The sequence below is a fragment of the Oncorhynchus masou genome, chromosome 5, assembly GCF_036934945.1.
Source record: "Oncorhynchus masou masou isolate Uvic2021 chromosome 5, UVic_Omas_1.1, whole genome shotgun sequence".
NCBI classification, from domain to species: domain Eukaryota; kingdom Metazoa; phylum Chordata; class Actinopteri; order Salmoniformes; family Salmonidae; genus Oncorhynchus; species Oncorhynchus masou.
Window position 1 is genome coordinate 84,361,621 of NC_088216.1, and position 72,089 is coordinate 84,433,709.

Below are 72,089 nucleotides of genomic sequence, written 5' to 3' on the forward strand. Positions count from 1 at the left end.
CTACCATAACACTAATACATAACACTACCATACATAACAACACTACCATACATAACACTACCATACATACAACACTACCATACATACAACATACATAACACTACCATACATAACAACACTACCATACATAACAACACTACCATACATAACAACACTACCATACATAACAACTACCATACATAACAACACTACCATACATAACAACACTACCATACATAACACTAACATAACAACACCACCATACATAACACTACCATACATAACAACACCATACATAACATACATAAATATACATAACAACACTACCATACATAACAACGCTACCATACATAATAACACCACCATACATAACACTACCATACATAACAACACTACCATACATAACAACACTACCATACATAACAACACTACCATACATAACAACACTACCATACATAACAACACTACCATACATAACAACACTACATAACACTACCATAACAACACTACCATACATAACAACACTACCATACATAACACTACCATACATAACAACACTACCATACATAACAACACTACCATACATAACACTACCATACATAACACTACCATACATAACAACACTACCATACATAACAACACTACCATACATAACACCACTACCATAAATAACAGTACCATACATAACAACACTACCATACATAACAACACTACCATACATAACAACACTACCATACATAACAACACTACCATACGTAACAACACTACCATACATAACAACACTACCATACATAACAACACTACCATACGTAACAACACTACCATACATAACAACACTACCATACGTAACAACAGTACCATTTAATTTAAATTAATTTTACCTTGATTGAACTAGGCAAGTCAGTTAAGAACAAATTCTTATTTTTAATGACGGCCTAGGAACAGTGGGTTAATTTCCTTGTTCAGGGGCAGAATAACAGATTTGTACCTTGTCAGCTCGGGGATTCGAACTTGCAACCTTTTGGTTACTAGTCCAACGCTCTAACCACTAGGCTACCATACGTCCACTATGAAGCCTATGGGTATGTAAAATGAGGGAAGCTAATTGTGTGGCTCTAGTATTATTTGAAATTAACATCATGTGTTCTTCCTCTCCTATCAACCATCACAGTCCCGCTGACTGTGTTAGCACACTGAGCTAAAGACAGATACTGTTGTTGGGGCGTTCTTGTTCCACAACATCACGTATTGCTAAATTGATGCTGTCCTCTGGTGAGAGTGAAGGATGAGAGGGAGGGAGGGTCGATTGAGAGAGGGATATGAGACAGAGGCATGTGAGTGGGTGTGAACTCCTGCTTTCTTTTATTTATTTTTGTCAAAGCCACGCTCGACACGGTATGTTGGAAGTGACAAAAGGTTGGCTGGACGTTTTTTTCCCCTTCACAGCAGTGCCACCACGGATTACTGTCTGTATCATAGCAGCTCTCTGTGTGTGTGTGTGTGTGTGTGTGTGTGTGTGTGTGTGTGTGTGTGTGTGTGTGTGTGTGTGTGTGTGTGTGTGTGTGTGTGTGTGTGTGTGTGTGTGTGTGTGTGTGAGAGAGATATGTTACTGCTTCATTCACTGAGGAACTCGCTGAGGAACAGTGTTTATACAACGGCTATACCAGCAATTTATCATCGTAGTCTTGTTCAGCAGGTCACACTCTGTTCAGCCTCTCTCTTGAGGATATAAATGGCCATATGAGGATTGCAGAGGTAAAAAGGAGTGGTTTAATGTAGGTCCCTGGTATTACTGCTTAGTTAAACACAGTAACACATATTTCAGAAACCTTCATAGCCATTTCATATACAATTTAAGCGCAGAGCAAAATTGCTTGCTACCCCCTGGTCTGTCTGTCTTCGTTGCTCCAGATCTGGATTAACGTTCCATGTGCCTGGGGGTGCCTGGGGGTGCCTAGGGCTCCACAGGACGGGGTAAACCATTCCTGAAGCCTGGGGGTGCCTGGGGGTGCCTGCGGGGTGCCTGGGGGTGCCTAGGGCTCCACAGGACGGGGTAAACCATTCCTGATGCCTGGGGGTGCCTGGGGGTGCCTGCGGGGTGCCTGCGGGGTGCCTGGGGCTCCACAGGACGGGGTAAACCATTCCTGATGCCTGGGGGTGCCTGGGGGTGCCTGGGGGTGCCTGGGGGTCCACAGGACGGGGTAAACCATTCCTGATGCCTGGGGGTGCCTGGGGGTGCCTGCGGGGTGCCTGGGGGTGCCTGCGGGGTGCCTGGGGGTGCCTGCGGGGTGCCTGGGGTGCCTGGGGCTCCACAGGACGGGGTAAACCATTCCTGATGCCTGGGGGTGCCTGGGGTGCCTGGGGGTGCCTGGGGGTGCCTGGGGGTGCCTAGGGCTCCACAGGACGGGGTAAACCATTCCTGATGCCTGGGGGTGCCTGGGGGTGCCTGCGGGGTGCCTGCGGGGTGCCTGGGGCTCCACAGGACGGGGTAAACCATTCCTGATGCCTGGGGGTGCCTGGGGGTGCCTGCGGGGTGCCTGGGGGTGCCTGCGGGGTGCCTGGGGGTGCCTGGGGCTCCACAGGACGGGGTAAACCATTCTTGATGCCAGGGGGCGCCTGGGGGTGCCTCCATGTTTCATGGTTTGTTTACACAGCAGCCGTCTCAACCTGCCAACAAGATGTAACACAGGTGGAGGATGAACCCACTCTGAACTGGTATTTGGTTTCCAATGGAGCTATTCAATTGGCTCAGATAAACTGGTTGTCACGTTCTGACCTTTATTTCCTTTGTTTTGTCATTATTTAGTATGGTCAGGGCGTGAGTCGGGGTGGGCAGTCTATGTTTGTTTTTCTATAATTTGGGTATTTTTATGTTTCGGCCAAGTATGGTTCTCAATCAGAGGCAGGTGTCATTAGTTGTCTCTGATTGAGAATCATACTTAGGTAGCCTGGGTTTCACTGTGTGTTTGTGGGTGATTGTTCCTGTCTCTGTGTTTGTTTTCACCAGATAGGCTGTTTAGGTTTTCTCACGTTTATTGTTTTTGTTAGTTTATTCATGTATAGTGTCTTTATTAAAGTACCATGAATAACCACCACGCTGCGTTTTGGTCCGCCTCTCCTTCACCTTAAGAAAACTATTGGCTCAGATAAACTGGTACTACGTTTCCCATGGAGCTATTCTATTGGCTCAGATAAACTGGTACTACGTTTCCCATGGGGGGAGTATTTATGTCTGTAATAAAGGCCTTTTGTGGGGGAAAAACAAATTCTGATTGGCTGGGCCTGGCTCCCCAGTGCATGGTCCTGGTTCCCCAGTGCATGGTCCTGGCTCCCCAGTGCATGGTCCTGGTTCCCCAGTGCATGGTCCTGGCTCCCCAGTGCATGGTCCTGGTTCCCCAGTGCATGGTCCTGGCTCCCCAGTGCATGGTCCTGGCTCCCCAGTGCATGGTCCTGGCTCCCCAGTGGATGGTCCTGGCTCCCCAGTGCATGGTCCTGGCTCCCCAGTGCATGGTCCTGGCTCCCCAGTGGATGGTCCTGGCTCCCCAGTGGATGGTCCTGGCTCCCCAGTGCATGGTCCTGGCTCCCCAGTGCATGGTCCTGGCTCCCCAGTGGATGGTCCTGGCTCCCCAGTGGATGGTCCTGGCTCCCCAGTGCATGGTCCTGGCTCCCCAGTGCATGGTCCTGGCTCCCCAGTGCATGGTCCTGGCTCCCCAGTGCATGGTCCTGGCTCCCCAGTGGATGGTCCTGGCTCCCCAGTGGCTGGGCCTGGCTCCCCAGTGCATGGTCCTGGTTCCCCAGTGCATGGTCCTGGCTCCCCAGTGCATGGTCCTGGTTCCCCAGTGCATGGTCCTGGTTCCCCAGTGCATGGTCCTGGCTCCCCAGTGCATGGTCCTGGCTCCCCAGTGCATGGTCCTGGTTCCCCAGTGCATGGTCCTGGCTCCCCAGTGCATGGTCCTGGTTCCCCAGTGCATGGTCCTGGCTCCCCAGTGCATGGTCCTGGCTCCCTAGTGCATGGTCCTGGCTCCCCAGTGCATGGTCCTGGCTCCCCAGTGCATGGTCCTGGCTCCCCAGTGCATGGTCCTGGCTCCCCAGTGCATGGTCCTGGCTCCCCAGTGCATGGTCCTGGCTCCCCAGTGCATGGTCCTGGCTCCCCAGTGGATGGTCCTGGCTCCCCAGTGCATGGTCCTGGCTCCCCAGTGCATGGTCCTGGTTCCCCAGTGCATGGTCCTGGCTCCCCAGTGCATGGTCCTGGCTCCCCAGTGCATGGTCCTGGCTCCCTAGTGCATGGTCCTGGCTCCCCAGTGCATGGTCCTGGCTCCCTAGTGCATGGTCCTGGCTCCCTAGTGCATGGTCCTGGCTCCCCAGTGCATGGTCCTGGCTCCCCAGTGCATGGTCCTGGCTCCCCAGTGCATGGTCCTGGCTCCTCAGTGCATGGTCCTGGCTCCCCAGTGCATGGTCCTGGCTCCCCAGTGCATGGTCCTGGCTCCCCAGTGCATGGTCCTGGCTCCCCAGTGGGCGTGTCCCTGCCCTTCCAAGCCCACCCATGGCTCCACCCCTACCCAGTCATGTAAAATCTATTGATTATGGCCTAATGAATTTATTTCAATTGACTGATATCCTTATTATGCACTGCAACTCAGTAAAACCTTTGAAATTGTTGCATGTTGCGTTCATATTTTTTATTCATATAACAACTGATGAAATTAAAGCGTTCTGTTTTATAGTTGTAGCACATACACACCACCTATAAAATGTATTCAACACTTTTGGTGTTTTTAAATCTTTATTTTTGTTTAATAATAACAGCGGTAACATAAACTAATGAAAATGCCATTATGTTATTTGAAGATTCTAATATTACCTAAGACCATCATAAACACAAACAAATGATTATTTTTTTGCGATAGCGTATATGAAATGCATTAATTACACTGTTAAAATGTTGCAGTCAGAATGATTGCTTTGAAGGGGGGAGGCGGGTGGGGTGGGGGGGGGGGTTCCCCCGAGGCCCAGCGATTTTAGTGTTGTGTCATTCTACTCCATATGAGCAGTCAAGTCATTGTTAAGCCAGTGGAATACTGAATTCATATACCGTACGTCTACTGTGTAAATAAAGAGTAGAGTCTTTAGTACAATACAATAAAGCAAGTTTATTGCCCACTCCATTGTTCAACGGTGTGACGACCCTCCCACTCTGTCTGCCATATTCTGTCTTTGTTCTTGTTTCCTGGTTAGGATGCCGGTGGGCGGAGTTGGGGAGGGTCGTCAGCTACATGGGAAACACCTGGGCCAGGTGTGTCCCAGGATAAATAGACCTCTTCCACATTCATGGAGGAGACTCTCTCCATGCAGACACCATTGTAGATTGAGTTGTGGTTCTTGGTGGCCTTTTGTTTGTTTGCATTGGCACCTTTCAATACCCTGCATTATCACATTCATGCATGCAAAACACTCACTTACACTACTGATTACTGATTACACACACCATTGTATATTTTCCTTAGTTGCTTTAGTTAATAAATATATATTTTGTTACTCCTTATCTCCACGTTGTCTCCCTTTGTTACGGGCTTTGAGCCGGTTCGTGACAAACGGAAATTAGTATTGTTTTATCCAACTCACAGGACACCGGACATACCAGACCTGGAAGAAGCACAGCACTATGTTCAGCCATGAACCAGCACCCATGGAGCAGGTTAGGGGTAAATGTCTGACAGGTTTAAGTGCTCTGTGAGTAGGCTATTAACGGTCTGCCTCGAGTGTATTCTCCACTTCGCAGGATTTTCTCTTACGTGTCATGGCTCGTGGCCAGACATCATACGCCAGTGGACCGTGAACTGTCTACCTATGGCATGAGATCAACAAACTATGGGAACTGTCTACCCATGGCATGAGATCAATAAACTATGGGAACTGTCTACCTATGGCATGAGATCAATAAACTATGGGAACTGTCTACCTATGGCATGAGATCAATAAACTATGTGAACTGTCTACCCATGGCATGAGATCAATCAACAAACTATGGGAACTGTCTACCTATGGCATGAGATCAACAAACTATGGGAACTGTCTACCTATGGCATGAGATCAACAAACTATGGGAACTGTCTACCTATGGCATGAGATCAATAAACTATGGGAACTGTCTACCTATGGCATGAGATCAATAAACTATGTGAACTGTCTACCCATGGCATGAGATCAATCAACAAACTATGGGAACTGTCTACCTATGGCATGAGATCAACAAACTATGGGAACTGTCTACCTATGGCATGAGATCAACAAACTATGGGAACTGTCTACCTATGGCATGAGATCAATCAACAAACTATGGGAACTGTCTACCTATGGCATGAGATCAACAAACTATGGGAACTGTCTACCTATGGCATGAGATCAATCAACAAACTATGGGAACTGTCTACCTATGGCATGAGATCAATAAACTATGTGAACTGTCTACCCATGGCATGAGATCAATAAACTATGTGAACTGTCTACCTATGGCATGAGATCAATAAACTATGTGAACTGTCTACCCATGGCATGAGATCAATAAACTATGTGAACTGTCTACGTATGGCATGAGATCAATAAACTATGTGAACTGTCTACCTATGGCATGAGATCAATAAACTATGTGAACTGTCTACCCATGGCATGAGATCAATAAACTATGTGAACTGTCTACCTATGGCATGAGATCAATAAACTATGTGAACTGTCTACCCATGGCATGAGATCAATAAACTATGTGAACTGTCTACGTATGGCATGAGATCAATAAACTATGTGAACTGTCTACCCATGGCATGAGATCAACAAACTATGTGAGCTGTCTACCCATGGCATGAGATCAATAAACTATGTGAACTGTCTACCTATGGCATGAGATCAACAAACTATGGGAACTGTCTACCTATGGCATGAGATCAATAAACTATGTGAACTGTCTACCCATGGCATGAGATCAACAAACTATGGGAACTGTCTACCTATGGCATGAGATCAACAAACTATGTGAACTGTCTACCTATGGCATGAGATCAACAAACTATGGGAACTGTCTACCTATGGCATGAGATCAATATACTATGTGAACTGTCTACCCATGGCATGAGATCAACAAACTATGTGAACTGTCTACCTATGGCATGAGATCAATAAACTATGTGAACTGTCTACCCATGGCATGAGATCAATCAACTATGGGAACTGTCTACCTATGGCATGAGATCAATAAACTATGTGAACTGTCTACCCATGGCATGAGATCAATAAACTATGGGAACTGTCTACCCATGGCATGAGATCAATAAACTATGGGAACTGTCTACCTATGGCATGAGATCAATAAACTAAGGGAACTGTCTACCTATGGCATGAGATCAATAAACTATGTGAACTGTCTACGTATGGCATGAGATCAATAAACTATGGGAACTGTCTACCCATGGCATGAGATCAACAAACTATGGGAACTGTCTACCTATGGCATGAGATCAATAAACTATGGGAACTGTCTACCTATGGCATGAGATCAATATACTATGGGAACTGTCTACCCATGGCATGAGATCAATAAACTATGGGAACTGTCTACCTATGGCATGAGATCAACAAACTATGTGAACTGTCTACCTATGGCATGAGATCAATAAACTATGTGAACTGTCTACCCATGGCATGAGATCAATAAACTATGTGAACTGTCTACCCATGGCATGAGATCAACAAACTATGTGAACTGTCTACCTATGGCATGAGATCAATAAACTATGTGAACTGTCTACGTATGGCATGAGATCAATAAACTATGTGAACTGTCTACCCATGGCATGAGATCAACAAACTATGTGAACTGTCTACCTATGGCATGAGATCAACAAACTATGGGAACTGTCTACCCATGGCATGAGATCAACAAACTATGTGAACTGTCTACCTATGGCATGAGATCAATAAACTATGTGAACTGTCTACCCATGGCATGAGATCAATAAACTATGTGAACTGTCTACCCATGGCATGAGATCAATAAACTATGTGAACTGTCTACCCATGGCATGAGATCAATAAACTATGTGAACTGTCTACCCATGGCATGAGATCAACAAACTATGGGAACTGTCTACCTATGGCATGAGATCAATCAACAAACTATGGGAACTGTCTACCTATGGCATGAGATCAACAAACTATGGGAACTGTCTACCTATGGCATGAGATCAATAAACTATGTGAACTGTCTACCTATGGCATGAGATCAATCAACAAACTATGGGAACTGTCTACCTATGGCATGAGATCAACAAACTATGGGAACTGTCTACCTATGGCATGAGATCAATAAACTATGGGAACTGTCTACCCATGGCATGAGATCAACAAACTATGTGAACTGTCTACCTATGGCATGAGATTAACAAACTATGGGAACTGTCTACCTATGGCATGAGATCAATAAACTATGTGAACTGTCTACCTATGGCATGAGATCAATAAACTATGTGAACTGTCTACGTATGGCATGAGATCAATAAACTATGTGAACTGTCTACCCATGGCATGAGATCAATAAACTATGGGAACTGTCTACCCATGGCATGAGATTAACAAACTATGGGAACTGTCTACCTATGGCATGAGATTAACAAACTATGGGAACTGTCTACCTATGGCATGAGATCAATAAACTATGTGAACTGTCTACGTATGGCATGAGATCAACAAACTATGTGAACTGTCTACCCATGGCATGAGATCAATAAACTATGGGAACTGTCTACCCATGGCATGAGATTAACAAACTATGGGAACTGTCTACCTATGGCATGAGATTAACAAACTATGGGAACTGTCTACCTATGGCATGAGATCAATAAACTATGTGAACTGTCTACGTATGGCATGAGATCAACAAACTATGTGAACTGTCTACCTATGGCATGAGATCAACAAAACCTCTGCATCAACCCTGGCATGCTGTCAATTAACTTCTGGGCCACATCCTGACTGATGGCAGCCCATTCTTGCATAATCAATGCTTGGAGTTTGTCAGAATTTGTGGGGTTTTGTTTGTCCACCCACCTCTTAGGGATTGACCACACATTCTCAATGGGATTAAGGTCTGGGGAGTTTCCCGGCCATGGCCTCAAAATATTGATGCTTTGTTCTGGATGCCCCAAACAATCGGAAAGGGGATTCATCAGAGAAATTGACTTTACCCCAGTCCTCAGCAGTCCAATCCCTGTACCTTTTGCAGAATATCAGTCTGTCCCTGATTTTTTCCTGGAGAGAAGTGGCTTCTTTGCTGCCCTTTTGGACACCAGGCCATCCTCCAAAAGTCTTTGCCTCACTCTGCGAAAAGATGCTCTCACACCTGCCATTCCTGAGCAAGCTCTGTACTGGTGGTGCCCCGATCCCACAGCTGAATCAACTTTAAAAGACGGTCCTAGCGCTTGCTGGACTTTCTTGGGAGCCCTGAAGCCTTCTTCACAACAATTGAACCGCTCTCCTTGAAGTTCTTGATGATCCGATAAATGGTTGATTTAGGTGCAATCTTACTGGCAGCAATAGCCTTGCCTGTGAAGCCCTTTTTGTGCAAAGCAATGATGACAGCACACGTTTCCTTGCAGGTAACCATGGTTGGCAGAGGAAGAAAAATGGTTCCAAGCACCACCCTCCTTTTGAAGCTTCCAGTCTGTTATTCAAACTCAATCAGCATGACAGAGTGATCACCAGCCTTGTCCTCGTCAAAACTCACACCTGTGTTAATGAGAGAACACTGACATGATGTCAGCAGGTCCTTTTGTGGCAGGGCTGAAATGCAGTGGAAATGTTCTTTGGGGATTCAGTTCATTTGCATGGCAAAGAGGGACTGCAATTAATTGCCATTTATATGATCACTCTTCATAAGATTCTGGAGTATATGCAAATAGCCATCATACAAACCGAGGCAGCAGACTTTGTGAAAATTCATATTTGTGCCATTCTCAAAACTTTTGGCCACAACAGTATATCAAGACTAGCAGTCTAGAACTGACTGAATCCATGTTGGCAATAGCTAAATTCTTCATGGGTCAGTCAGGAGCAACCCAGGGACCATTGCCGGTCCCCGGACCAGGGGTTGAGGTCTCACCAGGGGTTGAGGACTGTGTATTAGGCATTGGAAGTTGTTTGGAGCTCAACGGGCATACTGTTAAACTCAAACAGATGTGAACCTTAGTCTCAACATGAACCAAGACAGTTTAACCAATCAAATGCATTTTAAAAAGTTATTTTTTAAATCGGCCGTGGTTAAAGACTTGAACACCAATAACAACCCATTCAGTTTGATTGGCTGAGTAATGTTTGCAAAAACCAATCTGAAGCGTTTCCTTTTCAACTAAGCATTGATTGAGTCCTACACAGGTGCTATCAATGAGGTTTAACAATAATCCCCATGATTTTTTCTTCTTGCAATTTCCTAAGAAACATTTCCCTTTTGTGGCAAACAACCGACTTAACCACACTTACTGATGATGACTGCATTTCCCTGACAGACCAACACAGGACAAAACGGTGGTGTGAAATGCATCTCTATTTTCAGAGAGCCATGATTGTTTAAAAACAATATTTGTCTTATTCTTTAGGATTTCCTCCTCCAGAAGCTTCTCCATTCATCTCTTATATGATGTGAATCCACAACCAGGATAGTTCTTATAGATAAATAGATGGCTATTGCAATCGCACAATGACATGCATCCCCCCCCCATCAGTTATCACACGGCCACTGCAATTTACTTGTGAAAATGTCCTTATTATGTATATAATGACCAGAAGAAAGACGTTATAATGACACGTTGTCTACTCCTGTTTTTACCACTCTAGAATAACATGGCAGAAACAAGTATCTGGGGAATAAAAGCTGTAATTACTTTAATGACTACTTGTCCTACTTGTAAAGTTGATGCCTGGGCTGTATTGAGTTATATATAAGTCTCGGTTGGTCATAGACACAGAGAATAAGAGAGGAAGGCCCTCTGCCCCTAAACCTGTATCTCCCAGTCTCCACCCACCGCTAGGAAACCACTAAGATGTAGGGGTCAGTGATTGGTCATAGACACAGAGAGGCGGAGTCTGGCCCTAAAGGCGTCCTCATGCCTCCCAGCCGAAACAGTTCAGAAGAGTTGTGACACATTTTCTTCTTGAAGCAAGCTGAAGTTGGTTTGCCCGAAGTCTACGCCCCTTCATTGGTGATTGGTAACCCCTCTCCTGTACCCCCACATCTCACCTCTTCTCCATATCTTACCTCTTCTCCACATCTCACCTCTTCTCCACATCTCACCTCTTCTCCAAATCTCACCTCTTCTCCAAATCTCACCTCTTCTCCACATCTCACCTCTTCTACACATCTCACTTCTTCTACACATCTCACCTCCTCTACTCTGTTCCAATTCTCCAAATCTCATCTCCACATCTCACCTATTCTCCACATCTCACCTATTCTCCACATCTCACCTGTTCTCCACATCTCACCTCTTCTCCACATCTCACCTCTTCTCCACATCTCACCTATTCCACATATCTCACCTGTTCTCCACATCTCACCTATTCTCCACATCTCACCTGTTCTCCACATCTCACCTCTTCTCCACATCTCACCTCTTCTCCACATCTCAACTCTTCTCCACATCTCACCTCTTCTCCACATCTCACCTCTTCTCCAAATCTCACCTGTTCTCCACATCTCACCTATTCCACACATCTCACCTATTCTCCACATCTCACCTCTTCTACACATCTGTTCATATTCTCCACATCTCAACTATTCTCCACATCTCAACTATTCTCCACATCTCACATATTCTCCACATCTCACCTCTTCTCCAAATCTCACCTGTTCTCCACATCTCACCTATTCCACACATCTCACCTATTCTCCACATCTCACCTCTTCTACACATCTGTTCATATTCTCCACATCTCAACTATTCTCCACATCTCACCTATTCTCCACATCTCAACTATTCTCCACATCTCACATATTCTCCACATCTCACCACTTCTACACATCTGAACTATTCTCCACATCTCACCCATTCTCCACATTTCACCCATTCTCCATATCTCAACCCCTCTCCTCATCTCCAGTCCTCCTCTCCCCCCTCTCCAATCTCCACTCCTCTCCCCTCCCCCTCCTCTCCCTATCTCACCCCCTTCTTTCCCTCTACTCTCCACATCTACACTCCCCTCCCCCTCTCCTCCTCTCCTTTCCCCTCCCGCTCTCATGTACCCCCTCCTTCCGCATCTTACCCCCTCTCCCCATCTCCCCCTTCTCTCCTACTTACCCCATCTCTCCCCTCCTCTCTCAATCTCACAACCTCTCCCCTCCTCTCTCTACATCTTTATCCGCTCTTCCCTCCTCATCTCCTCATCCCACCATCTCATCGCCTCACCCCTTCTCTCCTCAACTCTCCCCTCCGCTCTCCACCTCTAGCAATCTCACCCCATCTCTCATTCTTCCCCATCCCTCTCCCCCTCTCCCTATTTCACCACCTCTCCTCTTCTATCCCCTCTCCTCTTCCCACTCCCCTTTCCTTTGTATCTTCACTCCTCTCCCCTCCGCCTTCCCTCTCTCCCTAACTATCTGTATCTCACTCCCTCTCTCCACGTCTCCCCATCTCACCCCTCTCCCTAACTATCTGTATCTCACTCCCTCTCTCCACCTCTCCCCCTGTCCTCAGCTCTCCTATCTCCCTCTCTCCCCCTTATTCCCTCCTCTCCCTTCCCCCTCTCCTCCTCTCTCCCGCTCTCCCTTCCCCCTCTCCTCCTCTCTCCCCCTCTCCGCTCCACCTCTCCTAATCTCTACTCTCTCTCCCCTCCCCATCTCCTAATCGCCCCTCCTCTCTCCCCCTCTCCCTTCCCCCTCTCCTCCTCTCTCCCGCTCTCCGCTCCACCTCTCCTAATCTCTACTCTCTCTCCCCTCCCCATCTCCTCCTCTCTCCCCCTCTCCGCTCCACCTCTCCTAATCTCTCCCCCTCTCCCTTCCCCCTCTCCTCCTCTCTCCCCCTCTCCTCTCCACCTCTCCTAATCTCTACTCTCTCTCCCCTCCCCTCCCCATCTCCTAATCGCCCTCTCCCTTCCCCATCTCCTCCTCTCTCCCCTCTCCGCTCCACCTCTCCTAATCTCTCCCCTCCCTCCCTCCCTCCCCATCTCCTAATCTTCCCCTCATCTCTCCCCCTCCACCTCTCCTTCCCTCTCTCCTCCTCTCTCCCTCTCCCCCTCTCCGCTCCACCTCTCCTAATCTCTCCTCTCCCTCCCCCTCCCCATCTCCTAATCGCCCCTCATCTCTCCCCCTCTCCCTTCCCCCTCTCCTCCTCTCTCCCCCTCTCCGCTCCACCTCTCCCAATCTCTACTCTCTCTCCCCTCCCCATCTCCTAATCGCCCCTCCTCTCTCCCCATCTACACTCCTTTCCTCCTCTCCCCTCCTCACCCCCTCTGCCCTACTCTCTCCCCATATCTCCCCTCCCCTCCTCACACCCTCTCGCTTTCCCCTCCTCACCCCCTCTCCCCATATCTCCCCTCCCCTCCTCACCCCCTCTCCCTTACTCTCACCCCGTCTCTCCCCCCATCTCCACATCTCAACCCCCCTAGGAGAACATTTCCCAGGGTAGCGAAGCATGACTGCTGCCTCTGCTCCTAACCCAACCATGCTGTGATACAGAACCTAGTCTAGCATGCTGTTAAACAGCTCCTGGGCTGCGTTCCACATGATACCCTAGTATCATATATAGTACACTACTTTTGACAAGACCCCTGTGGGTCATAGTTCTAAAGTGTGCACTACAATAGGGAATAGGGTGCCGTTTAGGACACATCCCTGGAGGAACAACACAGCCAGGCAATTTGAGTTTTGTGATGACCAAATGGATGATTGTGGTAATGTATGGGCAGACAGTCACATCAGATAATATGGAACGTGGGAGATGATTGGTAAAACACATTTGAAAATATCCCTACAGCTACTTCCACATGAGCTACCATGTTACACATGGTCTGACTGCAGGACCATGTCAGTTGATTTCAATCTAACTTTATAATGGATAAAATAATGAGATTGAAAAATGCATTTAATTGTACTGTTTCAAACTAACCAGGAAAATCAGTGGTGGGATTATTTTTTTAAAACTTAGTTTGTATAAGGAATCACTGTGTTTAAACATCGCCCTGTTTAGGAATCACTGTGTTTAAACATCGCCCTGTTTAGGAATCACTGTGTTTAAACATCGCCCTGTTTAGGAATCACTGTGTTTAAACATCGCCCTGTTTAGGAATCACCATGTCTAGGAATCACTGTGTTTAAACATCGCCCTGTTTAGGAATCACTGTGTTTAAACATCGCCCTGTTTAGGAATCACCATGTCTAGGAATCACTGTGTTTAAACATCGCCCTGTTTAGGAATCACCATGTCTAGGAATCACTGTGTTTAAACATCGCCCTGTTTAGGAATCACCATGTTTAGGAATCACCATGTTTAGGAATCACCATGTTCAGGAATCACCATGTTTAGGAATCATCATGTTTAGGAATCACCATGTCTAGGAATCACCATGTTCAGGAATCACCATGTTTAGGAATCACATTGTTCAGGAATCACCATGTTTAGGAATCACCATGTTTAGGAATCACCATGTTTAGGAATCACCATGTCTAGGAATCACCATGTTCAGGAATCACCATGTTTAGGAATCACATTGTTTAGGAATCACCATGTTTAGGAATCACCATGTTCAGGAATCACCATGTTTAGGAATCACCATGTTTAGGAATCACCATGTTTAGGAATCACCATGTTTAGGAATCACAATGTTTAGGAATCACCATGTCTAGGAATCACCATGTTTAGGAATCACCATGTTTAGGAATCACCATGTTTAGGAATCACCATGTCTAGGAATCACCATGTTCAGGAATCACCATGTTTAGGAATCACATTGTTTAGGAATCACCATGTTTAGGAATCTCCATATTCAGGAATCACCATGTTTAGGAATCACCACGTTTACCCAAAGCACAAGTACAGTCCAAAAACAACCCTGACATTGCGTAAAATGTTGTAAGTGAGACATGAATGTATCCTAGATCACTCCACTGCTGTTAACAAACAGTTTCCACACAATCTTCATGGAAACACACAGAGAAGATACAGACAAAAAACAATGACTACTATAACTCACTATAACACCCATATAACACACAATGACTACTGTAACACCAATATAACACACAATGACTACTGTAACTCACTGTAACACCCATATAACACACAATGACTACTGTAACACCAATATAACACACAATGACTACTGTAACTCACTGTAACACCCATATATCACACAATGACTACTGTAACACCAATATAACACACAATGACTACTGTAACTCACTGTAACACCCATATAACACACAATGACTACTATAACTAAATATAACACACAATGACTACTATAACTCACTATAACACCCATATAACACACAATGACTACTGTAACACCCACATAACACACAATGACTACTATAACTAAATATAACACACAATGACTACTATAACTAAATATAACACACAATGACTACTATAACTCACTATAACACCCATACAACACACAATGACTACTATAACACAAATATAACACACAATGACTACTATAACACAAATATAACACACAATGACTACTATAACACCCATATAACACACACTGACTACTGTAACTCACTATAACACACAATGACTACTGTAACTCACTATAACACCCATATAACACACACTGACTACTGTAACACCCATATAACACACAATGACTACTGTAACTCACTATAACACCCATATAACACACACTGACTACTGTAACACCCATATAACACACAATGACTACTATAACTCATTGTAACACCCATATAACACACAACGACTACTATAACTCACTACAACACCCATATAACACACAATGACTACTATAACTCACTGTAACACCCGTACAACACACAATACAATGACTAACAGGCTTACCAAAACTGTTCTTCACATCTCTCCTTAGACCACACAGCATGGCTACAGTACAGTGACTGCTGTGTTCTCAGAGCATCCAAATGAATCAGTAGCCAGTACAGCTGTGTCCCAGTCACTGTGTTCTCAGATTATTTCAGTTGTATAAACCAGAGTTTGTCTACAGAGCACACTGCAGGATTCAGTAGGATCCCAGTCACTGTGCTCCTAGACTCAGACCATCCAGCTTTATCCAGGAATTGAAGCAGGGTTAGCTGTACCATACAGCAGAGGTCCATTTGATGTTCAGATAGACAGCATTGCTGTGCAGTTCCAGACACCCACACCTCTCTCTATATCTGTCTCTCTCTGTCTCTCTCTATAGATCTCTTTCTCTCTCTCTCTGTCTCTCTCTCTCTGTGTCTCTGTCTCTCTATAGATCTCTTTCTCTCCCTCTCTCTCGGTCTCTCTCTCTATATCTGTCTCTCTCTATAGATATCTTTCTCTCTCTCTCTCTGTCTCTCTCTATAGATATCTTTCTCCCTCTCTCTCTGTCTCTCTCTCTCTGTGTCTCTGTCTCTCTATAGATCTCTTTCTCTTTCTCTCTCTTTCTCTCCCTCTCTCTATATCTGTCTCTCTCTATAGATCTCTTTCTCTCTCTCTCTGTCTCTCTCTCTCTCTCTCTCTCTATAGATCTCTTTCTCTCTCTCTCTCTCTGTCTCAGTCTCTCCCTATATCTGTCTCTGTCTCTCTCTATAGATCTCTTTCTCTCTCTGTCTCTCTCTCTCTCTGTCTCTCTCTCTCTCTGTCTCTGTCTCTCTCTCTCCCTCTCTGTCTCTGACCATACCATTCACCTGGCAGTAGTCCTGCTGCTGTGTTTGCACCACATCATCCAGTATCTTCTCCTCCCATGGACTGGAGCAGATTTATTCTCTCTCTTCACAGATTTATGTCTGTCTTCAAGTGACATACACGCCTCTCTCTTTCTCTCCCTCTCCCTCTCCCTCTCTCTCTCTCTCTCTCAAACACACACAACATTCTGAAGTAGCTCCTTCACACTCACACCCTGATTGGATTCAAGCAGCGAATCTAAAAATGCTCCACTGCCTCTGCCACAGAAAGATATGACCAGACTGAGCAGTGTCTTCAACTGTTATCTAGCCTCAGGCTGGATGGCAGCCTGAACTCTCTCATCACTTCAGTCTGGTCACTTGGTCTTGATCTTCAGTGCTAATGTTTCCAGCCACCCTCTGTAACAGTAATTGTTAACAATTCGCTGTGTGTTACAGGAACAGACCCAGTGTCTGTCAACTCTTCACCTTTAGTCATTATAGTTATAGATTCATGCAAATACTGTGTCTATCTCAAAGCTGGCCTATAATTAACTTGAGGTCTATATTTCCTTACAAATCCCAAAAGAGAGAACAGAGGTCTCAGTCCCCATTCACCCACTCATCTCCCTCTCTTTCCTCTCTCTCTCTATCTCTCTCTCTCCCTCCCTCAGTCCCCCTTCACCCACTCATATCCCTCTCTTTCCTCTCTCTCTCTCTCTCTCCCTCCCTCAGTCCCCCTTCACCCACTCATCTCCCTCTCTCTTTTTCTCTCTCCACCACTCATCCCTCTCTCCCTCTTGCCCTGACATCCAGTCCCCATCCCTGTCCCCATCTCCTGCCCCATCTCTGTCTCCATCCAGGCCTGATCTCACCCCGCCCCATCCAGTCCCCATTCAGGCTCTACCCCATGCTCCATCCCTGTCCCCATCCAGGCCCCAGTCCCCAACCCCTGCTCCATCCCTGTCCCCATCCAGTCCCCAGTCCCCACCCCCTGCTCCATCCCTGTCCCCATCCAGTCCCCAGTCCCCACCCCCTGCTCCATTCCTGTCCCCACCCAGTCCCCAGTCCCTACCCCCTGCTCCATCCATGTCCCCACACAGTCCCCAGTCATCAGTCCCTACCCGATGCTCCACCCCTGTCACCACCCAGTCCCTACCCCCAGCTCCATCCCTGTCCCCACCCAGTCCCCACCCCCTGCTCCATCCAGTCCCCACCCCCTGCTCCATCCCTGTCCCCACCCAGTTCCCAGTACCTACCCCCTGCTCCATCCCTGTCCCCATCCAGTCCCCAGTCCCTACCCCCTGCTCCATCCCTGTCCCCATCCAGTCCCCAGTCCCTACCCCCTGCTCCATCCCTGTCCCTACCCCCTGCTCCATCCCTGTCCCCACCCAGTCCCTACCCCCAGCTCCATCCCTGTCCCCATCCAGTCCCCACCCCCTGCTCCATTCCTGTCCCCACCCAGTCCCCAGTCCCTACCCCCTGCTCCATCCATGTCCCCACCCAGTCCCCAGTCATCAGTCCCTACCCCATGCTCCATCCCTGTCCCCACCCAGTCCCTACCCCCAGCTCCATCCCTGTCCCCATCCAGTCCCCACCCCCTGCTCCATCCCTGTCCCCACCCAGTCCCTACCCCCAGCTCCATCCCTGTCCCCATCCAGTCCCCACCCCCTGCTCCATCCCTGTCCCCACCCAGTCCCCACCCCCTGCTCCATCCAGTCCCCACCCCCTGCTCCATCCCTGTCCCCACCCAGTTCCCAGTACCTACCCCCTGCTCCATCCCTGTCCCCATCCAGTCCCCAGTCCCTACCCCCTGCTCCATCCCTGTCCCCATCCAGTCCCCAGTCCCTACCCCCTGCTCCATCTCTGTCCCTACCCCCTGCTCCATCCCCGTCCCCATCCAGTCCCCACCCCCTGCTCCATCCCTGTCCCCACCCAGTCCCCAGTCCCTACCCCATGCTCCATCCCTGTCCCCACCCAGTTCCCAGTCCCTACCCCTTGTCCCCATCCAGTCCCTACCCCCTGCTCCATCCCTGTCCCCATCCAGTCCCTACCCCCTGCTCCATCCCTGTCCCCACCCAGTCCCCACCCCCATGCTCCATCCCTGTCCCCACCCAGTTCCCAGTCCCTACCCCTTGTCCCCATCCAGTCCCTACCCCCTGCTCCATCCCTGTCCCCATCCAGTCCCTACCCCCTGCTCCATCCCTGTCCCCATCCAGCCCCTACCCCCTGCTCCATCCCTGTCCCCACCCAGTTCCCAGTCCCTACCCCCTGCTCCATCCCTGTCCCCATCCCCAGTCCCTACCCCCTGCTCCATCCCTGTCCCCATCCAGTCCCTACACCATGCTCCATCCCTGTCCCCACCCAGTTCCCAGTCCCTACCCCCTGCTCCATCCCTGTCCCCATCCAGTCCCTACCCCCTGCTCCATCCCTGTCCCCATCCAGTCCCTACCCCCTGCTCAAGCCCTGTCCCCATCCAGGCCCTACCCCCTGCTCCATCCCTGTCCCCATCCAGTCCCTACCCCCTGCTCCATGCCTGTCCCCACCCAGTCCCTACCCCCTGCTCCATCCCTGTCCCCATCCAGTCCCTACCCCCTGCTCCATCCCTGTCCCCACCCAGTCCCTACCCCCTGCTCCATCCCTGTCCCCATCCAGTCCCTACCCCCTGCTCCATCCCTGTCCCCACCCAGCCAGGAGTAATGCATAACAGCCTGCAGAAGGCCACACACATGGTAGTCTCCCGTCTCTGCTTACACAACCTTCAAGTCAGTCATCAATGAGGGTGAGCTCTTTAAAAATACTACAAGCTATTTGGATCATGTAAGCGCTCTACTATAAACGACAGTGGAGCTCAGTTGAACTGTCATAGGTTGATGATCTAGCTACAGTACCGATGTTAGCTTACACACCTTTACTTCTTAGAAAATACATTCTGCACCGGTACAATGATTTATTTGTTAGGAATTGTTAATGAGTGCAAACGGCATTCTATCCCCTATATAGTGCATTACTTTTGATCAGAGCCTTATGGGTGTGCACTACATAGGGAATAGCATGCCATTTGGGATACACACTAGGCCTACAGGACCCAGGAGAAACAACCACTGTTACACATAATCATTCAAGATGACTAAGACACACAGCACAGGCCATTTGCTGCAAAAATAAATAAATAAATAAATAAGCTTGAAAATAACAACACAATTTAAAAAAAAAATGAAAATAGATAAAACTACCTAGCAAGGTGGCGACGTGTCATTAAAGACAGTCGTAATGACGCCATGACAACCACGTTTGTCCACCGGGGAGTTCTGCCTTCCCTCTCAAATACCAGAGTAGTTCCACGTATCAGAAGATTATTCCTTGGATGACTCACTGAAGCCATCTATCAAAACCAGGGGAAACAGAGAGCACAGGGAGTAATGTAGGTGAAAGACATTCACCATAATTAACCTCACATTATACAAGAAGGCACCAAAAGACACGTTTACCCTGTTTCTCGCTACCAGCTAACTTCATAGTATCATTAAATGATTTCTAGTAATTATTCCCTACAGCGGAAAATCACTTTGGGATATTTGATCGACGGTCACCAGAAATTCAGATGCAGTCAATCACAGTGCAATCCGTTTTGTCACCGAAGCCCCATATACTACCCACCATTGCGACCTGTACGCTCTCGTTGGCTGGCCCTCGCTTCATACTCGTCGCCAAATCCACTGGCTCCATGTCATCTACAAGACCCTGCTAGGTAAAGTCCGCCCTTATCTCAGCTCGCTGGTCACCATAGCATCTCCCACTTGTAGCACACGCTCCAGCAGGTAAATCTCTCTAGTCACCCCCAAAACCAATTCTTTCTTTGGCTGCCTCTCCTTCCAGTTCTCTGCTGCCAATAACTGGAACGAACTACAAAAAGCACTGAAACTGGAAACACTTATCTCCCTCACTAGCTTTAAGCACCAACTGTCAGAGCAGCTCACAGATTACTGCACCTGTACATAGCCCACCTATAATTTAGCCCAAACAACTACCTCTTTCCCTACTGTATTTAATTTATTTATTTTGCTCCTTTGCACCCCATTATTTTTATTTCTACCATTCCAGTGTTTTACTTGCTATATTGTATTTACTTCTCCACCATGGCCTTTTTTGCCTTTACCTCCCTTATCTCACCTCATTTGCTCACATCGTATATAGACTTGTTTATACTGTATTATTGACTGTATGTTTGTTTTCCTCCATGTGTAACTCTGTGTCGTTGTATGTGTCGAACTGCTTTGCTTTATCTTGGCCAGGTCGCAATTGTAAATGAGAACTTGTTCTCAACTGGCCTACCTGGTTAAATAAAGGTGTTCTCAACTAGCCTACCTGGTTAAATAAAGGTGAAATAAAATAAATAAATAAATTCGACTAGAAAATTCTACTTCCGGGCGAGTCTCTATCTGCTGTCTCCTGAAGTCCAACGATCAGCTCATTCTTTTTTGTTGATGTTTGAGGATAGAAGTAATTCCACCAGGGCCCTCACCTCCTCCCTGTAGGCTCTCTCATCGTTGTTGGTAATCAGGCCTACCACATCAAGCAAACTTGATGACTGAGTTGGAGACGTGCGTGGCCACACAGTCATGGGTGAACAGGGAGCAGAGGAGGGGGCTGAGCATGCACCCCTGTGGGGCCCCCATGTTGAGGATCAGCGGGGCGGAGGTGTTTTTGCCTAAGCTAGCCAGCTATAGCTCGCTAGGCTAATTGAGGCCACATACCAACCCCTTTCAGCTGAAACAGCAGCCTACCTGTTGGTTGCTCGTTGTAGCCTACTCCTTCTCATTTTGCTCACTTTCAATTCCCATCATTTTATCAAATCAAATCAAATTGTATTTACAAAGCCCTTCTTACATCAGCTGATATCTCAAAGTGCTGTAAAACCCCAAACAGCAACCAATGCAGGTGTAGAAGCACGGTGGCTAGGAAAAACTCCCTAGAAAGGCCAGAACCTAGGAAGAAACCTAGAGAGGAACCAGGCTATAAGGGGTGGCCAGTCCTCTTCTGGCTGTGCCGGGTGGAGATTATAACAGAACATGGCCAAGATGTTCAAATGTTCATAGGTGACCAGCAGGGTCAGATAATAATAATAATTACAGTGGATGTCGAGGGTGCATTCCATCTTGCATTGCATTGCAAAGGTGAACCCTCACTTCACTTGCTACACATTGAGCCTATTGTCCAGTTGCATTTCGATTGCCCAACATAAACAACAAGCTACACACGTGAAGGCTACCGGTCTCCTACCAGACTTTTTTATGGGGCGCACCATGCATGTTATAAAAACTACATTGAAAAGTGTGTTGTTTTATTAAATTAATTTTTTGAAATGTCGTGGTATATCCTTGTATGTAACGATGTCGCATGGAGAAGCCTTTTCAGTGGTAAAGGATAAACAAATGGATACTCACAAGTATTTGAATAACCCTAGTGTCACGACTTCTGCCGAAGTCGTTGCCTCTCCTTGTTCGGGCGGTGCTCGGCTTTCGACGTCACCGGTCTTCTAGCCATCATTGATCCATTTTTCATTTTCCATTGGTTTTGTCTTGTCTTCCCACACACCTGTTTTCAATCCCATTCATTAACTGTTGTGTATTTAACCCTCGGTTTCCCCTCATGTCTTTGTCAGAGATTGTTGATTGTCAGTGTAGTGTTTTTTGTACAGGAGCGCGACGGGTCTTCGTACCCATATTTGTTTATATTCATCTTTCTATTTAGTGTTATGGAGCATGTTACTCGGACATTATTAAAAGACTCCATTTTACACTCCGTTTGACTCTCCTGCGCCTGACTTCCCTGCCACCTATACACATATCTCTGACACCTAGTTTTATATATATATAGTTATATATATATATATATCCCTAGTTGAAGTCTGAGCTGTAGTTGATGAACAGCAGTCACACATAGTGTCCAGGTGGGACAGTGTGCAGAGCAATGGGAGATTCCGTCATCCGTGGACCTATTGGGGCGGTATGCAAATTGTAGTGGGTCTAGGGTGTTGGCTAATCCTTAACTAGTCTCTCAAAGCAGTTCATGATGACAGAAGTGAGTGCTACGGGGCGATAGCCATTTAGTTCAGTTACCTTAGCTTTTCTTGGGTACAGGAACAATGATGGACATCTCGAAGCACGTCGGGACAACAGACTGGGATAGGGAGAGGTTGAATATGTTGGAAAACATGCTCTGAGGATGCCAAAAGGGGGACAATTCTACATTAATGTGGATGCTACCGTGATTAAAGATGATCCTGAATGAATTGTGAATAATGATTAGTGACAAAGTCACAGAGGGTCAAAGAACCATCCTCTAATACATGCTAACGTCCCCTGTCATTGGTAACGGTGAGAGGTAAGCATGTCTTGGGCATATGATCTTTGACCCTCTGTATGTTTCTCACTCATTATAATTCTCGATTCATTCACAATTATCCGTAGTCATGGTAGCATACACTTAAGGTAGAAGTGTTTAGAAACATACAGTTGAAGTCGGAAGTTTACATACACCTAGGTTGGAGTCATTAAAATGTGTTTTTCAACCACACCACACATTTCTTGTTAACAAACTATAGTTTTGGCAAGTCGGTTAGGACATCTACTTTGTGCATGACACTAGTAATTTTCCAATAATTGCTTACAGACAAATGATTTCACATATAATTCACTGTATCACAATTCCAATGGGTCAGAAGTTTACATACACTAAGTTGACTGTGCCTTTAAACAGCTTGGAAAATTCCAGGAAATTATGTCATGGCTTTAGAAGCTTCTGATAGGCTAATTGACATCATTTGAGTCGATTGGAGGTGTACCTGTAGATGTATTTCAAGGCCTAACTTCAAACTCAGTGCCTCTTTGCTTGACATCATGGGAAGATCAAAAGATATCAGCCACGACCTCAGAAAAAGAATTGTAGACCTCCACAAGTCTGGTTCATCCTTGGAAGCAATTTCCACGTTCCACGTTCATCTGTACAAACAATAGTACGCAAGCATAAACACCATGGGACCACGCAGCCATCACACCGCTCAGGAAGGAGACACGTTCTGTCTCCTAGAGATGAACGTACTTTGGTGCGAAAAGTGCAAATCAATCCCAGAACACCAGCAAAGGACCTTGTGAAGATGCTGGAGGAAACATGTACAAAAGTATCTATATCCACAGTAAAATGAGTCCTATATCGACATAACAAGGAAGGAAGAAGGCACTACTCCAAAACCTCCATAAAAAAGCCAGACTACAGTTTGCAACTGCACATGGGGACAAAGATCGTACTTTTTGGAGAAATGTCCTCTGGTCTGATGAAACAAAAATAGAACTGTTTGGCCATAATGACCATCGTTATGTTTGGAGGAAAAAGGGGTAGGCTTGCAAGCCGAAGAACACCATCCCAACCGTGAAGCACGGGGGTGGCAGCATCATGCTGTGGGGGTGCTTTGCTGCAGGAGGGACTGGTGCATTTCACAAAATAGATGGCATCATGAGGACGGAAAATTATATGGATATATTGAAGCAACATCTCAAGACATCAGTCAGGAAGTTAAAGTTGATTGCAAATGGGTCTTCCAAACAGACAATAACCCCAAGCATACTTCCAAAGTTGTGGAAAAATGGCTTAAGGACAACAAAGTCAAGGTATTGGAGTGGCCATCACAGAGCCCTGACCTTAATCCTATAGAAAATTCGTGGGCAGAACTGAAAAGGCGTGTGTGAGCAAGGAGGCCTACAAACCTGACTCAGTTACACCAGCTCTGTCAGGAGGAATGGGCCAAAACTTCCCACTTATTGTGGGAAGCTTGTGGAAGGCTACCTGAAATGTTTGACAAGTTAAGCAATTCAAAGGCAATGCTACCAAATATGAATTGAGTGTTTGTAAACTTCTGACCCACTGGGAATGTGATGAAAGAAATAAAAGCTGAAATAAATTATTCTGACATTTCACATTCTTAAAATAAAGCGGTGATCCTTACTGTCCTAAGACAGGGATTTTTACTAGGATTAAATGTCAGGAATTGTGAAAAACTGAGTGTAAATGTATTTGGTCAAGGTGTATGTAAACTTCTGACTCTACTCCATTCTTATTTAAAATAAAAGTGACTCCAAAATGAAAGTACATTATGTGCCATTTATTTGTATTTGAAACACAACAGAAATTGAACTGCACATGCACAAGTTTGTAGTGCTAGGAATATGGGACTAAATACTCAACTTTTGACTACTTTATTTAGAGGAATATTTAGGGGTGTCAATTTTCACTTCAAACTTTTTGAGACTTTTTTAAATTACTTGTTTGACAAGATCTCTTTCTCTGAGAAACTAATATTATAAAATAACATAATTTATACAGTCAGGTCATCTTTATTAAGGGTGTGAATAACACAGAATGTGACATTTTGGACACACCTTCTCATTCAAGGGTTTTTCTTTATTTTTTACGATTTCTACATTGTAAAATAATAGTGAAGACATCAACACTATAAAATAACACATATGGAGTCATTTAGTAACTAAAAAAGTGTTAAACAAATCAAAATATATTTTTGATTTTATTCTTCAAAGTAGCCAGCCTTTGCCTTGATGACAGCTTCATACACTCTTGGCATTCTCTCAACCAGCTTCACCTGGAATGCTTTTCCAACAGACTTGAAGGAGTCTGAGGACTTGAAGGAGTTCCCACATATGCTGAGCACTCTGCGGTCCAACTCATCCCAAACAATCTAAATTGGGTTGAGGTCGGTTGATTTTGGAGGCCAGGTCATCTGATGCAGCACCATCACTTTCCTTCTTGGTCAAATAGCCCTTACACAGCCTGGAGGTGTGTTTTGGGTCATTGTCATGTTGAAAAACAAATGATAGTCCCACTAAATGCAAACCAGATGGGCGGCATATCGCTGTAGAATGCTGAGGTAGAATGCTGTGGAAGAATGCTGAGCTAGAATGCTGAGCTAGAATGCTGAGGTAGCCATGCTGTCATGAACGTTGTAAGAATCGGACCAAGGTGCAGCGTGGTTTGGGTTCATCATCTTTTATTTAACGTGAACCGGCAAAAAAACAATAAAGAAGAACGAAACGAACGTGAAGCTATGTCGTGCTAACCAGCAACTATACACAAAACAAGATCCCACAACAAACAGGTGGGAAATGGCTGCCTAAATATGATCCCCAATCAGAGACAACGATAGACAGCTGCCTCTGATTGGGTACCATACCAAGCCAACCTAGAAATAAAGAAACAAGAATGCCCACCCTTGTCACACCCCGACCTAGCCAAAATAGAGAATAAAGGATCTCTAAGGTCAGGGCGTGACACGTGCTGGTTAAGTGTGCCTTGAATACTATATAAATTACAGACAGTTTCACCAGCAAATCACCCCCACACCATTCCACATCCTCCTCCATGTTTCATGTTGGGAAGCACACACGCAATCATCCATTCACCTACTCTGCGTCTCACAAAGACACGGTGGTTGGAACCAAAAATTACGCATTTTGACTCATCAGAACAAAGCACAGATTCCACCGGTCTAATGTCCATTGCTCGTGTTTCTTGGCCCAATCAAATCTCTTCTTATTATTGGTGTCCTTTAGTAGTGGTTTCATTGCAGCAATTCGACCATGAAGACCTGATTTGCACAGTCTCCTCTGGACAGTTGATGTTGAGATGTGTCTGTTACTTTAACCCGGTGAAGCATTTATTTGGGCTGCAATCTGAGGCTGGTAACTCTAATGAACGTATCCTCTGCAGCAGAAGTAACTCTGGGTCTTCATTTCCTGTGGCGGTCCTCATGAGAGCCAATTTCATCATAGCGCTTGATGGTTTTTGCGACTGCGCTTGAAGAAACTTTCAAAGGGTGGCTACTTTGAAGAATCTCAGATTTGTTTAACCCTTTTTTGGTTACTACATGATTCCATATGTGCCATTTCATAGTTTTCATGTCTTCACTATTATTCTACAATGTAGAAAATAGTACAAATAAATACAAAACCATGAATGGGTAAGTGTGTCCAAACTTTTGACTGGTACTGTATACACTGAGTGTACCAAACATTAAGACAACCTTCCTAATATTAAACTTCAACCCCTCCCCCCTTTAACCCTCAGAACAGACTCAATTCTTCGGGGTGAAAGCGTTCCACAGTGATGCCTGGCCCATATTGACTTCAATGTTTCCTTCAGTTGTGTCAAGTTGGCTGAATGTCCTTTGGGTGGTGGACCATTTTTGATACACACAGGAAACTGTTGAGGGTGGAAAAACCCAGCGGCGTTGCAGTTCTTGACAAAAACCAGTGCACCTGGCGCCTACTACCATACCCCAGTCAAAGGTACTTAAATATTTAGTCTTGTCCATTCACCCTCTGAATGGCACACATTCACAACCCATGTCTCAACTGTTTCAAGGCTTAAGAATTCTTCTTTCACCTGTCTGCTCCCCTTTATCTACACTGATTGAAGTGGATTTAACAAGTGACATCAATTAGGGAACATAGTGTAGCTTTCACCTGTCTGCTCCCCTTCATCTACACTGATTGAAGTGGATTTAACAGGTGACATCAATTAGGGAACATAGTGTAGCTTTCACCTGGTAAGTGTATGTCATGGAAAGAGCATAATTCATAATTGTTCATAATGTTTTGTCCACTCAGTGTATGTATTTAAATTCCGGACACTCTGATATGTCTTCATTTCTTGTTCTTTATTTATTAAATTGTTTTTAATGATATGTGTATTGTTTTTGTAGTGCTAGACAGTCCTGCTCTGTTGGAGCTAGAAACATAAACATTTTTGCTACACCTGCAATAACATTTGCAAAACTGTTTACGTGACCAATACAGATAGCACCCTAAGTGATATCCCGTCACCATGGAAATAGATAGAACCCTCTTGTTATGAAAGGTAGAAAATGGTGACATCGTGACTCATGGTGGCATTCTGTCAAGCATCACATAGGCTACGTCATCCGTCTTTAAATGTATGCCTGACTGCCTGTGTGTGTGTGTGTGTGGGGGGGAGGCAACCTATAATTTCATCAAGGAAATAGCCAAGAAAATATCTAATATAAATTCCTACATCTCGCCGTGGCAACAATCATAAAGGGTGACTCACATAAAACGCTTCCTTTCCCTTTACGGTGCTTGACGTGTCTGTGGAGAGATTCTCATGTACAGAGTCGTCCTGAGTCACAGTGACGACTTCAGAGAAACACTGTCCACACACATCGACATCCAGGGGCGTATTCATTAGTACACATGTAGCAAAACATATCGCACATACAACTGCACATCCTGTACTGCAGTACAGGTTGTGGGGAACTGCAGTACAGGTTGTGGGGTACTGCATCACAGGTTGTGGGGTACTGCAGTACAGGTTGTGGGGTACTGCATCACAGGTTGTGGGGTACTGCAGTACAGGTTGTGGGGTACTGCAGTACAGGTTGTGGGGTACAGCAGTACAGGTTGTGGGGTACTGCATCACAGGTTGTGGGGTACTGCAGTACAGGTTGTGGGGTACTGCAGAATTCTATGGCACGTTATTTAAGTGTCAGCCATTGTTGACAGAATGATGCAATTTAGCACAATCTGCCACCATCTACCACAAACGGTTGCAGCATAAAGCTCAAAACGTTTTAAAGGAAGATCCACTGTATCTGCCATTTATAGGACCAGGAAGGTTCCCTGACCCTGGGATCTGACCATGAACTCCTGACCCTGGGATCTGACCATGAACTCCTGACCCTGGGATCTGACCATGAACTCCTGACCCTGGAACTTAGGACACGGGATATCCCCTGTAACTGGAAAATATCCCCTTATACCTTATACCTCTCATAATCGATCATATCTTTTCTTAACCAATACATCTTCCTGTGCGGAAAGATTATGGAGTGACACAATGTAGAAGAGCATCAACCCCCCCCGAGAAAATGAACACTGGCAGAAAAGGCACATGCACACATAGTCCCTCCTGCTCTCCCCTTCCCTCCGTGTCTCTTGCATCTCTCAGTGCTTGAGGCATCACTACAAACACCCTGGTTCGAATCCAGGCCGTATCACAACCGGCCCGTGATTGGGAGTCCCACATGGCGGCTCACAATTGGCCCAGCGTCGTCCGGGTTTGGCCGGTTTAGGCCGTCATTGTAAATAACAATTTTGTTCTTAGCTGAATTGCCAAATTAATAATAAATATATATAAAAATAAATAAATACGGGATGTCATGATATAGAGGGAGAACCATTAGAGAATCAGCAGCTCTCTCTCTCTTGAAATTAGGGGTGCTGTACGGTGTACAACATCTTTCGTTCTCTCTCTCCGTTACACAAAGTCTTGACATAATGGGGTCACGTAACAGCATCCATGTCTCCTCAGCTGTTGTTGTTTTATCATTTTAGAGACAGCAGTTCTTCTCCCCTGCTGTGTACCAAACAACAGGTAGAATTTTTTTTTTTTTAATATAAAAAATTCTGAGAGGCAGGGGAGAAGACAGAATGAGATTCTACACAATGAAGAAACTTTACCCGTGACTTATTGAGGTTACTGACCTTATTCTATTTGTCTACAGATCTATTATTCTATTCAATGTGTCACGTTGAACAGCAGATTAAAGCCTCCTTAATGAACCGTAGTACAGATCACAGCTGTATGTCCTACTGTTTATTATTATTATTATTATTGGTGAAATAAATAAAAATGACAAATAAATGAATTCTCCACAGCCCGTCTAAAATACCTAGCTGGTTGAACTACTGCTGTCGCTATTAGAGATGGGCAACCTGTATCTTCTACAGTACCACCTCACACACACACACACACACACACACACACGCACAAACACACACACACACGCACGCAAACATACACGCACACACGAACACACACACACGCGCGCATACACACGCATACACATACACACGTTCTCACACACATACATACATACACACACACACACACACACACACACACACACACACACACACACACACACACATACACACACACACACACATACATACATACATACATACATACATACATACATACATACACACATACACATACATACATACATACATACATACATACATACATTACACACATACACATACACACGTTCTCACACACACACACACACACACATACATACATACATACATACATACATACATACACACACACGTACACACACACACACACACACACACACACACGTACACACACACACACACACACACACACACACACACGTACACACACACGCACACACACACACACACGTACACACACACACACACGTACACACACACACACACACACACACACACACACACACACACACACACACACACACACACACACACACACACACACACACACACTACCATGATGACAGAACAATAACATTACTCCCCTCACTAATCTCCTGAATGTTGCCTTCATGAAATTATATATTATATTATATATATTATATTATTAACTATATTGTTGAGGACTTATTATTCTCATTTTCTCTGTCCTGTACTTTCAAAGTTGCTCAAGGATTAATCAAACTGAATAGTTGGATATTTTACGTTACGCCACATTTTTTCTCAGAAGGCATGCAGCATAAGATAAATGAAGAAAAACCAAACAGACCCCATACAGAGCTCTGCTCTGTTTCGCAAGGATGTCAGCCAGCCTCCCCCAGACAACAATGATATGCATATGACTGCTAATAATCTAGTAATTAATCTCTTGTGACAAGAGAAGAAAAAAAAAACTCATACAAAAACTCATTTGCATTGCACACAGAGGAGAAAGAAATAAAGATGCTAAACAAGATGTGCATCTGTCTCTCTGTGACCGACGATAACTTAGCAATAGTAGAATACACAAGGTGCAGTTTAAAAAACGTAGCACTGCATCAGCAGCTTTCCTCTTGTTATGTCTGACAATTTTTAGATTGCTACGTAAGTAAGATTAGCCAGCTATCTAAACCTTGTAGCCATATTACTGACCATGCACCAAAAGCAGGGGGGGCCTGACCTCCAGGGGGGGACTCCCCCCATTGATTTTGTTAGTCACTTTCACTCAGATATCCATATCATGGCATAAGTCATGGAAAAAATGTGTAGAAATGCAAAGATAGTTTTTTTTCCAACTGCTTCCACACGTTTTCAAAACTGTCTCCTTTTTATCAAAACTCTACACACAATTCCCAAAACTGCACACAAAAAAATGCAAAATGCCTCACATCTCCTTCAAAATGCCATAAACACATGTCAGAATGAAGCATTTGCATCAAATGGCAAACACTGCTTTCATAATACTACATTTCTGGATATACCATGTAAACACTGTTGTTCTAAATCTAAAGCTCTTTGGTCTTTCATAGTCTTATATCTGCATTTCAATACAATGTTCTACAGTGAAAGTCATCTGCTGAGAGGGGAAACAAGTACACTGTAAACACCAATGCAATGTAGAAACAGAACATATTTATTAGGCCAAACATTACTGTTGTATACAGTAGCATACAACAAAACCATACACATATTTAAACCAAAAGTATATTCTTTAGAATACAGTGAAGAACACAATTGTGTGTGTGGGGTCCCGGGGGGGGGGGGGCAGTCCAGGAATCGGTAGGGGGGGGGGAGTCACCAGTGCTAAGCTTCGCTTCATCTCTTCTCTGGCCTGGGTCTGGCCACAATACTTTCCACATCACAAGATACGTTTTCTCTTGCCAAACATCGGGTTGGCGATCATACACTTTCTAGCAGGCTCCTGATCTGGATCAGGGACAAGCATTGTGTAAATTGCATCCAGAGAAGTGAGCATATGGCCGGTGTTGTACGGACCCAGTGTGGCATTGTGATGGAGGACCCCGTTTTGAGTGATGGCAGCACACATAGTTATATTACCCCCAGCCTGTCCAGAGACATTGGTAATGGCCCTCTTTCTTATAACATTTCTTCCGCGGCGCCTGGTTTTGGTGAGGTTGAAGCCAACCTCATCCACATAAATAAATTAATGGCGAATTACATGGGCATCCAGCTCCAATACTCTCTGTAACAGACAAAAGGATATACAGATGAGTAAATATGGTATGCCTGAAGTACTGGAAGTAGTGTTGCAAACATACCTCTACAAAGTCATGTCGCATATTCTTGACTAAGAGTTTTTCTCAAATGGCACCTTGTAAAGTTGTTTCATCGTCACTCGGTGCCGTTGGAGGATGCGTTGTGTGGTCAACAGGCTGACAGCATTGATGTTGTTAAATATGGTGTCATTATTCAAGATATGCTCTCTTATCTCTCGAATCCTAATTGCATTGTTGGCCAAAACCATATTTATAATTGCAGTCTCTTGTACATCTGTAAACAAGCGTCCTCGTCCTCCATGATGTCTTTGCCTTTCCACTCTGCACAGAATTCAAACACAGTATGTGTTCAGTATAGGAACTGTAAACAATGTACATAAACATGTAGTACAGCATGATAACCAACCTCATTCATTCAATGCAGTGCAGTACATGGATGGCTTAGAGTTACACGTTTTTTTTTTACCTTTATTTTACTAGGCAAGTCAGTTAAGAACACAGTGGGTTAACTGCCTGTTCAGGGGCAGAACGACAGATTTGTACCTTGTCAGCTCGGGGTTTGAACTTGCAACCTTCCGGTTACTAGTCCAACGCGCTAACCACAAGGCTACCCTGCCGTTTATGCAATACTATGCAGTCATACGTGTTTTACAGTACATTACTGTAATGCTAAAATAGTCATTAGATAGTTGCATACCTGTTCTCATTTCTGAAGGTTCGAATTATGGACGCCACTGTAAATCGACTCAAGTTGGACTGGACTCTCAGTCCAGCCTCTCTCATGGTCAAACCGTGGTTGATCACATGGTCAACAAGTGTTGCCCTAATCTCATCAGAGATGGCTATCCTTCCTTCTCTTCTTTGTCCTTCGTCCTCTTCTTCTCCCTCCTACTCCTCTTGCTCTCTGTCCATTGTTGGCATCCATTGTTCAAAACAGGTAATCTGACCGTTGACCTATTTATAGGCCTATACTACAGTAAAGCAGTGATTGGTTAGTGATCAGTTAAGCTATTAGTGTTTGCACATGTGAGGAGTGTGTGTGTGACCTGGTGAATAAGTGTAGCATTTTGATTGGTTGTGTTTGGAAAAGGAAAGCAAGTCACTTCCTGTTAGATTTTTGTGTTTTAGGTAGAGAATTGTACGTAAATTTTTACAAAGCGCATCGTCAAGTATTTGAAACATGTTACCTAGTTTACCCAAGTTTGAAAAACATCATTGAGGACACAGAGCCCTAAACCATGAAAAGGATTTCACGTACAGTTAAAGTCATTCAGGGACACAATGACAGAGCAATTATGTAACTCCAGCAGCACTTTAAAGCACCATTAACCATCATTAGGAAGTTGATATAAACACATTAGACATATGCCTTGAAGTACTTCAACTAAAACATGCAGGGAAGTAAAGACAAGAAAGAACAAGGAAGTATACTTTTCAGGCCGTAACTTTGGGTTAGTTGCTTAAAGTCAATGTGTCATAGTTAGTGTTTCTGACTTGTGTCTACTATTACAGCTCAGGAAAAACCAGTGGCATCACGTCTCTCTTCTCCTTTCAAAAAGCAGTGAGCTTGACTTGTATAACGAATACAATAAAATGTCTCAGTGCTCAAAGGCATCAAGGGCTTCAACAACAAAAAAGACACGGCGCTAGACTAGTAAACACGCTATTCAACAACAAAATGCTGCAATTTTGCCAACAGCTAAAACCTGTAGAAATAATTCAGGATAGTTTGTGATTCACAAAAGTACTGAAGAATCCATTCTCTCTCCTCTCTCCTCTGACAGAGCTCCAAGGCTTTTGGACAAATACTGATATGATTCTTTATTTAACGGATTATCCAGGAAAGTAATAAAAAAAAGAATATGCCCTGGGTTCAAATAATATTCGAAATCATTTTCAAATACTTTAGCAGGGCTTGATTGAGATTGTTTGATGAAGTGAAAACCAATGGAATAGTTCCGAAAGAGCAAACCCGGCCCCATCTGGTACTCCGTGCAGACGAGCAAAGACAACGTATTTTAAAATACAATTTCGAACCGGTCGGATAACAATATGCACTGATTAAGCTGGTCTCAGTACTCGCAAGAAAAGCCCTGAACACTAAACACCGTCAAGAAACTATGAGAAAGCACACTTCAGAGATTTTTATTTTATTTATGCTACAGTAGTTTTGGTGTTCAAGGGAGTCTGTGTGTGGGTTCAGAACTTAAGAAAAACATGAATAAAATTGAAAAGAAGATGAATATTAATGTCAGAATAAGAGGGAGTGGCCTGGGGGTGGCCTTCCACCAGCCACACTCATCTCTCTGAGAGATGGAACAAGAGAAACAGCTTTATTAGCACAGCCAGAGGGAGTCTACCCCAAGTCCCAGACGCAGGGTTCGCTTTCGTGACAAACGATGGGGGGGGGGGGCACATGTGAAACGTGACACACAGTGTAATAGTCACAAACCTACCCAAGAGGACAACAGTATCTGAGACAACAATCATAGTACAATGTAACTTTAAATGTAGTGATGTTGGTTACAGTCGGGGGCATTCTGACCATGGTGGACATGCCCAAAAATGGAGTAAAATAAAGGGTTGTTGTCCAAAACACAATGAAAATATCTGAGTAATGCCTAACATTCACACAAACACACACGCACACACACACACACACACACACACACACACACACACACACACACACACACACACACACACACACACACACACACACTCACGCACTCACGCACGCACGCACACAAAATCACACAATCACACACACACACGCACAATCACACACACACACCACAATCACACACACACACCACAATCACACACACACACACACGCACACACAATCACACACACACACACACACACACACACACACATCACACACACACACACAATCACACACACACACCACAATCACACAATCAGGACGTTACACACAAGTATCACCACACACACCACAATATTGCAGTGGAAACACCCTCAGGTGATATCCAAAATATGATCAGGATATTGCCTCAGTGGAAACAACCTCATGATATACGATCCAGGATATTGCCTCAGTGGAAACAACCTCAGGTGATATCCGAAAATATGATCCGGGATATTGCCTCAGTGGAAACACCCTCAGGTGATATCCGAAAATATGATCCAGGATATTGCCTCAGTGGAAACAATATACGAAAATATGATCCAGGATATTGCCTCAGTGGAAACAACCTCAGGTGATATACGAAAATATGATCCAGGATATTGCCTCAGTGGAAACACCCTCAGGTTATATACGAAAATATCATCCGGGATATTGCCTCAGTGGAAACAACCTCAGGTGATATACGAAAATATGATCCAGGATATTGCCTCAGTGGAAACAACCTCAAGGTGATATACGAAAATATGATCCAGGATATTGCCTCAGTGGAAACAACCTCAGGTGATATACGAAAATATGATCCAGGATATTGCCTCAGTGGAAACACCCTCAGGTGATATACGAAAATATGATCCAGGATATTGCCTCAGTGGAAACAACCTCAGGTGATATACGCGACTAGTGGACAACAGAGGGGGAAAACGGGGAGGAAAACAGGGGGGACTTATCCACACACACACAGAGGTGCCCTAAAAGTCAGCCCCAGAGTGTATAGTGTGGGTTAAAAACGTATTGAGTGTCATTTCAGACTGCTTCTATGTGGGAAAAAAACAGACATTTCTGTTTCAGATAAGAGAGTTTCTCTAGTGGCTCAACTATTCCTTAAAACAGCCATATATATTCCTTATAAACATCTAATGTAAGTAGTAAATGATTCTATTTTATTTGTTTGAATTCAATTTTATTCAATAATACTTAACAAAAATTATATAAATGCCACATATAGCATGTTTTAATGAGCTGAAATAAAATATCTTAGAAATGTTTCATACGCACAAAAAAGTGTATTTCTCTCAAATTGTGTTCACAGGTGTGTTTATATCCCTGTTAATGAGCATTTCTCCTTTGCCAAGATAATCCATCCACCTGACAGGTGTGGCATATCAAGAAGCTGAACAGCTGAAAGCTGAAAGCTTAAACAGCACGATCATTACACAGGTGCACCTTGTGCTGGGGAACAATAAAAGGCTGCTCTAAAATGCAATTGGCTGACTGCAGTCAACTCTGTTTCTTGAAATGCATTGTGGGTTGAGGGCTTGTAAAGTAAGCATTTCACAGTAAGGTATTCAGCTTCGGTGACAAATATGAAAAAAAAATCTTTGAAATTGTTCCATGTTGCGTTGCGTATATTTTTTGTTCATTATATATGACAGCATTTCCTGTCAGTGGGTATCTGTCTTGTCTCATGAGCTACACTGCAGTCTTGTGGTTGTCAACTCAACTGCTGGAGGAAATTGTTCCCTAAATAAAAAATGCAGGGATGTTCAGAGCCCTGAGTTGAGATGAGCCATCACAGAGGAATCAAGAACACAGGGAATATTAATTATGTCTGTCCTCATTATTACATCTCATCATGTATTCCAACATACTAAGCCTGCATCCCTATTCACACCCCATTCCCTACACAGTACATTACCTTTGAACAGAGCCCTATACTTTTGAACAGGGCCCATAGGGCTCTGGTTAAAAGTAGTGCACTACATGTATATAGGGAATATGATGCCATTTGCCACATTAGCAGGACCTAACCTGCTGATATTTGACACTGAATAATTTAGAAATGAATGACAAGAAGAATGAATCCATGAAGTAAATATTCTAAGAGTATTAATATTAAGTGTCTTCTCAATCATTTCATACATGTATGTATTATTCAAACTATTCATGCATTTGTATCAATTCTATCTAATAAAACCAGTTCCGGTGTCGGCCGGATCCTAGCCTACCAACAGGTGGCAGGCTGCAGCCATACATCCTGTTCATTTGAGTAAATCTCAGGGAAGGAAGAGCGTGTAACTTCAAAGACCCGATCAGCTCCATTGTATTCAAAGATAAATGATCCACCAAAACAGTAGAGGAGAGGAAAAAACACACATTGCTTGAGCAAATATTAGCGCACCATGTTTAAACGTCAAAGTAAACAAATAAATAAATATTAAATACATCCATCAATTCAATTAACTGAATAATTGATTCGTTTAAGGTGGACATTTGTGAACCAGCGTCTTGTATGCTATTTTAATTGGCCTGAAACTTCTATGTTTATTTCAATGTGTCAACGCAATACTACATTTTACATGTTGATTAGGTCACTGATTGAATGGCCACAATCTCCTGACATGATATGTTTTAATGGCTGAATGTTATATTTTCCATCGCATTCATACTGTAGCTCCTTTATCTGCCGCGGAGGTAACCATTAAAGAGTCAAAAACACTTTTTAGGAAATCACATCACGAACGATCCAGAATGATCATCCTGTTGTTCGGTGGAAAGCATGCCGACAGTGTGCGTATCCCCTCTCTCCGAAGAAGAAGTGGGTCGCTGCCGCTGTTCCCTGCACATATAGTGGTTTGCGACTATGAATTTGCATTTGTACAGCAGCTTAATCTATGATGATGAACGTGGTCAAGTTGAAGTAATAGACCGGTCAAATTAATATTATTCAATTGAATGAAGGAGGAAAACTATTGCACGTTATATGGCACGGTGACATGTGGAGTTTCAAGTTACAGTAATGCAATTATAATGACCATAATCTCATGCGCAAATATACTTTGAAAATATTACTACCTTTATGTGTTCCTCTTCTTAAGATGGTTTGAAGAAAGAGCATTTTTCTCCTGTTTTCCCCGTAACAGATATATCCGAGGAAAAAGATGCAGGTAAAACGATGCAGGCTCTTTTCACACGCTTTCTCTCTCTCTTTCTCTCTCTCTCTCTTTACCCCATGCCTACCCCGAAGAGCTCCCCGCTATACCCCCTCAGTGCATGCTCGCGAACCTGTCAGTTGTAACGGTCGAGTTCAATAATGATTATAGGTAGAAATTGCATTTCTTAATGATCGATCAATATCCAATCGCAAATTTCTACGTGATATTTCAGCCACCTGTCATTTAAACAACTGGGTCTAAGATCGCTGCCGAGCCCACCTCGGTGGGCTGAGTAGCACTATTATGTGTTAACAATTAAGTGCTTGTGTGTTCAAAAATGACTAAATACGAAGTAAACACTTAACATAATCATGTACAGTACATCCAAAGAATAGTGTGTGTTTTATCTAATGGTCGGTCACTCTGTTCCTCAAGCTATGACATGATGAAAAATATTTGGTAGCAAGATTTGCTGTCTGTCACTCTCCTAACAGTATTCCTAATTTGTAATAATCTTCAAAATCTGTAAAAATTTGGTATCATTGAGTTGAATTTCTGAAAGTAGTGTTATCTGGTATTTTTTGACTTCCTCAGAGGACGTACATCTGTGTCTCTAGAGGGGAGAGAGGAAGGGCATCTGTGTCTCTAGAGGGGAAAGAGGAAGGGCATCTGTGTCTCTAGAGGGGAGAGAGGAAGTGTATCTGTGTCTCTAGAGGGGAAAGAGGAAGTGTATCTGTGTCTCTAGAGGGGAAAGAGGAAGGGCATCTGTGTCTCTAGAGGGGAAAGAGGAAGGGCATCTGTGTCTCTAGAGGGGAAAGAGGAAGTGTGTCTGTGTCTCTAGAGGGGAAAGAGGAAGTGTATCTGTGTCTCTAGAGGGGAAAGAGGAAGTGTGTCTGTGTCTCTAGAGGGGAAAGAGGAAGTGTATCTGTGTCTCTAGAGGGGAAAGAGGAAGTGTATCTGTGTCTCTAGAGGGGAAAGAGGAAGTGTGTCTGTGTCTCTAGAGGGGAAAGAGGAAGTGCATCTGTGTCTCTAGAGGGGAAAGAGGAAGTGTATCTGTGTCTCTAGAGGGGAAAGAGGAAGTGTATCTGTGTCTCTAGAGGGGAAAGAAGTGTATCTGTGTCTCTAGAGGGGAAAGAGGAAGTGTGTATGTGTCTCTAGAGGGGAAAGAGGAAGTGTGTCTGTGTCTCTAGAGGGGAAAGAGGAAGTGTATCTGTGTCTCTAGAGGGGAAAGAGGAAGTGTGTCTGTGTCTCTAGAGGGGAAAGAGGAAGTGTATCTGTGTCTCTAGAGGGGAAAGAGGAAGGGCATCTGTGTCTCTAGAGGGGAAAGAGGAAGGGCATCTGTGTCTCTAGAGGGGAAAGAGGAAGAGCATCTGTGTCTCTAGAGGGGAAAGAGGAAGTGTATCTGTGTCTCTAGAGGGGAAAGAGGAAGTGTATATGTGTCTCTAGAGGGAAAGAGGAAGTGTGTCTGTGTCTCTAGAGGGGAAAGAGGAAGTGTATCTGTGTCTCTAGAGGGGAAAGAAGAAGTGTATCTGTGTCTCTAGAGGGGAAAGAGAAAGAGGGGAAAGAGGAAGAGCATCTGTGTCTCTAGAGGGGAAAGAGGAAGTGTATCTGTGTCTCTAGAGGGGAAAGATGAAGTGTATCTGTGTCTCTAGAGGGGAAAGAAGAAGTGTATCTGTGTCTCTAGAGGGGAAAGAGGAAGTGTGTCTGTGTCTCTAGAGGGGAAAGAGGAAGTGTGTCTGTGTCTCTAGAGGGGAAAGAGGAAGTGTGTCTGTGTCTCTAGAGGGGAAGAGGAAGGGCATCTATGTCTCTAGAGGGGAAAGAGGAAGGGCATCTGTGTCTCTAGAGGGGAAAGAGGAAGTGTGTCTGTGTCTCTAGAGGGGAAAGAGGAAGTGTATCTGTGTCTCTAGAGGGGAAAGAGGAAGTGTATCTGTGTCTCTAGAGGAGAAAGAAGAAGTGTATCTGTGTCTCTAGAGGGAAAGAGGAAGTGTATCTGTGTCTCTAGAGGGGAAAGAAGAAGTGTATCTGTGTCTCTAGAGGGGAAGAGGAAGTGTGTCTGTGTCTCTAGAGGGGAAAGAGGAAGTGTATCTGTGTCTCTAGAGGGGAAAGAGGAAGTGTATCTGTGTCTCTAGAGGGGAAAGAGGAAGTGTGTCTGTGTCTCTAGAGGGGAAAGAGGAAGTGTATCTGTGTCTCTAGAGGGGAAAGAGGAAGGGCATCTGTGTCTCTAGAGGGGAAAGAGGAAGTGTATCTGTGTCTCTAGAGGGGAAAGAGGAAGTGTATATGTGTCTCTAGAGGGGAAAGAGGAAGTGTATCTGTGTCTCTAGAGGGGAAAGAGGAAGGGCATCTGTGTCTCTAGAGGGGAAAGAGGAAGGGCATCTGTGTCTCTAGAGGGGAAAGAGGAAGTGCATCTGTGTCTCTACCTCCCCTGTCATACAGTGATCTCTCTCTCTCTCTCGCTCTCTCTCTCGCTCTCTCGCTCTCTCTCTCTCTTTCAAATTGTATGCTGCTCAAGGCCTTCGGACATTTGGCCTAGTTATTTCTCACTCTCCTTATTTCAGGGTGTAACTTATCTCACTCTCCTTATTTCAGGGTGTAACTTATCTCACTCTCCTTATTTCAGGGTGTAACTTATCTCACTCTCCTTATTTCAGGGTGTAACTTATCTCACTCTCCTTATTTCAGGGTGTAACTTATCTCACTCTCCTTATTTCAGGGTGTAACTTATCTCACTCTCATTATTTCAGGGTGTAACTTATCTCACTCTCATTATTTCAGGGTGTAACTTATCTCACTCTCCTTATTTCAGGGTGTAACTTATCTCACTCTCCTTATTTCAGGGTGTAACTTATCTCACTCTCATTATTTCAGGGTGTAACTTATCTCACTCTCATTATTTCAGGGTGTAACTTATCTCACTCTCCTTATTTCAGGGTGTAACTTATCTCACTCTCATTATTTCAGGGTGTAACTTATCTCACTCTCATTATTTCAGGGTGTAACTTATCTCACTCTCATTATTTCAGGGTGTAACTTATCTCACTCTCCTTATTTCAGGGTGTAACTTATCTCACTCTCATTATTTCAGGGTGTAACTTATCTCACTCTCATTATTTCAGGGTGTAACTTATCTTCTAAGAAAACTTGTGGTCAACTTGATCCACGATTCAAGTGATGAGCTGTGCCTGGTATCTCCAAACATTGCGCATTGCTTTCAGGCCAAATAGTTTAATTTTTGTCTCATCAAATCACATAATATTTTGCCTTATGCTCTGAGTGTTTCAGTGCCTTTTTGTAAACTCCAGGCGTGCTGTCATGTGCCTTTTTTATCAGGGAGTGGTTTCTGTCTGGCCACTCCCATAAGGAGGCTATATACAGGGGGTACCGGTACAGAGTCAATGTGGAGGCTATATACAGGGGGTACTGGTACAGAGTCAATGTGGAGGCTATATACAGGGGGTACCGGTACAGAGTCAATGTGGAGGCTATATACAGGGGGTACTGGTACAGAGTCAATGTGGAGGCTATATACAGGGGGTAACGGTACAGAGTCAATGTGGAGGCTATATACAGGGGGTACTGGTACAGAGTCAATGTGGAGACTATATACAGGGGGTACTGGTACAGAGTCAATGTGGAGACTATATACAGGGGGTACCGGTACAGAGTCAATGTGGAGGCTATATACAGGGGGTACTGTTACAGAGTCATTGTGGAGACTATATACAGGGGGGACCGGTACAGAGTCAATGTGGAGGCTATATACAGGGGGTAATATGTACAGAGTCAATGTGGAGGATATGTGGAGGCTATATACAGGGGTACCGGTACAGAGTCAATGTGGAGGCTATATACAGGGGGTACTGGTACAGAGTCAATGTGGAGACTATATACAGGGGGTACCGGTACAGAGTCAATGTGGAGGCTATATACAGGGGGTACCGGTACAGAGTCAATGTGGAGGCTATATACAGGGGGTACCGGTACAGAGTCAATGTGGAGGCTATATACAGGGGGTACCGGTCCAGAGTCAATGTGGAGGCTATATACAGGGGTACCGGTACAGAGTCAATGTGGAGGCTATATACAGGGGGTACCGGTACAGAGTCAATGTGGAGGCTATATACAGGGGGTACCGGTACAGAGTCAGTGTGGAGACTATATACAGGGGGTACCGGTACAGAGTCAATGTGGAGACTATATACAGGGGGTACCGGTACAGAGTCAATGTGGAGGCTATATACAGGGGGTAACGATACAGAGTCAATGTGGAGGCTATATACAGGGGGTACCGGTACAGAGTCAATGTGGAGACTATATACAGGGGTACCGGTACAGAGTCAATGTGGAGGCTATATACAGGGGGTTCCTGGTACTGAGTCAATGTGGAGGCTATATACAGGGGGTACCGGTACAGAGTCAATGTGGAGACTATATACAGGGGTACCGGTACAGAGTCAATGTGGAGGCTATATACAGGGGGTACCGGTACAGAGTCAATGTGGAGGCTATATACAGGGGGGTACTGGTACAGAGTCAATGTGGAGGCTATATACAGGGGGTACCGGTACAGAGTCAATGTGGAGACTATATACAGGGGGTACCGGTACAGAGTCAATGTGGAGGCTATATACAGGGGGTAACGGTACTGAGTCAATGTGCGGGGACACCGGCTAGTCGAGGTAATTGAGGTAATATGCACATGTAGCTACATTAAATTATCTTAATTATTCCTGTTCCTAAAAGGAAAACATGAAAAAACAAAACACCACCAAATAACCCTACACCTCTATACAACGATTTCATGAAAATATGTAAAATCACCCCATTAACCCACTACGGCCATTGCACTAATTTGACCCTCTCCTCTCATGCACCATGCCAACAGCCTGGGACTTACCTTCCATTTCTGCAGGACAGTTGATTTCATTGCTATGAACGCTAAGAAGCCAAACATAACTCACTCAAGAAGCCAAACATAACTCACTCAAGAAGCCAAACATAACTCACTCAAGAAGCCAAACATAACTCACTCAAGAAGCCAAACATAAGTCACTCAAGAAGCCAAACATAACTCACTCAAGAAGCCAAACATAACTCACTCAAGAAGCCAAACATAACTCACTCAAGAAGCCAAACATAACTCACTCAAGAAGCCAAACATAACTCACTCAAGAAGCCAAACATAACTCACTCAAGAAGCCAACCATAACTCACTCAAGAAGCCAAACATAACTCACTCAAGAAGCCAAACATAACTCACTCAAGAAGCCAAACATAACTCACTCAAGAAGCCAAACATAACTCACTCAAGAAGCCAAACATAACTCACTCAAGAAGCCAACCATAAGTCACTCAAGAAGCCAACCATAAGTCACGTATTGCCCTATCCCTCTGTACAGGCACAAATCTACTACTCACTGGGATCCTCTCAGGATCCTTGACCCTTGACCCATCCTCCTCCACTTTCTTCACTGCCTCAGCATACGATAACCTCTGCACTCCTCTGACTACCTCAACCCACCTCTCTCGCAACAGACACTTCCGATCCCCAGCAACATGGACACCCCTACAGTAGACAGACGCACACAACTGTATCCACCAAAACCACACAATCCTCTGTCCCTTGTCGTCCTGCACACTCCCCACATCTTGGAATCTCCCTCTTACACATGACTGCAACATGACCATCAACGTTGCACCTGAAACAGCGCAGTTGATTCTGCACAAAAGCTTTAACAGGAAAACTGATATCCTAACATGACTGTCTGGTTGAGTCTCTGACTCAAAATTCAAAAAGGACTGACAGTGACTCCTCTGTATCACCATGCTCACCACCGTGTCTGAACGGTGGGCGTCACAAACACCAGGAATATTCACCTTCAATTGCTCCACCTCCACACTTAACGCTACCCCAGAAATCACTCCTTTCAAAGGTGCCCTGTTCCTAAGAGCAAAGCAAGACACAGATCTAGACCCAAGTTCCGTGACATGGAGCGTCTTCTCCCTCTGGTCAGAAGAAACACAAAACAAATATCACAAGTCCACTACGGGTTACCTTCACTGATTCAACTGCTCCCAACTCCTTTCCCATCCACCCTGAACCCACAGATGGGATCCGCCAATAGGCAAAGAGTCCACTTTCTCTCAGAGATGTCACTCCTATTGGTCCAGATTCTTCTTCGTTGTGTCTAACAACATTCTTCCTCAACACACATTTCCCCCACTACACTCGTCTCTCTCCGTCTTCCTCACTGTCCACAACCAAGTCTATCCGTTGACCACGTTCTCTCCACTGCATTGATGAGTACTGATGGCGTTTCTGCAACAACAACAAACAATAATTCTATTTCTTAGTCCAATTTGACAAATCTGTCTATCTGTGACCTCTCCATGCTTCCTTCACGACCTGCTCTCTGACATGCACTGTTAAACTGTGGGAGATCTCTTTCTAAATTGTGTCAAAACAATTGAGTTGGCCACAGGTGGACTCCTAAGTTGTAGTGAATTTTCAAGCGCGATCAAAGGAAATTGGATGCACCATGAGCTCAATTTGGAGTGTCATAGCAAAGGGCTAGATTTTTATGTATTTCATTTCATCAATATATATATATATAAATAAATATAAATCACTTTGTCATTGTGGGGTATTGTATGTTGATGCGTGAGAAAAATAATCCATTTAGTCCATTTAGAGTTCAGGCTGTAAACAGAAACAAATGTAGATAAATAATAATAATAAATAATAAATCAAGAGGTGTGAATGCATTCTGTAGGCCCTGTATATTAGTCTATTGACCAACAATATTTACATATAAGCATCACTCCAGCAGGTCACGCCTGTATGAAAGGACATCATATAGGCACTGCTGTTAGTTTGAGAATATAAAATAACATCTATTTCATGTAAATGTGTCCAACATAATGTCATGGTTTTATTGGGGAAAAAAATGTAATGACTCTCCCCTTTTTCCCCCCAATTTCAATCTTGTCTCATCGCTGCAACTCCCTACTTCGGGAGGTGAAGGTGGAGTCATGCGTCCTCCAAAACATGACCCGCCAAGCAGCGCTTCTTAACACCCGGAAACCAGCGGAGGAAACACAGTTCAACTGACAACCGAAAGTCAGCCTGCAGGCGCCCGGACCGCCACAAGGAGTCACTAGAGCGCGATGAGCAGGGCATGGTAGAACTGGGACATTTTCAGCTTCCAGTAATTGTGGACAGTGGGCCTCAGGATCTCGTCACAGTATATCTGTGCATTTAAATTGCCATCAATAAAATGCAATTGTGTTTGTTGTTTGTAGCTTATGCCTGCACATGCCATAACCCCACTGCCACCATGGGGCACTGTTCACAATGTTGACATCAGCAAACTGCATGCCAACACAACGCCATATACACTGTCTGCCTTCTGCCCGGTACAGTTGAAACCGTAATTCATCCATGAAGAGCACACTTCTCCAGCGTGCCAGTGCCCATCCAAGGTGAGCATTTGCCCACTGAAGTCGGTTACGATGCTGAACTGCAGTCAGGTCAAGACCCTGGTGAGAACGATGAGCACACAGATGAACTTCTCTGAGACGGTTTGTGCAGAAATTCTTCGGTTGTATGCCAATTGCATGCTGCCTCAAAACTTGAGACATCAGTGACATTGTGTTGTGTGACAAAACTGCACATTTTAGAGTGGACTTTTATTGTCCCCAGCACAAGGTGCACTTGTGTAATGATCATGCTGCTTAAACAACTTCTTGATATGACACACCTGTCAGGTGGATGGGTTAATTTGGAAAAGGAGAAATGCTAACTAACAGGGATGTAAACTGATTGGTTTGGATTTCGGAACTTTAAATATTATTAATTATTAGTTACGCTAGAGACATTACGGGTGCCATAGGCAAGGGTCTACAGCAGAAGTTAATGGTTTACTGTAGGAGGAAGGTACATAGTGGTAACAATTAAGCTTGGAATGTTCTGAGTGTAGGGAAAACGATCACATGTGGCAGGCACTGATAAGGGGAGAGAGCTGTGGATTAGTGATGAAGAGGGGTCGAGGTTAGGTCAGGTCACGTTTAGAGAGAAGGAACAGCATCACTTGGTTTCCTGCCTAGCAATAGAGATGATATGTTTAGGGAGAAGGAGACACAAATTGGGGTATGAATACAGCTGGAACCCATGTCTTTTTGTCGGTTCGGGTTCAAATCAAAGTTTATTTGTCACCGAATACAACAGGTGTATTCACCTTACAGTGAAATGCTGAATACAACAGGTGTAGTAGACCTCACAGTAAAATACTGAATACAACAGGTGTATTCACCTTACAGTGAAATGTTGAATACAACAGGTGTATTCACCTTACAGTGAAATGCTGAATACAACAGGTGTAGTAGACCTTACAGTGAAATGCTGAATACAACAGGTGTAGTAGACCTCACAGTGAAATGCTGAATACAACAGGTGTAGTAGACCTCACAGTGAAATGCTGAATACAACAGGTGTAGTAGACCTCACAGTGAAATGCTGAATACAACAGGCTCTAACCAATGGTGGGGGGAAACAGGTGTATGGGTGAAAAACAGGTGTAACCAATGGTGGGGGAAAGGTATGGGGAAAAAAGTGTGTGTGTGTGTGTGTGTGTGTGTGTGTGTGTGTGTGTGTGTGTGTGTGTGTGTGTGTGTGTGTGTGTGTGTGTGTGTAGTAAAGAAATAAAACAAAAGTAAAAAGACATTTGAAAAATTAGTAGCTGTATACAGACACCGGTTAGTCAGGCTTATTGAGGTAGTATGTACATGCAGGTATCGTTAAAGTGACTATGCATATATGATGAACAGAGAGTAGCAGAAGCGTAAAAAGAGGGGTTGGCGGGTGGTGGGACACAATGCAGATAGCCCGGTTAGCCAATGTGTGGGAGCACTGGTTGGTCTGGCCAATTTAGGTAGTATGTACGTTAGGAGACCGTAAAACGGCGGACATCTCCTCCAGCTCGACCCTTTGGGATGAATAAACTTGGCTTTCATAGTGTCCGTCGAGTTCTTACTCTGATATTTGTGAACAAAATTTGAGAGAAATTAAGCTTTTTAGTGAATATGGAACATTTCTGGGATCTTTTATATCAGCAGATGAAACATAGGACCAATACTTTACATGTTGCGTTTATATTTTCATTCAGTTGTATATCTATTATTGTTTGGAACTTTTAACCAATATCACAGACCAGACAAAAAATAAATGAAAATCCCACATTTCTAACACAAGTGCCATCCAATTTGAACGCCATCAAAGAACAGTGCAGCGCTTTCAAGGTATTATCGAGACGTCCAATATGATTGATGCTTAATATGACCTCAGGCCAGGAATATAATGCTTGAAATTTAACAAAACACAGAAAGTAATTCATCCAAGCACAGTTCTGCACAGCTGTCGAACAACAAACCACCGTATTACAGTAGCAGAAGTAAGGCCAACAACATAATCATGTTTTCATGTAAAGCTTTTCACATGGTTGTGTTACATCTGCCCCTGCCACGCCCTCTACTGCACATCCTGTGTCTCTCTAACCTGCCGCCACTTCCCCAGTGCTCTCTCCCTCTCTCTCTCTCTCTCTGTGTGAGTGTATCTGATTGTGTGGGTGGAGACAGGTGTGCTTGAGGCAGAGCAGATCACCACCAGCTGCAACCTGTTCCATAATCAAGACCTCTACAAATACTCAGCCCTGCCACTTCCACGATGCCAGATTGTAACCTTTGCCAGATTGTAATGCTTATTCTGTCCTCTCTGACTCTGGTCCTTGTCTACAGTCCCATGTCTCGTCAGTCCTGCTACTCTGTCCTGGACCCCCTACTCTACTGCTTCCTTGGTTTCCTCTCCGGACCTGCTAACCCAGCCCCAAGTCCCCTCACTCCAGCCTCAGCACCTGGCTCCCTTCTGGAAGATGTTCAACCCTTATAGGGTCGTCGGACAGCCTGTCCTCCGGATTCCATTACCAATCCAAAGGCCAGTCGGAGCGAGCAAACCAAGACCTGGAAACAACCTTAAGATGCCTTGTCTTGTCCAACCCCACTACCAGGAGCTTTCAACTGGTCTGGGTAGAGTATGCCCGGAACACTCTTCCCTGTTCAGCCACAGGACTCTCCCCTGTTGGGTGCTCCATCGGATATCAGCCTCCGCTCTTCCCAGAACAAGAGTAGGAAGTCAACATACCCTCGGTCCAGATGTTCGTCCGCCACTGTCGGCGGACGAGGGGTTAATACGGTAATCGGGGGGAAGCTGTAACCTATAACAAACCTTGTTCACTCTCCTCAGGACTTGAAATGGCCCCACAAACCACGGACCCAGCTTCCGGCAGGGCAGGTTTCGGGTCGAGAGCCAGACCCGGTCCCCCTTTCTGCGTTCTCCTATTGGCGCAGCACGGCCCGATGAAGGTGAACATGGACAGCTTCCCATGTCTCCTCCGCGCGCCTAAACCTGTCGTCCACCGCAGAAGCCTCGGACTGACTCTGATGCCAAGTTGCCAGAACTGGCTGGTACCCCAGTACGCACTGGAAGGGAGAGAGGTTAGTGGAGGAGTGGCGAAGCGAGTTCTGTGCCATCTCGGCCCAGGGCACGAATGCCGCCCACTCCCCCGGCCAGTCCTGGCAATTGGACCGCAGAAACCTGCCCACATCCTGGTTCTCTCTCTCCACCTGCCCATTACTCTCGGGGTGAAATCCTAAAGTAAGGATGATCGAGACCCCCAGATGTTCTATGAACGCCTTCCAGACCCTAGATGTGAATTGGGGACCTCGATCATACAATATATCATCAGGCACCCCGTAGTGCCGGAAGACATGTATAAACAAGGCCTCTGCAGTCTGTAGGGCCGTAGGGAGACTGGGCAGAGGAGACGACAGGACTTCGAGAACCGATCCACAACGACCAGGATTGCAGTGTTACCCTGTGAGGGGGAGATCGCTTAGAAAATCCACCGACAGGTGCGACCAAGACAGTTGTGGAACAGATAAGGGGTGTCGCTTCCCTCTGGGCAGGTGCCTCGGAGCCTTACACTGGGTGCACACCGAGCAGGAAGAAACATAAACCCTCACATCCTTTGCCAAGGTAGGCCACCAGTACTTCCCGCTCAAACAGCGCACTGTCCAACCGATCCCAGGATGACCAGAGGAGGGTGACGTGTCAGCCCAATAGGTCAACCGGTCACGAACAGCAGACGGGACGTACAGACACCCAGCGGGATACTGGACGGGAGCGGGCTCTACACGTAACGCCTGTGCAATGTCCACGTCCAACTCCCACACTACCGGCGCCACCAGGAGCGAGGCGGAGAGTATGGGAGTGGGATCCATGGGCCGCTCCTATGTGTCATACAGCGGGGACAATGCGTCTGCCTTAACGTTCTGAGAGCCTGGTCTGTAGGAAAGGGTAAACACAAAACGGGTGAAAACATGGCCCACCTTGTCTGGCGAGGGTTCAGTCTCCTCGCTGCCTGGATATACTCCAGATTACGGTGGTCAGTCCAGATGAGGAAATGGTGTTTAGCCCCCTCAAGCCAATGTCTCCATGCCTTCAAACCCTTGACGACAGCCAACAGCTCACGGTCCCCCACATCATAGTTTTGCTCCACCGGGCTGAGCTTCTTCGAGAAGAAGGCACAGGGGTGGAGGTTCGGTGGCGTACCCAAGCGCTGAGAGAGCACAGCTCCTATCCCAGCCTCGGATGCGTACACCTCCACCAAGAACGCCAAAGAGGGATCCGGATGAGCCAGCACGGGAGCCAAGGTCAACAGAGCCCTCAGGTGACCAAAAGCCCTGTCCGCCTCAGCAGACCACTGCAAACGCACCGGGCCCCCCTTCAGCAGTGAGGTAATGGGAGCCGCTACCTGACCAAAACCCCAGATAAACCTCCGGTAGTAGTTGCCAAACCCTAACAACCACTGTACCACCTTTACCATGGTTGGGGGAGTCGGCCAATTACGCATGGCTGAAATGCGGTCACTCTCCATCTCCACCCCTGAGGTGGAAATATGGTACCCTAGGAAAGAGACAGACTGCTGGAAGAACAGGCACTTCTCAGCCTTGGTGTACAGGTCATGGTCCAACAGGCGACCAAGCACCCTGTGCACCAGGGACACATGCTCGGCGCATGTAGCAGAGTATATCCAAATGTCATCAATATACACCACTACACCTGCCCATGCAGGTTCCTGAAAATCTTGTCTACAAAGGCCTGGAAGACTGATGGCGCATTCATCAACCCGTACGGCATGACGACCATTCGTCTCCCTCCCGGATACTCACCAGGTTGTAAGCGCTCCTGAGATCTAGTTTGGTGAAGAAGCCACTCAATCGCTGAGGCTATGAGCGGTAGCGGGTAACTGTACCTCACAGTGATCTGGTTCAGACCCCGATAGTCAATACACGGGTGCAGAACTCCCTCCTTCTTCTTCACAAAAAGGAAACTTGAGGAGCCAGGTGAAGTGGATGACCAAATGTACCCCTGACGCAGGGATTCGGAGACATTTGTTTCCATAGCTTCCGTCTCCGCCTGTGAGAGGGGATACACGTGACTCCTGGGAAGTGCAGCGTCTACCAGGAGATTTATCGCGCAATCGCCCCGTCGATGCGGTGGTAATTGAGTCGCCTTCTTTTTGGAGAAGGTGAGAGCCAAATGGCATATTAAGGGGGAATGCGCACGATGGAGACCTGCTCTGGACTCTCCCTCGTAGTAGCACCAACGGAAACCCCTAAACTCCTTCCCGAGCACTCTCGCGACCACCCCGTAAGAGAGCCCTCTGTGGCCAAGAAACAGTGGGGTCATGACAAACTAACCAGGGTAGGCCTAGCACCAAAGGAAGCGCAGGAGAGTCAATAAGGAAGTGACTAATTCTCCCCTGCGTCCATACCCAGAGCAGCGGTGACCTCTGACCCTAATGGTCGACTATCTAAGGCGTGAACGGGGAAGGGCACGGCCACGGGAACAATAGGGATCCCTAAACTATGGGCAAACGATCTATCTATAAAATTCCCAGCAGCGCCGGAATCGACGAGCCCCTTATGCTGGGAATGCGGGGAAAACTCAGAAAAAGTGACATTCACAAACATATGTGCGGAAGAGGGCTCTGATGGTGCATGAGCTGGAACCCCCTCTGGTCTCCCTGCGCACCGCCCCTCCCAGCTCCATGGTATTGGAGAGGGGGTGCGGGTGGATGGAACCAACAGACCCCGATCTGAACGTCCGCGGGCAGCCAGCAGGTTATCCAGCCAGATGGACAGGTCCACCAGCTGGTTGAACGTGAGGGTGGTGTCTCTGCAGGACAACTCCCGACGGACATCCTTGTGCAGATTGCAGCGATAATGGTTGATCAGGGCCCTGTCGTTACATCCCTTGCCGGCAGCCAGTGTCCCGAAACTCGAGGGCGAACTCCTCGGTCGGGTTGTCGAAGACTGCCCCGAAGCGGCTGGTGAGCTCCTCAAACAGGTCCAACGCCACATCTCCTTCTCTCCACATGGCTTTCCCGGTGAGGTACGAGACGAGGGCGGACACCCTCTCACGGCCCGAAGGAGCCGGGTGGACAGTTCCTAGGTATAAGTCCAGCTGCAAGAGGAACCCCTGGCTGTTTGCAACCGTCCCATCGTATTCCTGGGGAAAGGAGAGACGAATCCCACTGGGACCAGGAGAAATAGGGGCGAGGAGAACCCAGTTGTGCTGGTGGAGGCGCTGGGAGAACTCCCTGTCTCTCCCATCGGTCCATTGTCTGGACAACACGGTCCATGACGGTGCCAAGATGGTGGAGCATTGCTGCGTGCTCCAGGACGCGCTCCTCCACCCCTATACCCGGGATACCTGCTCCTGCTGACTCGGTCTGGTATTTTGTAAGGGGTGCGTACTGGCGGCAGAGAAGTCAGACGCAAAAACTGTGTTTCCAACGGAGCAGTTTAATAATAAAAACCCACCGGAAACCAGAACAATCAATAAATGGGTTCAAAACCCGATGAACACCAGACACAACGTGCACAAGCACTTACAAATAAACAATACAGGACAAGGACATGGGGGGAACAGAGGGTTAAACACACAACATGTAGTTGATGGAATTGAAACCAGGTGTGTGGGAAGACAAGACAAAACAAATGGAAAATGAAAGGTGGATCGACGATGGCTAGAAGACCGGTGACGTCGACCGCCGAACGTCGCCAGAACAAGGAGAGGGACTGACTTTGGAGGAAGTCGTGACACTTATACAGGTATCCCTTCCCTGTATAAGCCTAAAAATCCCTTCCCTTGCCTAAAATAGAGTCCACTGAGCCCCAGAATGTGTATATTACCAACTTGGTAATTTCTGTTTCTTCATCTTCCATTCTATTGCTGTGAGAATTAGCTCTGCGGCAGCATGGAGTTACACACATGCACACACGTGTTTTAGTATCCTTATCGGGAACAAACTATTGATTACCATTCAAAATCCTATTTTCCCGAACCCTTAAGTCGTGTGGACCTGCGAAATGTCTTTGTCCTGGTTTTACTATCCTTGTGACTTCTGGTCCACACACTGATGGTAAAACCACACACACAGTCACAATTTCATGACTGCTCAAGTCAGTTTTTCTCTTGTCTACAACAGTACCCAGGCATTTCTACAACACAATTCCCTCCATCACTCCTCAAAAGGCTCTGAATAATTGCTTTCATTCATCCTAAGATGAAAAGGCTCTGGTGAACGAGTCAATGGTTGCTGAGTGTATGTGTGTGTGCATGCCCGTTCATGCAGCATGTCAACCTGAACTCATTTCCTACATTGAGAGCGACGCCAAGTAGCTCATACAGATGGAACCAACTCAGTCACTCACTCCACCCTGAATACTAATGATATTATGAGACTATCAAAACACAAAGCAGAAGGATTTGATTGTCAGGTGTAGACGAATGACTTGTATAGCGATCTTAACCTCTCCTTACCTCTCCACTCTCCTCTTCCCTCCTCTCCTCATCTCTGCCCCCCTCTACTCTCCTCTCCCCTTCCCCCCTCTCCTCACCCATGCCCCCCTCTACTCTCCTCTCCCCTTCCCTCCTCTCTTCTCTTCTCCTCTCCCCTTCCCTCCTCTCTCCCCTGCCCCCTCTCCCCTTCCCTCCTCTTTCTCCTCTCCCCTTCCCTCCTCTCTCCCCTGCCCCCCTTTCCTCTCCTCTCTTCTCCTCTCCCCTTCCCTCCTCTCTCCCCTGCCCCCTCTCTTCTCTTCTCTTCCCCTCTCCCCTTCCCTCCTCTCTCCCCTGCCCCCTCTCTTCTCTTCTCCTCTCTTCTCCCTCCTCTCTTCTCCTCTCCCCTCTCCTCTCTTCTCCTCTCCGCTCTCCGCTCTTCTCCTCTCCCCTTCCCTCTCTTCACATCTCCTCTCCCCTCTCTTCTCTTCTCCTCTCCCCTCTCCTCTCCTCTCCTCTCCCCTCTCCTCTCTTCTCCTCTCCCCTCTCTTCTCTTCTCCTCTCCCCTCTCCTCTCCCTTCTCTTCTCCTCTCCCCTCTCCTCTCTTCTCCTCTCTTCTCTTCTCCTCTCCCATCTCCTCTCTTCTCTTCTCCTCTCCCCTCTCCTCTCTTCTCCTCTCCCCTTCCCTCCTCTCTTCTCCTCTCCCCTTCCCTCCTCTCTTCTCCTCTCCCCTCCTCTCCTCTCTTCTCCTCTCTCCTCTCCTTTCTTCTCCTCTCCCCTTCCCTCCTCTCTTCTCCTCTCCCCTTCCCTCCTCGCCTCTCCTCTCCTCTCCCTCCCCTCTCCTCTCTCCTCCTCTCCCATCTCCTCTCTTCTCCTCTCCCCTCCCTCTCTTCTCCTCTCCCCTTCCCTCCCCTTCCCTCTCTCTTCCTCTCCCCTCTCCTCTCTCCTCCTCTCCCCTGCCCTCCTCTCTTCTCCTCTCCCTTGCCCTCCTCTCTTCTCCTCTCCCCTGCCGAGGGCTGTAAAATTGTCAGCCAGTAATTGTCATGCAAAAGCCTGTCAGTGTCACGGTAACCAGCCGTTAATTAACATAAACCGTGTCAAAGTAACTAACCGTTAATTAACATAAACAGTGTCACGGTAACCAACCGTGAATTAACATAAACAGTCTCACAAACATGAAACATGAAATGAAGAAAATGTATTTCAGAAGAACAGAACATGAGCCAGCCTACTGTGTTATCTCGTTGGTCTCCATGCCATAGGCTGTAGGCTTGTTCATTTAGCAGACAAGATATGCTTAGAAGTCCCGTGTCATTATTTTACTTTATATGACTTTATAGGAAGAAAAATATAATTGAACTGAGCTGAATTTAATAGAAAGGATATTTTTCTCATTCCGGAGTGAGAGCCACTTCATATGTGCAATGTTGAGTATAAAAGTGAACATTTGCAAACAGGTCTTATTGGCAACTTTAGTTTTAAATTATAAAAACCTTAGAATGCCTTAGAAATCAAAAGATATTTGGGCTGCATGATGCGACTATAGACTATTGAAGAATGCCTCAGTCTGCAGACGCTGCTCTCTCATCAAGTGATCACATGTTCACCCATCAAACTATTCTCCATTTCATCTAGTCTTTACTCATATGTAACATTTGTTCAGAATTAGAATGGCCCATTATTAAATAGTCAGGAATAAGGGCAGGGGATAAAGACATGTCATCCTTATGCTCTGAATAATGAATGGAGACCACTTATCAGGTAGGCTACTCTGGTTAATGGAGACCACTTATCAGGTAGGCTACTCTGGTTAATGGAGACCACTTATCAGGTAGCTACTCTGGTTAATGGAGACCAAATATCATGTAGCTACTCTGGTTAATGGAGACCACTTATCAGGTAGGCTACTCTGGTTAATGGAGACTACTTATCAGGTAGGCTACTCTGGTTAATGGAGACCACTTATCAGGTAGGCTACTCTGGTTAATGGAGACTACTTATCAGGTAGGCTACTCTGGTTAATGTAGATCAATGTCAGGTAGGCTACTCTGGTTAATGGAGACCACTTATCAGGTAGGCTACTCTGGTTAATGGAGACCACTTGTCAGGTAGGCTACTCTGTCAGGTAGGCTACTCTGGTTAATGGAGATCAATGTCAGGTAGGCTACTCTGGTTAATGGAGACCACTTATCAGGTAGGCTACTCTGTCAGGTAGGCTACTCTGGTTAATGGAGACCACTTGTCAGGTAGGCTACTCTGGTTAATGGAGACTACTTATCATGTAGGCTACTCTGGTTAATGGAGACCACTACTATCAGGTAGCTACTCTGGTTAATGGAGACCACTTGTCAGGTAGGCTACTCTGGTTAATGGAGACTACTTATCAGGTAGGCTACTCTGATTAATGGAGACTACTTATCAGGTAGGCTACTCTGGTTAATGGAGACCACTTATCAGGTAGGCTACTCTGTCAGGTAGGCTACTCTGGTTAATGGAGACTACTTATCAGGTAGCTACTCTGGTTAATGGAGACTACTTATCAGGTAGGCTACTCTGGTTAATGGAGACCACTTATCAGGTAGGCTACTCTGGTTAATGGAGACTACTTATCAGGTAGCTACTCTGGTTAATGGAGACTACTTATCAGGTAGGCTACACCCCAACATGTCAGGTCACTACTCTGGTTAATGGAGACCACTTATCAGGTAGGCTACTCTGTCAGGTAGGCTACTCTGGTTAATGGAGACCACTTATCAGGTAGCTACTCTGGTCAGGTAGGCTACTCTGGTTAATGGAGACCACTTATCACGTAGGCTACTCTGGCTAATGGAGACCACTTATCAGGTAGGCTACTCTGGTCAACGGAGACCACTTATCAGGTAGGCTACTCTGTCAGGTAGGCTACTCTGGTTAATGGAGACCACTTATCAGGTAGGCTGCTCTGTCAGGTAGGCTACTCTGGTTATTTTGCAATTTGTTTCGGGAACATCGATAGTAACATGTTTTCACAAGGAAACCTAGTTCATTAAACTGTTGACAGACCCTCTACGTTGTCCATTTCTTCGTGTTACTGTTGTTGAACTTCTTTCTTCAAACTGATCAATGACAGGGGTGGAGCCACACGAGCGGAAATGCGGAGTGCTGAAGCAAGAAAACATAGTCTGTCCTTGGTAGCAACACTCACTACTGAGAAATTCGGTATGCCTCCCATGGTCCTCTCCAAATACTACCACTGCACCATCGAGAGCGTCCTGACCAGTTGCATCATGGCCTGGTACATAAATTGCTCCATCGAAGACCGCAAGGTCCTCCAGCGGGTGTTGAAGACGGCCCAGTACATCTCTGGGACCATGCCCCCCACCCATCCAGGACATCTATTCGAAACGGTGCCTGAAGAAGTCCCGTAGCATCATCAAGGATCCCAAACACCCCAACATGAGGTCACTTCCTGCCATGAGCTGTTCATTCCCTTACCGTCGGGCAGACGGTATCAGAGCATGATGTCTGATACCAACAGGCTCAGAGACAGTTTCTATCTACAAGCCATCAGACTGCGGAACACTTTAACTAGAATGACCACTCTCACACACACACACAGACACACACACACACACACACAGACACACACACACACACACACACACACACACACACACACAGACACACACACACACACACACAGACACACACACACACACACATACATCCCCACAGACACACACACATATACATCCTCAAACACACACCCCCACCCACACACATGCATCCCCACAGACACACACACACATATACATCCTCACACCCCCCCCCCCTGGACACCCCCCACACACACACACACAGCCTCACAAACACATACATACATCCTCACCCATCCACACACACACCCACACACATATACATTCATGCTACACGCACATCACAGCTACTGCTACCAGACTCTGCTTATTACCAGACTCACATCACAACTACTGATACCAGATTCTGCTTATTACATATTGAGTATACGTCCTCGTAATCCGTCTGGCCCTGCGGCTTTGTGAATGTTGACACGTTTAAAGGAACAAAGCTGGTGCTCTCATGCATGCTTCTGTGTTGCTTGCCTTGAAGAGAGCATAAAAGGCATTTAGCTCATCTGGTAGGCTCGCGTCACTGGGCAAGCCTTGCCACATCCAATGAATGTCAGAGCAAGTGTAGTAGGATTCAATCTTAATCCTGTATTGAGACTTTGCCTGTTTGATCATTCGTGTGAGGGCATAGAGGGATTTCTTATAAGTGCCCGGATCAGTGTCCCGCTCTTTGAAAACGGTAGCTCTAGCCTTTAGTTCGGTGCGGATGTTGCTTGTAATCGATGGCTTCTGGTTGGGATATGTACGTACAGTCACTGTGGGGACGTCGTCGATACACTTATTGATGAAGCCGTTGCCTGAGGTGGTGTACTCCTCAATGCCATTGGATAAATGCCGGAACATATTCCAGTCTGTGCTACGAAAACAGTCCGGTAGCGTAGCATCCGTGTCATCTGACCACTTCCGTATTGAGCGAGTCACTGGTACTTCCTGATTTAGTTTTTGCTTGTAAGTAGGAATCAGGAGGATAGAATTATGGTCAGATTTGCCAAATGGAGAACGAAGGAGAGCTTTGTATGTGTCTCTGTGTGTGGAGTAAAGGTGGTATAGCTTTTTTTCCCCCCTCTGGTTGCACATGTGACATGCTGATAGAAGTTAAATTCAAATTTGCCTGAATTAAAGTCCCCGGCCACTAGGAGTGCCACTTCTGGATGAGCATTTTCTTGTTTGCTCATGGCCTTATACAGCTCGTTGAGTTCGGTCTTAGTGCCAGCTGGTGGTGATAAATAGATAGCTACGAATAATACAGTTGAAGTCGGAAGTTTACATACACTTAGGTTGGAGTCATTAAAACCAGTTAAGCATTAGGGGGCACTATTAAACATTTTGGATGAAAAACGTTCCCGTTTTAAACAAGATATTTTGTCACGAAAAGATGCTCGACTATGCATATAATTGACAGCTTTGGATAGAAAACACTCTGCCGTTTCCAAAACTGCAAAGATATTGTCTGTGAGTGCAACAGAACTGATGTTACAGGCGAAACCCAGAAAAAAATCCAACCAGTAAGTGCCGCATGTTTTGAAACAGCCTCATGCCAATGATTCCTTAAATGGCTGTGAATGAGCTACGAATGAGCTTACGTTTTCCACGTATTCCCCAAGGTGTCTACAGCATTGTGACGTCTTTTTACACATTTCCATTGAAGAATAGCCGTAAGGGACCATAAATAGCAAGTGGTCACATGGTGTCTCCCGCAGAAAATCTTGCGTAAAATACCGAGGTAGCCATTTTTCCAATCGCTTCTTATGAGAAACCAATTGCCTCGACGGATATATTATCAAATATACAGTGCCTTGCGAAAGTATCCGGCCCCCTTGAACTTTGCAACCTTTTGCCACATTTCAGGCTTCAAACATAAAGATATAAAACTGTATTTTTTTGTGAAGAATCAACAACAAGTGGGACACAATCATGAAGTGGAACGATATTTATTGGATATTTCAAACTTTTTTAACAAATCAAAAACTGAAAAATTGGGTGTGCAAAATTATGTGGTATGGCGCACTTCACAAAATAGATGGCAACATGAGGACACAAAAATATGTGGATAGCAACATCTATGTGGATAGCAACATCTCAAGACATCAGTCAGGAAGTTAAAGCTTGGTCGCAAATGGGTCTTCCAAATGGACAATGACCCCAAGCATACTTCCAAAGTTATGGCAAAATGGCTTAAGGACAACAAAGTCAAGGTATTGGAGTGGCCATCACAAAGCCTGACCTCAATTCTACGGAACATTTGTGCACAGAACTGAAAAATCTAGCTCTGTCAGGAGATATGGGCCAGAATTCACCCAACTTATTGTGGGAAGCTTGTGGAAGTCTACCCAAAACGTTTGACCCAAGTTAAACAATTTAAAAGCAATACCACCAAATACTAATTGAGTGTATGTAAACTTCTGACCCAAGACAGGGAATTTCTACCAGGATTCAATTTCAAGAATGATGAAAAACGGAGTTTAAATGTGTTTGGCTAAGGTGTATGTGAACTCTCTTGGCAGATAGTGTGGTCTACAGCTAATCATGAGTTATTCCTTGAGACTTCTTTAATACTAGTCATTGCGCACCAGCAGTTATTGACCAATAGACACACACCCCCGCACCTCGTCTTACCAGACGTAGCTGCTCTGTCCTGTCCTGCCACGTCTCGGTGAAACATAAGATATTACAGTTTTTAATTAATGTCCCGTTGGTAGGATAGTCTTAATCGTAGATTGTCCAGGTTGTTTTCCAATGATTGAACGTTGGCCTATAATACGGAGTGAAGTGGTGGTTTACCTACTGGTCTGCAGATCCAGCAGATCTATCCTTATTAGATGTGTTATTATAAGACCCAGCAGATCTATCCTTATTAGATGTGTTATAATAATACCCAGCAGCAGGAGACATGGACTATTACTTATTCCCTCTCTCTTCTTCTCCCACTTCCTCTTTCTAAACACTCACACTTTCCAGTGACCCTCCCAGGCCCCCAAGACATGCTGCAGGACTTGTGTACCACGGTCCTAATTCACTTCCTGCCCATTCCACCTTGACCCTAACACATTCATGTTCACCTCTTCCCCCAGGGATTCAGACCAACCCAAGTTTTCCAGAAATCTGGGTTTGAGGATTCACAGATGTCCTGTTTATTCCCTCCTGATTCCAAGAATATTCCAAGAGGAATTCTGGAGTTCTTGGAATTATGTAAAACTTAGTGGAAATTTACAGCCATGGGTTAAAGACAGGAAGATCACTTCCCCATTGATGTCTGCAAACATGAAGGGTCTGGGTCTGAGAAACAGCTCTACTGCTACTATAAGCTGCGTAGTGGTGGAGCGTCCCCTGTATTGCTTCCACCTTACAGATCTACACTTAGTCGTAGAGAAATAACAACAATTTAAAAAACAATACAATATAATGCTGTTGTTCCCCTTTTAACACATTTACTTCATAGCCAACTATTTTCAAAGTTATGTTCAAGGTCAAGCAATTCATTGTATTATTCCGGCTGACTGGGTTCTCAATTAAATCTCTATGATAACCCAACAACTAAGTATATTGTCTCCGAGAGCAGATGAATAGATTGAAGCTGTTTATCATTAGCTGCAGCAGGTATTATTTCATATTATAGCATCCTAATTCCCACGTCAGACAGCACATTGAATGAGTATAACGCAGTCATTAATTGCGCGCGTAATTCACAACGGACATCCGCGTGCAACTCAGCATATTATCTCTGGCTTTAGTGATTTCAAACTGAGTTGAGGCGGCCATATTGTTTAACTTGGTTTTGTGTCATGAATTGCAACACCGCTGGGGTTTTTCCACACTCAAAAGGTTCCCTGTGTGTATCAAAGAATGGTCCACCACCGAAAGAACATCCAGGAAACTTGACAACTGTGGGAAGCATTGGAGTCAACATGTGCAGGACCGAGTGACAATAGAACATTGTCATGTAATATGTAAGATATTTTGTTTTGTTCCTCTTGGAATATTCCTGGAATTAGGAGGGAATAAACAGGACATCTGGGAATCCTCCAACCCAGATTTCTGGAAAACTTGGGTTGGTCTGAATCCCTGGGGGAAGAGGTGAACATGAATGTGTTCGTGTCAAGGTGGAATGGGCAGGAAGTGAATTATGACCGTGGCAGGAAGTGAATTATGACCGTGGCAGGAAGTGAATTATGACCGTGGCAGGAAGTGAATTATGAGAGTGGCAGGAAGTGAATTATGACCGTGGCAGGAAGTGAAGCAATGTCTTCACTCCACAATTTGATAGTTGAGGTGCTCTATCAGATCATGTAAATATCAGATCTAGTAAATCCGCTGAGAGGCACCACTTTCTATGACAATGTCAAGTAGGCTACAGTATAGCGTTTCAGTTCAAATGTAAATACCAATACAACTAATTATAATTCAAAGTTGCGGTGTCATCTTGTCAGTGTCCCCTTTGTACTAATGAGCATCCTAGTATTACTTGTTAATTAAAAGTCATGAATAATAACAAGCTTACTAATAACCAATTAGAGCTCCCGAGAGGAGCAGCGGTCTAAGGCACTGCATCTCAGTGCTAGAGGCGTCAATACAGACCCTGGTTCATGATGGCGGGGTAGGCCGTCATTGTAAATAAGAATTTGTTCTTAAGTGACTTGCCTAGTTAAATAAACGTTAAATAGGCACCCTATTCCCTACAGTATAGTGCACTACTTTTTTAAATGTATTTTTTTTACCTTTATTTAACTAGGCAAGTCAGTCACACTGTCTGATTAGTACACCTTCTGGTTAGTACACTGTCTGATTTGTACACTGTCTGGTTAGTACACTGTCTGGTTAGTACACTGTCTGGTTAGTACACTGTCTGGTTAGTACACTGTCTAGTTAGTACACTGTCTGGTTAGTACACTGTCTAGTTAGTACACTGTCTGATTAGTACACTGTCTGGTTAGTACACTGTCTGGTTAGTACACTGTCTGGTTAGTACACTGATTAGTACACTGTCTGGTTAGTACACTGACTGATTAGTACACTGTCTGGTTAGTACACTGTCTGGTTAGTACACTGTCTGATTAGTACACTGTCTGGTTAGTACACTGTCTAGTTAGTACACCTTCTGATTAGTACACTGTCTAGTTAGTACACTGTCTGATTAGTACACTGTCTGATTAGTACACTGTCTAGTTAGTACACCTTCTGATTAGTACACTGTCTGGTTAGTACACTGTCTAGTTAGTACACCTTCTGATTAGTACACTGTCTGGTTAGTACACCTTCTGATTAGTACACTGATTAGTACACTGTCTGGTTAGTACACTGTCTGATTAGTACACTGATTAGTACACTGTCTGGTTAGTACACTGACTAGTTAGTACACTGTCTGGTTAGTACACTGTCTAGTTAGTACACTGTCTGGTTAGTACACTGTCTGGTTAGTACACATTCTGATTAGTACACTGTCTGGTTAGTACACTGTCTGGTTAGTACACTGATTAGTACACTGTCTGATTAGTACACTGTCTGGTTAGTACACTGTCTAGTTAGTACACTGTCTAGTTAGTACACTGTCTGATTAGTACACTGTCTAGTTAGTACACTGTCTGATTAGTACACTGTCTGGTTAGTACACTGTCTGGTTAGTACACTGATTAGTACACTGTCTGGTTAGTACACTGTCTGATTAGTACACTGTCTGATTAGTACACTGTCTAGTTAGTACACTGTCTTGTTAGTACACTGTCTGATTAGTACACTGTCTAGTTAGTACACTGTCTGATTAGTACACTGTCTAGTTAGTACACTGTCTGATTTGTACACTGTCTGGTTAGTACACTGTCTGGTTAGTACACTGACTAGTTAGTACACTGTCTGATTAGTACACTGTCTGGTTAGTACACTGTCTGGTTAGTACACTGTCTAGTTAGTACACTGTCTGGTTAGTACACTGATTAGTACACTGTCTAGTTAGTACACTGTCTGATTAGTACACTGTCTGGTTAGTACACTGTCTGGTTAGTACACTGTCTAGTTAGTACACTGTCTGGTTAGTACACTGATTAGTACACTGTCTGATTAGTACACTGATTAGTACACTGTCTGGTTAGTACACTGTCTGATTAGTACACTGTCTGATTAGTACACTGTCTAGTTAGTACACTGTCTGATTAGTACACTGTCTAGTTAGTACACTGTCTGATTAGTACACTGTCTGGTTAGTACACTGTCTGGTTAGTACACTGATTAGTACAATGTCTGATTAGTACACTGTCTAGTTAGTACACTGTCTGGTTAGTACACTGACTGATTAGTACACTGTCTGGTTAGTACACTGTCTAGTTAGTACACTGTCTTATTAGTAAACTGTCTGGTTAGTACACTGTCTGGTTAGTACACTGTCTGGTTAGTACACTGTCTGGTTAGTACACTGTCTGGTTAGTACACTGTCTGGTTAGTACACTGTCTAGTTAGTACACTGTCTTATTAGTAAACTGTCTGGTTAGTACACTGTCTAGTTAGTACACTGTCTAATTAGTACACTGTCTGGTTAGTACACTGTCTGGTTAGTACACTGTCTGGTTAGTACACTGTCTGGTTAGTACACTGTCTAGTTAGTACACTGTCTGATTAGTACACTGATTAGTACACTGTCTAGTTAGTACACTGTCTAGTTAGTACACTGTCTGGTTAGTACACTGTCTGGTTAGTACACTGTCTAGTTAGTACACTGTCTGGTTAGTACACTGTCTGGTTAGTACACTGTCTGGTTAGTACACTGTCTGGTTAGTACACTGTCTAGTTAGTACACTGTCTAGTTAGTACACTGTCTGGTTAGTACACTGTCTGGTTAGTACACTGTCTGGTTAGTACACTGATTAGTACACTGTCTAGTTAGTACACTGTCTGGTTAGTACACTGATTAGTACACTGTCTGAGTAGTGTAGTGTGTAGTGTAGTGTATTGTGGTGTGGTGTGTCGTGTAGTGTGGGGTAGTTTGGTGTGTAGTGTAGTGTATTGTAGTGTGTAGTGTAGCGTTTAGTGGAGTGGAGTTTGTAGAATAGTGTGTAGTGTAGTGTGGTGTAGTGTCTAGTGTAGTGCAGTGTGGTGTGTTGTAGTGTCTAGTGTAGTGTCTAGTGTAGTGTGGTGTAGTGTCTAGTGTAGTGTAGTGTGGTGTGGTGTAGTGTCTAGTGTAGTGTGTAGTGTAGTGTAGTGTAGTGTGGTGTAGTGTCTAGTGTAGTGTAGTGTGGTGTAGTGTGGTGTAGTGTGTGGTGTGGTGTGTAGTGGTGTGTAGTGTAGTGTGGTGTGGTGTGGTGTAGTGTCTAGTGTAGTGTAGTGTAGTACGGTGTAGTGTGGAGTGTAGTGTGTAGTGTAGTGTAGTGTGTAGTGTGGTGTAGTGTAGTGTCGTGTGTAGTGTATTGTAGTGTGTAGTGTAGTATAGTGTTTAGTGTAGTGGAGTGGAATAGAATTTGTAGAGTAGTGTGTAGTGTAGTGTGGTGTAGTGTTGTGTGGTGTAGTGTCTAGTGTGGTGTAGTGTAGTGTAGAGTGTAGTGTGGTGTAGTGTAGAGAATTGTAGTGTGTAGTGTATTGTTTAGTGTAATGGAGTGGAGTTCGTAGAGTAGTGTGTATTGTGTGTAGTGTAGTGTGGTGTAGTGTATATGTAACAGATGTGAAACGCTAGCTTAGTTAGCGGTGGTTCGCGCTAAATAGCGTTTCAATCGGTGACGTCACTTGCTTTGAGACCTTGAAGTAGTGGTTCCCCTTGCTCTGCAAGGGCCACGGCTTTTGTGGAGCGATGGGTAACGATGCTTCGTGGGTGTCTGTTGTTGATGTGTGCAGAGGGTCCCTGGTTCGCGCGAGGGGACAGTCTAAAATTATACTGTTTCATATAGTGTAGTGTAGTGTGGTGTAGTGTCTAGTGTGGTGTAGTGTAGTGTAGTGTGTAGTGTGGTGTAGTGTGTAGTGTTGTGTGGTGTGTAGTGTGTAGTGTGGTGTGGTGTGTAGTGTAGTGTAGTGTGTAGTGTGGTGTGGTGTGTAGTGTAGTGTGGTGTGTAGTGTAGTGTGGTGTGGTGTGTAGTGTAGTGTGTAGTGTGGTGTGGTGTGTAGTGTGGTGTGTAGTGTAGTGTAGTGTGTAGTGTGGTGTGGTGTGTAGTGTGTAGTGTGTAGTGTGTAGTGTAGTGTGTAGTGTAGTGTGGTGTGTAGTGTGGTGTGGTGTAGCGTTAGTTTAGTGTAGTGGATTGGAGTATGTAGGTAGTGTGTAGTGTGGTGTAGTGTGTAGTGTAGTATAGTGTAGTGAACTGTGGTATAGTGTAGTGTATAGGGTAGTGTGGTGTAGTGTGGTGTAGTGTATAGTGTGGTGTGGTGTGTAGTGTTTAGTGTAGTGTAGGGTTGTGTAGTGTGTAGTGTAGTGTGGTGTGTAGTGTATAGTGTAGTGTGGTGTGGTGTGTAGTGTGTAGTGTAGTATAGTATAGTGTAGTGTGTAGTCTAGTGTAGTGAAGCGTATAGTGTAGTGTAGTGTAGTGTAGTGTAGTGTGCAGTGTATTGTGTAGTGTAGTGTGTAGTGTAGTGTAGTGTAGTGTGTAGTGTAGTGTGTAGTGTAGTGTAGTGTGTAGTGTAGTGTAGTGTGTAGTGTAGTGTGTAGTGTAGTGTAGTGTGTAGTGTAGTGTGTAGTGTAGTGTGTAGTGTAGTTGTGTAGTGTAGTGTAGTGTAGTGTGTAGTGTAGTGTAGTGTAGTGTGTAGTGTATTGTGTAGTGTGTAGTGTAGTGTAGTGTGTAGTGTAGTGTGTAGTGTGTGGTGTAGTGTGTAGTGTAGTGTAGTGTAGTGTAGTGTGTAGTGTAGTGTAGTGTGTAGTGTAGTATAGTGTAGTGTAGTGTAGTGTAGTGTAGTGTGTGTAGTGTAGTTTAGTGTAGTGTAGTGTAGTGTGTAGTGTAGTGTAGTGTAGTGTGTAGTGTAGTGTAGTGTAGTGTAGTGTAGTAGTGTAGTGTAGTGTAGTTTAGTGTAGTGTAGTGTAGTTGGTAGTGTAGTGTAGTTTAGTTTAGTGGAGAATGTTGCATTAGAGTAACTGGCTGAGACTGAGGCTGTCCCCCAGATTATGACCAAGACTCGTCCACGGCACGCATCACACACACACACACACACACACACACACACACACACACACACACACACACACACACACACACACACACACACACACACACACACACACACACACACACACACACACACACACACAGCTGGAAACTCAGGGTAGTGAGAGGAAACAAGCTGACCCAACACTTCATTTGACACTAAGCTAAAGCCCTCGATGAGATGCAAAGCTGTGTGTGTGTGTGTGTGTGTGTGTGTGTGTGTGTGTGTGTGTGTGTGTGTGTGTGTGTGTGTGTGTGTGTGTGTGTGTGTGTGTGTGTGTGTGTGAGAGAGAGAGAGAGAGAGATGTGAGGTGCTGCCTGTGGTTGAAGCAAGCCAATCAACCCACCCACTGTCAATCCAAGATTGGCCTCATAATCCCTTATCCTGTCTTCAACATGCTGTCCTGACTATATATGTATTAGGGGCTGATTACAACAGCATAAATCATAGTGGTATTAGGGGCTGATTACAACACAATAAATCAAAGTGGTATTCGGGGGCTAAGCAGGAAGTCGCCCCACTGTGCTGTGTTTGATGATGTCATAATCGGGGCGGCAGGGTAGCCTCGTGTTAAGAGCATTGAACAAGTAACCGAAAGGTTGCAAGTTCGAATCCCCGAGCTACAAATCTGTCGTTCTGCCCCTGAACAGGCAGTTAACCCACTGTTCCTAGGCCGTCATTGAAAATAAGAATTTGCTCTTAACTGACTTGCCTAGTAAAATAAAATAAATAATGAGTCTTGAGGTATGAGAATACCTGACCCTTCTTCTGTCTCCCCATTAAGAATCATTGTTCTTCCAGACCATCTCCAAGCCCAGAGCATTATGGGATGACAATGACTAAAATCAGCAGGACACCACTCCTCTTGAGAAGAGGGTTGAGAACCTTATCTATTCATGTCTCTCTCTCTGTCCCTATCCTGCTCTGCACCCTTTCCCTCTCCATCTCACTCCACCTCTTCCTTTCACCCACTCTCCCATCCTTTCTCACTGACTCTCACCCTCTTGTTTTCTCCATCTCTCCCTTCTCCCTCTCCCCTACTCTTTCATCTCTGATCTCTCTCCCTTCATCCATCTCTCTCTCCCTCCCCATCTATCTCTAATTGGCATGCCTGCTGTCTTCCAGTCCCTGCACTAGTTGGGTCAAGTGTCTACTCTAGTGGGATCAAAATTAAATTACACTGAGTTGATGCAGAGTTGAAGCACACACACGCATGCACGCACGCACACACACACACACACACACACACACACACACACACACACACACACACACACACACACACACACACACACACACACACACACACACACACACACACACACACACACACACACCGAACTAAAGCAGTACTGATGCAGACAAGTCAACAAGTGTGTACTGCTGTGTCTCCTCCAACCCCCAGGACACTTTGATCACACCAACCACAAGAACACATAGTAACCTAGATTCCTCCAGCGGCCTGAGACCACATAACACTGATATATATCACTGAGATAAAACACACCAGACCAACCACAAGAACACATAGTAACCTAGATTCCTCCAGAGACCACAGAACACTGATATATATCACTGAGAGAAACACCAGACCAACCACAAGAACACATAGTAACCTAGATTCCTCCAGCGGCCTGAGACCACAGAACACTGATATATATCACTGAGAGAAAACACACCAGACCAACCACAAGAACACATAGTAACCTAGATTCCTCCAGCGGCCTGAGACCACAGAACACTGATATATATCACTGAGAGAAAACACACCAGACCAACCACAAGAACACATAGTAACCTAGATTCCTCCAGACCACAGAACACTGATATATATCACTGAGATAAAACACACCAGACCAACCACAAGAACACATAGTAACCTAGATTCCTCCAGCGGCCTGAGACCACAGAACACTGATATATATCACTGAGAGAAAACACACCAGACCAACCACAAGAACACATAGTAACCTAGATTCCTCCAGACCACAGAACACTGATATATATCACTGAGAGAAAACACACCAGACCAACCACAAGAACACATAGTAACCTAGATTCCTCCAGCGGCCTGAGACCACAGAACACTGATATATATCACTGAGATAAAACACACCAGACCAACCACAAGAACACATAGTAACCTAGATTCCTCCAGACCACAGAACACTGATATATATCACTGAGATAAAACACACCAGACCAACCACAAGAACACATAGTAACCTAGATTCCTCCAGACCACAGAACACTGATATATATCACTGAGATAAAACACACCAGACCTTATAAAGCAGCTATCAATCTGAGCTGAAAGGTGTCGTGTCTTTGGCTATGCCGGATTAAGTGATATGACATGCTATTCTATAAAATAATTTCTCCGTAATTAATATCACCTGATTGAGCTAATCATGTAAATGTAATTAACTAGAGAGTCAGGGCACCACAAAATAATATTTATAGAGCTGTTATCTTCCGAATAAACTCTTCAAGAACTAGTAATATTTTTACATCAATGGCAGTCAATGTTAATCGTCACCTTAATTCAGTCTCATCTGAAAGTTGTAAATTCTTGGTTATCTGCACGAACCCTGGCTAACAAGTTGTTAATCACACAGAATTACACATACACATAATTAATCATTACTTGATTACAAATTACGTCATAAAGAAAAACGTCCCTAGCGGGCGGAACAGATATGATAGCTGGGTACACAAAAGAAAAGGGGCTGGGTTTGAGTGAAAGAGCGGGAATGCTGAGGAACACAGGGAAGAAGCTGTGCTATCGGAAATACAGTATCTTATGCATTCTAAATTACCGCCCATTTGGAAAAGGAAAATGCAATAAATATTTCCTCTGAGCTGCGCTTCGGTAGGTTGGTGGTAAATGGAAGGCCGTGTTGCCAAACCGAGTCCTTTGAAGAATGTATCTGGTGGTTATTGGATACATTGTAGTAACGTCGTTGTGTGATAGATGGGGTACTCTGTCTGTTCCTTCCTAACCTGCGTTTGCAGCTGCTGTTGCTAACTCAACGGCTAGGAGGTATCACTTCTGTAGTGAATAAGAGTTCAAAGTTCATACCATTCGCAACCAAAGCTCACGCTGATGTTGGCTTCGTTCTGTAGTTATTATCTGAACCATTCTGACATCGGACCGTCGTCCTCACATCCTTGGAACAGGAGGTTATATTGTCGTCAAGGCTTTATATAGGAAGGGAGAGGAGGGCGTGTTTGAAAGGTTTTATAGCCCATGTCTCTTCACAGGGGCGGGCCACTGATTGAGCACAGCCCTAACCTTATAAAACCCCAAATCTCACATTTTAGAAGCTAAAGTCACATTTCATCCCATCACGAATAATTTCATATTCAAACATTTAAATTAAACAACAATGTAACGGCTTTCTTCATGTGAAGGAGAGTCGGAGAGTCGGACCAAAATGCGGCGTGGCTATTTAGATTCATGTTTAATGAAACAAGGAACACGAATCAATACAAAACCAACAAACGTAACACGAAAACCAAAACAGCCTAAATTGGTGCAAAGTAACACAGAGACAGGAACAAGAACAATCACCCACGAAACACTCAAAGAATATGGCTGCCTAAATATGGTTCCCAATCAGAGACAATGATAAACACCTGCCTCTGAAGAACCACTTCAGACAGCCATAGACTATGCTAGAAAACCCCAAAAGCCACAATCCCAATACACAAAAACCCCAAGACAAAACACACCACATACCAAAACCCATGTCACACCCTGGCCTGACCAAATAAATAAAGAAAACACAAAATACTAAGACCAGGGCGTGACAGAACCCCCCCTCCCCAAGGTGCGGACTCCCGGCCGCACACCTAAACCCATAGGGGAGGGTCCGGGTGGCTGTCTGTCCATGGTGGCGGCTCCGGTGCGGGACGTGGACCCCACTCCAACATAGTCTTAGACCCCACTGATAGGCTTAGCCGCCGACCTTGGCCTAAACAAGGGCACCACTGGACTGAGGGGCAGCTCGGGACTGAGGTAGCTCGGGACTGAGGGGTAGCTCACCACTGAGAGGAAGCTCAGCACTGAGAGGAAGCTCAGCACTGATAGGAAGCTCAGGCAGGTAGTTGGCTCTGGCAGATCCTGGCTGGCTGGCGGTTCCGGCAGATCCTGGCTGACTGGCGGATCTGGAAGAGTCTGGCTGACTGGCGGATCCTGGCTGACTGGCGGGTCTGGAAGATCCTGGCTGACTGGCGGATCTGGAAGAGTCTGGCTGACTGGCGGATCCTGGCTGACTGGCGGCTCTGGCTGCTCCATGCTGACTGGCAGCTCTGGCTGACCATGGCTGACTGGCGGCTCTGGCTGATCCATGCTGACTGACGGATCTGGCTGCTCCATGCTGACTGACGTCTCTGGCTGCTCCATGCTGACTGACTGCTCCATGCAGACTGGCTGCTCTGGCTGCTCCATGCAGACTGGCAGCTCTGGCTGCTCCATGCAGACTGACAGATCTGGCTGCTCCATGCTGACAGAGCTCTGGCTGCTCCATGCAGACTGGTAGCTCTGGCATGCAGACTGGCAGCTCCTTGCAGACTGGCAGATCTGGCTGCTCCATGCAAACTGGCAGCTCTGGCTGCTCCATGCAGACTGGCAGCTCTGGCTGCGCTGAACAGGCAGGAGACTCCAGCAGCGCTGTAGAGGAGGAAGCGCTCTGGCAGAGAGAAAAGGCGGGAGACTGCAGCCATGCTCTGGCAGACAGGCGGGAGACTCCGGCAGCTCTGGAGAGGAGGAATGCTCCAGCGCTGGACAGATTCGTGGTGCTAGCACTGGTGGTATTGGGCCGAGGACACGCACAGGAAGCCTGGTGCAGACCGGAGGGCTGATGCGTGGAGGTGGTACTGGATAGACCAGACCGTGCAGGCGCACTGGAGCTCTTGAGCACCAAGCCTGCCCAACCTTACCTGGCTCGATGAACATCTTGGAGAACAATCTGGACTTAATGACAATGTACTATTATAATCTTAACCCGGCACAGCCTGAAGAGGACTGGCCACCCCTCAGATCATGGTTGGGGCGGCAGGGTAGCCTAGTGGTTAGAGCGTTGGACTAGTAACCGAAAGGTTGCAAGTTCAAATCCTCAAGCTGACAAGGTACAAATCTGTCATTCTGCCCCCAAACAGGCAGTTAACCCACTGTTCCTAGGCCGTCATTGAAAATAAGAATTTGTTCTTAACTGACTTGCCTAGTTAAAAAAAGGTTAAAAAAAATGGTTCCTCTCCAGGTTTCTTCCTAGGTTCCTGCCATTCTAGGAAGTTTTTCCAAGCCACTGTGCTTCTATGTCTGCATTGCTTGTTCTTTGGGGTTATAGGCTGGGTTTCTGTACAAACACTTTGTGACATCTGCTGAAAATCTCACTTTCCACCTACGATCTAAATATAAACTCCTGCAACCCGTCTCACCCAATGTGGCACAGATCTGCTATTTTTATACGTTATAACTAGAACCTCCATCAGCAGCTAGCCAGCTAAGTAGCTACTAGCTAGTAGTCACTGTTAGCCACGGCTAACGGTCTTCACTTTTAGCCCAGACACCAGCCAGCTTCAGCTAGTTCAATACCAGCCAGTCTCCACAGCGCGATATCAACCCAGAGCATAACGGACTGCTTTTCTCCACCACATCATCGGATTCCTGCCACAAGCTCTGGGCCATTACACCAGATCATCGAAGCTAGCTAGCTACAACTGAGTGACAACTGCTGGCTAACGCCTCTGTTCCGAAGCAAGCACCAGTTAGCCTTGAGCTAGCCTCGAGCTAGGCCCATCTCCCGGCTAGCCGAAGAGGTTTACCTGCTAATTCATGGGCTACAATACCTCTTTTGCCAATTGGCCTGGACCCTTTATTGCCAACATGGAGCCCCGCCGATCCATCATGAATCATAATCGTCTGATGTGGTTTTAACAGGCTTTTCCGTTGCGATGTTGCCAAAGACCAATCTGCTAGCCACGGCCCGCTAGCTTTCTGAATGCCGTGCCTCCCTAGCATAGTAGCGACTACCGAACGGCTCCCGGAGTCACCTATTGCTGCTCATTGGATCATATGATCACTCGGCTACACATGCCTTTCTCTAATGTCAATATGCCTTGTCTTCTGCTGTTTCGGTTAGTCCTTGTTTAATTTCACTGTAGCCCCTAGTCCAGCTCAACATGCCTTAGATAGCTCTTTTGTCACACACCCCACACATGGGGAGGACTCACCTGTCTCCAGCGATGCAAGCTCTCTCATCGTCACTAGGTCGCATGCCTAGGTTTACCCCCACTGTACTCACATCCTAACATAACCTTGTCTGTACATTATGCCCTGAATCTATTCTGCAATGCCCAGAAATCTGCCCCTTTTATTCACTGTTCCCAACGCACAAAACAATCAGTTCTTATAGCCTTTAGCAGTACACTTATCCTACTCTGTTCCTCTGGTGATGTAGAGGTTAACCCAGGCCCTGTAGCCCCCAGTACCACATCTATTCCCCAGGCGCTATCATTTGTTGACTTCTGTAACTGTAAAAGCCTTGGTTTCATGCATGTTAACATCAGAAGCCTCCTCCCTAAATTGGTTTTATTCACTACTTCAGCACACTCTGCCAACCCTGATGTCTTAGCAATGTCTGAATCCTGGTTTAGGAAGGCCACCAAAAATTCTCAAATTCCCATCCCCAACTACAACAT

General features: G+C 45.4%; 2 protein-coding genes across 2 annotated transcripts; one reads left to right on the plus strand and one right to left on the minus strand.

Annotated features, from left to right (window-relative positions):
* Positions 1-1,933: 1,933 nt before the first annotated feature.
* On the minus strand, positions 1,934-2,611 carry LOC135530151 (basic salivary proline-rich protein 1-like). Its single transcript, XM_064958530.1, has one exon. It carries the CDS (start codon positions 2,609-2,611, stop codon positions 1,934-1,936), a length of 678 nt encoding a protein of 225 aa, XP_064814602.1.
* Positions 2,612-4,326: 1,715 nt separating this feature from the next.
* Positions 4,327-19,623, plus strand: LOC135530161 (uncharacterized). Its single transcript, XM_064958538.1, has 2 exons — positions 4,327-4,546; positions 17,744-19,623. The coding sequence occupies exons 1-2, from the start codon at positions 4,327-4,329 to the stop codon at positions 19,621-19,623; spliced, it is 2,100 nt and encodes a 699-aa protein (XP_064814610.1).
* Positions 19,624-72,089: the final 52,466 nt, after the last annotated feature.

Coding starts and splice junctions, on each gene's coding strand:
- LOC135530161 (XM_064958538.1), top strand. CDS start 4,327: ATGGTCCTGGCTCCCCAGTGCATGGTCCTGGCTCCCCAGTGCATGGTC. Junction 4,547..17,743: donor CTCCACCCCTACCCAGTCAT/GTAAAATCTATT, acceptor GTCCCCATTCAG/GCTCTACCCCATGCTCCATC.
- LOC135530151 (XM_064958530.1), bottom strand. CDS start 2,611: ATGGAGGCACCCCCAGGCGCCCCCTGGCATCAAGAATGGTTTACCCCG.